General features: G+C 53.5%; 1 protein-coding gene and 1 long non-coding RNA gene across 3 annotated transcripts; one reads left to right on the top strand and one right to left on the bottom strand.

Moving 5' to 3' along the window:
- The first annotated feature begins 6,936 nt into the window (after positions 1-6,936).
- Positions 6,937-8,623, top strand: LOC122458219. The gene is made up of 2 exons (XR_006278135.1): positions 6,937-6,983; positions 8,433-8,623. It is a non-coding gene; the product is annotated as an uncharacterized LOC122458219 (long non-coding RNA).
- A 2,229-nt stretch (positions 8,624-10,852) lies between these two features.
- On the bottom strand, positions 10,853-63,563 carry COL6A2 (collagen type VI alpha 2 chain). 2 transcript variants are annotated; one of them, XM_043505794.1, is made up of 28 exons: positions 63,313-63,563; positions 58,647-58,790; positions 53,493-54,091; positions 48,751-48,771; positions 47,056-47,121; positions 46,250-46,303; positions 46,090-46,134; positions 44,863-44,889; positions 43,597-43,623; positions 43,459-43,503; positions 42,813-42,866; positions 42,379-42,441; positions 41,519-41,581; positions 40,236-40,325; positions 38,855-38,917; positions 38,132-38,194; positions 36,985-37,047; positions 36,409-36,471; positions 35,909-35,959; positions 34,791-34,826; positions 32,696-32,758; positions 32,064-32,126; positions 31,728-31,763; positions 31,303-31,348; positions 30,308-30,460; positions 28,535-28,987; positions 28,199-28,237; positions 10,853-17,446 (listed from the first exon to the last, which is right to left on the bottom strand). In XM_043505794.1, exons 2-28 carry the CDS (start codon positions 58,759-58,761, stop codon positions 17,247-17,249), a joined length of 2,661 nt encoding a protein of 886 aa, XP_043361729.1. In that variant the 5' UTR covers positions 58,762-58,790; positions 63,313-63,563; the 3' UTR covers positions 10,853-17,246. The 2 variants fall into 2 exon arrangements, with proteins under 2 accessions (XP_043361729.1, XP_038277759.1); XM_038421831.2 differs by having other exon boundaries at positions 10,853-12,694; positions 63,313-63,557.
- Between the last annotated feature and the right edge of the window lie 6,740 nt (positions 63,564-70,303).

Genomic DNA, 70,303 nt, shown 5'->3' with positions numbered 1-70,303 from the left:
GGTGAGCCAGACTTGCTCCAGCTATGCGCTTGTCAGTGGGTGGTGAGGCCCAGTGCCTTGGCATGAATTGGTACCTGGTCTGCCAGCATCACAATAAGAACTGGGACTTGTTACAGCTAAGCTCACTTAGGGTAAATGTGTAGGGCCAGTTAGCACACCATTGTCCACTCCTGTACATGTTCCCCATGGCTTGTCAGCAGGGCCTCGCATAGGAACAACATCAGAGGAAAAAATAACCCCTCCTCGCCCAGTGTCCGGCACCAGTCCACATGAGTCATACAGCTGGCATGTCTTCCCAGTCAGCATCACGGTGCAGTCATCTGACTCTGGACCTGTTCCACTTCTTTTATTCACCCGCCAGGTAATACCGCACCCCTGGCTGTCTTCACCTCGCTACAGGCACGGCACTGAGCTAGCCACGCCAAGCACCACAGCGGCACCCTGCCGCGGACTCAGCTCACTGAGGAGTGTTACTCACACTCCACCCCTATAGGTGCTGGCCCGAGGCGGGCCGGCAGGGCTACTGCATCCCCTGGCTTATAGTGGTTTCCACCATATCCAGGGTTTACAGTTTGGTTCAAGGGCTCTCAGGCCCCCCACTATACAAACTGTTCCAGCACCCCTGAGCAGCTGCCCTTCCCCCAAGCAATGATTGCCACCACTGCCCCTGCCCCACATACCCCTATCACCCCTCCCTTATGCCCTCCCCAGTCCCTCAGTATTGCCTACCCCAAAAGTTTAAAAATCAGGACTCTCACCTGTAAACTCAGGAGATTTAAGTACCCTCTATTTTGCTGTGACCTTGCCATCTGAGTCCCACCCCCCGGGCTAGGGGACGGTGGAGGTGTGTGGGTGACAGTCACTGTGCTGCCAGCTCGCTGGGTTTGCACGGGGGGGGGGGGGGGATGATCGTGGCCCCTGCAGGGGCTCTCGTGGCTGCTGGACAGGACAGAGCTTCCAGCTTCACCCTGTGCCACATCCTTAGTCATCAACTCTGTGCCCCCCACACACACCTGCCCCTCCCCCACCCAGCAGGGACTATGCCCCTTCCCAGTCCCACTCAGTTCTGCCCCTGAGCCCCACACCTGCCCCTCCAGGGGCTCTTCACCCCATCCCCCCGCCCCAGGGCTGGTGCTGCATGGCAGGGGAGAGTAGGGGCAGAACTGCGGGAGCAGCTTGACTCAGTGCTCATGGGGTGGGAGTGGGGTCAGACTGACCCACTGGGCACAGGAAGGAGCAGACTGTCAGGAAGGGGGGTGGGGTGGGGCTGCCCTGAGGAGCTCCCCTCCCCACAAATTCCTCTGGATCCTGGGGAGGGGTCGTTGCCTGCCTCCTGCAGCAGTGCTGATTGGCTGCCATCCCCACTGCCCCGCCTCCTGGGGAAGAGCAGCCAATCACAGGGGGTATCCCAGACAGGGCTGTAAGTTCTGTCATGTCAGAAGGGTGGGCCTCTGCTGTGGTGATGATGTCATGGCACCTGGGGGGAGCCCGCCTTGGCAATGATGTCATGGCAGAGGGGACGGCGTCCGCGGAGGTGATGATGTCACTGCGAGAGCTGGCTGCCCTGCCCCTCCCCCTCTGCAAGGACTCTCCAGGTGCCTCCCCACTGCCAGCCCCCTGCCCTGGGTGCCCCAGGCCTCTCCCCTCTGCAGGCATTTATCACGGCTGAGCCGGGAGAGGAAGTGACCACCCGCCCCTCCAGCCTGTGCACCTGCCTGGACCAGTGTAGAGCCCTGCAGAGAGACAATAGCGGGAGCGGGATTAAACAAAGTCCCACGCAGGGCACTGCGCCACCCTTCTCAGCCCAGTGTGACCTTCGCACTTCACCTGGGTGTGGGGTATTGACGTCATGTTTGTACACAGCGCCCGGGCCTGGCAACGAGGGAGGCAAGAGGTGAGAAGCCAGTTACGCAGCTTTATTGTACCCAACCCTGCCCACAGCATCTCGGGTGCTCTGTGCGCCCTGCCTGCTCACTGGCTCAGCCGACGATGGGCGGGGTGGGGGAGCGTATTTAAGGGACTTGTGGTCTGTTCTGTCAGCACATTTTAGCCGGACCGGAGAGAGCAGCCACAGGGAGCGGCGTGTGTGTAACCCTCTCGGGCTGGTATCGTAGGCAGTTTTGTTTAGTAGCTATAGTCTGCTTGCTAGGCTTGAAATAGTATTGCTCCTTGCAACACTTTCCCGAAGCATGGTATGAATGTGTGTGTCCGGCTGTGTGTTTTTGTGTGGGAGTCTGTGAGTGTGTGTGTGTGTGTGGGGGGGGTAATGTGTGTGTGGGTGCATGCACCTGGTACAATTATATAATTTAAAGATTCAAACAAAGAAGGCAGTAAAGTGCTAATTGTACCGGGAGTTTGGAATTTTGGAAGTTGCTGTTTTTAGCAAAGGGCTGGGGGGGGGGGGATTTTTTTTTATTGGGGCAAATAAAATGGTTTTGTTTGATTTCGGGGTGTTTTTTAATAAAAGAAAAGGAAATTGGGAAATGGGGGCACCTAGATGCCATTCATGCACCTGAGGAGTTGGCGCTGCCCCCTTTGTATCCCTAGCCCATTGGTTAGGGTACCCATCTGGGAGACCTGCATTTGTTGTGGGTTTGCACCGGGTCTCTCCTCTCCCAAGTAGTGGCCGTAACCCAGAGACTACTGGGCATAAGGGGACACCAGCCTGCCTCACCTTTGTGAAAAACACCTCGGTCCCCTTGTCTGCGGAGATCAGAAAATCAAACGCTTTCATTTTGCGCATGTCCAAATGAACCGAATTGACAGTTCCAAGATGGTTTTTCCATCTGGAACAATTAGTCAGAATCGACAAATTCACAAATGTTTCCATCAATCGGAATCTGCATTTTTCAATGGAAAAACAGTTTCGGCTGAAACACTTTGCCCAGCTCTAGGCCTGAGATCTGTACATGCCACAGCTACTGAAATCAAAGGCAGCTGCATGCACAGAGGGGCTTAAAAGAAACAAAATGTTGGAATTTACATGACATTTGCCACCTTCCCTTTATTCCCTCAGCGCATGAGTTTGATCCCTTTCTCCCAGCCTTTGTCTGTCTAGTCTGTTTAGACCCTAAACTCTTTGGGGCAAACATAGTCTCTTGGACTGGGTTAGTGCAGTGCTTGGCATGGCAGGGGGGGCACTCTTGGTTGTTCCCTGGGCACTGCCGCAATGCCAAATGCCAATCATGTCTCACCTACTCCATGTCTGCGGCAGCAGAGCCATGTCTGCCAGGGCCAGCCACGCAGTCAGACTTCGGAGATTAGATCGGAGGGGTGTTGGAGTGATAGTGGCCCTTGGACGGTGCCAGCCAGCCAGCACCCATTGGCTCTGTGCAATCCATGATCTAGCCCAGAGCTGCTGGCTATGGAGAAGCCGGTCTGGAGATGGCAGGATGCCAGTTGCTGCGCTGTAAGGTGCCCAGGCACACGCTGCAATGGGCGGTAGGAATGCCAGGCTAGCAGAGTGAGGTGGGCATTGTGTGCCAGCAGTGCCAGGCTGCACGGGATTGACAGTCAGGGCATTAACTGACTGATGCCAAGAGGGCTGGACACACAGCGTGGCTCTAGGCTGGTAGCTCAGAGCCAATCCCCCATCCCAAAAGGCAGAGAAGTAGATGGCCCTGCTCCGGGGCGTTCCCGCAGCCCTTGTGTGAGTGGGCACAGGACACGGCAGTATGGGGCCCTCCACCCCATTACAGACAGGCACGTGCTGGCCGAGCTGCACCTGCCCCTTTGAAGCCAATGGCAGTTTTGCTGCGGGGCCGTGAGCGCAGCGGCCCTGTGGGTTTGCGGCTCCTGTTCCTTGCGCTGTGTATTCCAGCAGCCCCATGATGCCCCAGCTGAGCTGAGGAGTCCCTGGTGCTGGGTGCTGCACACGCACTGGGAAAGGCCCTGCTGTGAAGAGCTGCCGCCAAGGCAGATCAAAGTGGCAGGGGAAGTGCCCAAGGTGACCCAGCAGCTTGTGGCAGAGACAGGACAGGAGCCCTGCCTGCTGGAGCAGGGCGTGGGTGTGCGGTGCCATCTCACACTGGCAGCACCTCCTCTCCTCGTGCAGGTGGGGGTAGGGTGACTACCTGTCCTGAATTGGGCAGGACAGTCCCGAAATGCAGAGTTCTAGTCCGGGGCCCGGGCTGAATGACTCCGGGACAGCATTTGTCCTGGATTCCCTGCAGCGCCATTCTGCACCTGCCTGAGGCTCGGGGGGGGGTGGGGGGGTGGGGGGATGCCAGCCTCTTCCTGCAGGGGGAGAAGGAGGATTGAGGTGGGGCTTTGCCCCCTTCACCGAGAGGACCTGCCCCTGCTCCTCCCCTTCCCCTGAAGGCCCTGCCCCCTGCCCTGAAGCCGTGGACCCACCACCTGGCCTGGCAGCATGCCCCCAGGGGCGGGCATATGGGCCAGGGGCTGCTCTTGGGCCCCTCACCCAGGGCAGGTGGAGGGTCCAGGGCTCCCCACAGTGGCTCAGGCTTCCAAGGTGGCTCTTAGCACTGCCCAACTCTGGTTTATGGTCTGGGGCCACGGCTAAAGTGGGGATTGGCTGTGAGCCAGACAGCATGGCTGGCTCTGGGAGATTTGCCTGTATAAGGACTGCAGCACCCAGCCCTCCAGTAGCGTGACATGTGTACAGATATGTGGGTAGGATTTATGGCCCGGTTTGAAAGTTACTTGAAACGGCCCCATTCTGCCTCCTCGCCTCCCCCAGCCCCGTTACTCCAGAGCTGGCAGGCCACTGAAATCAGGCAATGCCCTTCTCAGCATGAGTCGTCTGGCTGAAGCAATGGCACCATGGACTGGGGCATTGTTCCCTGCCTTCCTGGGGATATTTCCCTTTGAATACACAGTGCCGGGGGTCACCTTGGGGTTCCCTGCTGCTAATGTAACACCGAAAGACCCTGGTCAGCGGCAGGCAGGATCTGCGGAGAAAGAAGTGGTTCAGGACTATTTAGAAAAGCTGGACGAGCACAAATCCATGGGGCTAGATGCACTGCATCCGGAGTGCTAAAGGAGTTGGCGGATGTGATTGCAGAGCCATTGGCCATTATCTTTGAAAACTCATGGGGATCGGGGGAGGTCCCGGATGACTGGAAAAAGGCTAATGTAGTGCCCGTCTTTAAAAAAGGGAAGAAGGAGGAGTTGGGGAACTACAGGCCAGTCAGCCTCACCTCAGTCCCTGGAAAAATCATGGCACAGGTCCTCAAGAAATCAATTCTGAAGCACTTAGAGGAGAGGAAAGTGATCAGGAACAGTCAGCATGGATTCACCAAGGGCAAGTCATGCCTGACTAATCTAATTGTCTTCTCTGACGAGATAACTGGCTCTGTGGACAAGGGGAAAGCAGTGGACATGTTATTCCTTGACTTTTGCAAAGCTTTTGACATGGTCTCCTACAGTATTCTTTCCAGCAAGTTAAAGAAGTATGGGCTGGATGAATGGACTATAAGGTGGATAGAAAGCTGGCTAGATAATTGGGCTCAACAGGGGCCGGTTTTGTTCAATATCTTCATTAATGATCTGGAGGATGGTGTGGATTGCATCCTCAGCAAGTTTGCAGATGACACTAAACTGGGAGGAGAGGTAGATACGCTGGAGCGTAGAGATAGGATACAGAGGGATCTAGACAAATTAGAGGATTGGGCCAAAGAAATCTGATGAGGTTCAGCAAGGACAAGTGCAGAGTCCTGCACTTAGGACGGAAGAATCCCATGCACCATTACAGACTAGGGACCGAATGGCTAGGCAGCAGTTCTGCAGAAAAGGACCTGGGGGTTACAGTGGACCAGAAGCTGCATATGAGTCAACAGTGTGCCCTGGTTGCCAAGAAGGCTAATGGCATTTTGGGCTGTATAAGTAGGGGCATTGCCAGCATATCGAGGGAGGTGATTGTTCCCCTCTATTTGGCATTGGTGAGGCCTCATCTGGAGTACTGTGTCCAGTTTTGGGCCCCACACTACAAGAAGAATGTGGAAAAATTGGAAAGATTCCAACAGAGGGCAATAAAAATTATTAGGGGGCTGAAGCACATGACTTATGAGGGGAGGCTGAGGGAACTGGGATTGTTTAGTCTGCAGAAGAGAAGAATGAGGGGGGATTTGATAGCTGCTTTCAACTACCTGAAAGGGGGTTCCAAAGAGGACGGACCTAGACTGTTCTCAGTGGTAGCAGATGACAGAACAAGGAGTAATGGTCTCAAGTTGCAGTAGGGGAGGTTTAGGTCGGATATTAGGAAAAACTTTTTCACTAGGAGGGAGGTGAAGCGCTGGAATGGGTTACCTAGGGAGGTGGTGGAATCTCCTTCGTTAGAGGTTTTTAAGGTCAGGTTAGACAAAGCCCTGGCTGGGATGATTTAGTTGGGTTGGTCCTGCCATGAGCAGGGGGTTGGACTAGATGACCTCCTGAGGTCCCTTCCAATCCTGATATTCTATGAACCTGGGACATCTGGAACTAAATGCATGAACCTCTACTGCATGAGCTAAAATCTGACTGGCTCTTAGCTAAGGCTGTTCAGCAGACTCATTTAACTCTCTCTAAGTGGTCTCGGTGCCATTAGATGGGACAGAACACCACACGCAGAAGGTGTGTGGGTTACACATGTGTCAGCACTGCCCACACAGCAGGGAAACCCCTGGGAGGAGAATGGGAGAAGGGGGATTGCCATGAGCTCTAATGCGTCACCTCAGCTTTCCCTTTGTCTGGCAGGAGCACCTTGTGGGACACTGTCACTGAATGCAGTGCATTGCTACCCTCCCCCCCCCGGACCATGCGCATATGGGTCTCACCCTGGGCCTTGCGTGCCTCTTTGCCCACCTGTTGTCTGTCCTCCTTCCCCTCCCCATCTCATGAGACCCCACCCACATGCACACTACTGTCATGGACACCCACATGGACCCCACCCACATAGACACCCGCATAGACCTGGATGCCCTCCGCCTCCAAGGTGTTATCATTACAAGCGTTAGACGCATGGCCATGGTCGCCATGGACACAAGGTACAGAGCCCTGGTCACTGGGTTGTGGAGGCCATGTTGCAGAAGAAGCTGCACCATTAGCATCAGCTCTGTGCTGGGATGCCGTGCAGGGCCCACAGCCCAAAGCATAGCTGGGCTAGGGACTGCTCTTTTTCCAACCTGTACGTGGGGCTGTGGGGACATGAGGACCCAGCCTCTGTGCTCCCTGCAGCCAGGGGATATTACACCACTCCCTGGAAACATTTTCCTTTTCCTTAAGAGTCGGCTGTTTTCATCAAGTCCCTGGATTCCGGAATAGGGTTTGTATTCAAACCCCAAACCAAACCCTCCTGCTTATAGGGTTATAGGCTGCTGCATCGCACTTTGTGCAGCCAAACCAGTGCAGGACCGGCCCAGCTCTGCTGGGAACTCCGATGTTCCGACAGTCACCTGCAAAGACTTGTGCACATCCTCAGCCTTAGCTTGTAAGCAGCACCTGGAAATCAGGGCTGCTAAGTCCGAGGTACCGTCAGCCACGTGTACGTCGTTGCAGGGCAGGGCCTTAGCGTCCTGCTGGGGACGTAGCACTGCACACACGTGCTGCCGCAGCCTCTGGGGTTGCTGTGGGGGTGCAGTTAGTGGCCATTCTATTTGGCTGGGCTCAGGAGCGGGGACTGGCCCCTGGAATCACCTGCCGGGTGAAGAGACGCCCAGCAGAATGGGGGGTGCAGAGGTTCGGGGCTGAGAACTGGACTCAAAGCCCAGCCTCCCCTGCAGTGCCAGGGGTTGCAGCTTGGGCTGTCTCAGTGTCTCCCTGCGCAGCTCGTCACTGCCGGGGCGATTCCTTTCCAAGGTGAAGCAGCCTCCTGGTTGGCAACAAATATTGTGCAGTGGGCTCGTTGTTTAGCGTTGTGAGGTGCCCGGCTGCCCACTGGGCCTGGCCACTCCTGTGTGCCCAGGGCCTTCTCATCACACTGGGCACACTCAAGGGCCAGGGCTGAAGCCCTTCCGTATCCTTCCTGCTGGCTAGGCCTGGCCAGGAGTGTCCCCCAGCCTGCCAGGGCTGTTCCTGAAGGGTAGCTCATGGGCTTGCACTCCCCTCGAAGGTCGGACCTTCCATCTTCACACCCCTGCCCATTCCTCAATGCCTGAGCAGTCCTGGCTCTCCCCATGTCTGCTGCAGGCCTGGCTAGGAGAGCCTCCACCATCATCCCTAGCTCTGTTTACTACGGGGGAGTAGAGAATCCAGTTACTAGCCCTGGCCGTCCCTCCCAGGAGCCACCAGAAAATGATGCCAAAGTCTGGGTCAGGAAATGAAGGGCACCACGTACGGCTGACACAAGAGGAGCTGGAGTGTAGCTGACCCGGCACCAGGGCCAGCTCCCCTCTTGTGACACAGGCTCTGGGAGGGTAACTGCTGTGAATGCAGACAGCCGTGGGAAAGGGCTTGTCTCATGGCGTCTAATATACGTCAATCCTTGTCCCTTTCAGCATGAAAGTGGATCGAGCAGCAGTTCTGACTCGGATTAAGAAAGCGCCTCCCACTGGCCTGGCTCACATCGGTGGCACATCAGCAGCAGAAGCCAAATACAGTTTAATAACGTCTGTTAGTTCGCTCCAGTTCGCTTTTCCGCTGCCCTTTGCTCCTTCTTCTAAATGAACGTCGTGTAACCTTGTGACTAGTGATTCTCTTCTGTTTGGTTTGTTCAGTTTCTGTCTGGAAGCATTTTAAACTCATGACCTGGCTTGTTTCCCCTCTATCACTGAAGAGGTTTTCCCCTCCTATGTAACCCCTCTGGCAGGTGGTATCGGCAGCAACCAGGGCCGTGGTCGATACCTGCGGGTTCCTCTTCACAATGCACACCAGAACGGTGTGAGCCCCGAGCCAGACATCTGGGAAATCGACACAGTGCCCCAGGCGCCTCTACAAGGCAATTCTTCCCCACATGCAAGCCCTGAGTCTGGGCACAACAAACAGAAATCTTGTAGTGAGAGGAGCAGGAACAGCAAAGTAACTTGGGAAGGGGGAACAGTGACTCCAAAGTATCCACAAACAGTATGTGAAACCCCATCCCACAGTATTTTGGGCAGTGTCCTTTGCCTCAGTTTTCCACCCGGCCGTGGTAAAGTCCGATGCCCGAATGTCCCTTTAACATGCCACTCCCCCGTTCCCTCCACTGCACCCTACTCACGGTTTGTTGTGTGAGGTGAGCAAAGATCCAGCGTCCAGGAGGGTGTTTGTGGGTTCACCTCCTGTACCCTGTGGTGGGCAAGTGATGCCCTGTGACTGCTGGTCCACGGCTGCATTGCCTGCTGGGCCCTTGGTCCAGTTCAGCCCAGTCCTGCAGCGCCATGGCCACCCAGCCCAGCTAGTGGCAATCCCAGCTGTGGAATTTGCTGGGGTGGCGGCACCTTTGATCCAGCTGCTCTGTCTCTCGCTGCTGCCTTTGGTTGCACCGTGGGGATCAGAGGTCCCACCGCCAAGCCTCGTTCTTTGTGATTTCAGCTCCCAGTGATTTAAGGGGGGTGGGGGCCTTACTTCTCCTGCATCCGCTCCCCAGTGCTCCAGCCCCTCCCAGGGTCTAAGGCTCAGCCCCAGACCGGCTCATCAGTGATTTCAACTGTAGTAGTCACTGAGAAGGGAGAAGGACTCTCCGTGGGGTCTATGCAGCTTCATCTTTAATTGCTGGAGGGGGAGAGTCAAATGAAATCTAGGACCCTTAAACAAAATCCTTCGTCCCCTTGCCCTAGAAACACCTGACCCCACCCCATCTGCCCATGACTTGGGAATTACTTCACTACCCCTCGCTTAGTGGCCCCTGCAGCCCAGACACTCACAACCCCCCTACCCCCGAGCCCAGCCACGGCCCCCATGGCCAGCCAGCCCAGACACACACACCGGAGCCCAAGGATCCAGATGCTGGGTCCTTGGCTTGCACAGAGTTTCCTGTGCACTACCCTCTCCTTCCTTCTGAGCATGCTGGGAACTGCACCTCCTGGGAACCTCCAGTTCCTGCCACATCCCCGCCCCCACCCCCGGCTTTGTCCTGTATTTGCGAGCTGGGCGCTGCAGGATTCAGCGGCCCCTAGTGGCAGCCAACATCTCTGCAGCCCATTTCTGTGGGGAAAAATGGAAATTCTGCTCACCCAACATTAGTTTCTGCAAAATTCTGCATTGCGCAGTGGCGCAGAATTCCCCTAGGAGTAATCAGGATACGCTAAGTTCTGCTGCACGTGACTCATACAATAAGGAGAACAACATTTCATCACCCCACCTCCAAGAATTATGTGAAATTTAACCCAAAACAGCCAGAATTGATCACCTTGACAAAGCAGGTCTGTCTGCCGAGCACACTGGGAAAACAGGTGTGTCTTGGACATGTAGTCTGCTCCTCAGGTCTCCCACTTTATCCATAGGTGGCTGGGCATTCAGAGTCACAATGGAATGAGGTAGCCAATCCCCATGAGGTGCTGGGTGTGCACAGTCATGAAATGACATAGTCAGTCCCTTCAGTTCTCTCCAAGTACAATAATCCTAGGCTGGTGGAGAGTGTCCCCAGTGAAGTCCCTGCTCCACTTTGGCTCTGTCCAGCCAGGATTAACATGCTGTAGTGGTTGGGCAGGGGTCAGTGACATTATCTCTCTTATTTGTCTCCCCACAGCACAAAGATCCTATGGAACAGAGGCTTCTTAGAAACAACCCTAGCCTCCTAGTGCTGCTGGGACTCACGCAGGAGTTATAGGTCATGGAACTTCAGTTGCTTCATGGTGATTTGCATCAGCATGGGGGATCTGGCCCTTTGACTCCGCTTGAGATGCCCCAATTGACACCAGGTGGAACCTGAGCTCATTTCCCAGATGCACCGAACATAAACACACACACACACACACACACACAAACCACACAATAGTTTTAGGGTGGGGTAGTTTATTTATTGATTTATTTTGCAGAGCACAAGCTGAGTCCAGGGCTGGATGTCATTCAGGCGACCCCAGTCGCATGTGTGCTCTAAGCTGCAATTTCCTGGTTTCACATGCATACCCTTGGGTGTGCTCAAGCTCAGAGCGTCCTGTCAGGAGCCTGGCTGGGTGCTGCCAGCCAGCCTGCACACTGGTCCTCCCCATGAGGATGCTAATGGAGAAGGTAAATGCACAGACACTCAGGAGAGATGGATGATGGCAGCAGAAGGAAACAAGATAAGGAGAGTCACAGAACAGTCTGGATGCAGGAGAAGGCCAGTGAAATGCAAGGCAGATGTAGCGCTGAATAGGTCACCTGGGAGCATCTGGATAAGGAATGTTTCTGATCTGAACTTGGGCTAACAGACCAATGCATCATTGCTAGGGAGGGGGACAGGTAACCCCCTGGTAAGAACAGATAACAAGGCAATGGAAGTGCACTTTGCTGGCCACATCAAGACATACCATGATGTACCGGAGGCAATCTACCCCTGAAGCCCCTCAGCGAGGGCAGGAGGGGAGGTGAACGGGAAAAGAAGATGCTCACCAATGGAACATTGCAAAGCCTGGGGATGCTACTAGGATAATGAAGGCTCCAATTATGTTTCTTCGACTCTTTTTAACTATGAATAAACCTGAGGTCCAAGCTCAGTGCACAGGCCTACTTAGAAGCTGTTGAGCTTGATCTTGGGACAAAGAGCAACAGCAGTGGGGATGTACTGCCCTCAGCAAGATGCAAGCTCCACCTAAGAATGCTTGGGAAGGTGTGGAGACGGGGGCTGTGGGGCTGGCGGATGGACACATTCTTGGATGCCAGAGATGACTCTTCTTCCTGCTGAATTGGAAAGTTTTGCTGCCCCACTGTTTAGCACCCATAGGATCACAGCACACACACACACTAAGGGAGCATTTAGTTTGTGTAGGGCATGACAAATGACATGGTATGGCTCTGAATACTTCTTTGATCTTGGTTATAATTAGCACCATTAACGTGAGTGACATTGTTCATCATGAAAATAAAAAAATCAGCTTCAAACTTTGGTTAAAAAAGAGACAGTCCAGAGGGCAGTTTGTACCAACCGCTCTGGGCCTGCTTACAACCATAGAATGGCAAGAGAACAAAACAAACCAAGGAATATCATGGGTGTGTGTATTGGTGACGGGGAACGTGCGCATTCCCCTGAACTAACATATCCACCTAATGAACCTGTCGAAGAAGCCGGGTTGGGAGAGGCTGGCATAGTCCTTCTCCCGGAAGATGGCAGCTCGGTCCCCTAGGCCAATCTTCAGCAGGACATCCATGTCCACATCACTCCCGAGGGCCACCACTGTGGGCATGACGTCCTGCTTCTTCATGGAGTTGATGGCCTCATTGAGATTCTTGCTGCCCGTGATGCCATCGGTGATGAAGACGAAGGAGAGCTCGGCGTTGCGCCGGGCAGCCCTTTGCTGGTTCTGCGGGTTGATGACTATGTTGTTGATGGCATGGATGATGGCAGAGCCAATGTTGGAGGAGGAGTCCAGGTACTTGATCGTGGACAGGGCCTCCGAGATGTAGGTCAGGTTGTACGTCAGGGGGAAGAGCACCACCTGCTCTCTTTCGCTGCCATACTGTAGGAGGGCGATCCGCGCATTCATGTTGTCATTGTCACCCCTGGCCAGCGTGAGGCGGCGGGACACCTCCTCTACAAAGTTGTGGGCCCTGTGGAAGTTCACCTCTCCGGTTCGTTCTGAGCCATCCAGCAGGAAGACGATGTCCACAGGGCGCTGTGTGCACTGCGCCACCGCCAGCTCTGTGGGCAGAGGGAAAACAGTCACATCAAGCCTGGGGAAAAGGAACCAGGGGAGGGCTCCGCCATTTCCTCACACTGCCTGGGTTGGACAAGAGCGGTGTGTTTGTGGGGGCAACCCCCCACTGCTTCCCTGGAGCCCCAATCTTCTCCTCTGCTCTCCACCAGGCCAGAGTCGCCGTCTGAGCAGGGGTGTGAGGCAGCTGAGGAAGGGCTGTGCCATCCAGCTGCAGCGAGGAGGGCAATGGTGCAGCGGGAAGCCACCCGCTCTGCAGCCACCCCTGGCGTGGGATACAGGCCAGCACAAAGGCTGGCAGACAAAGGCCAGGAAGCCGTCTCCTTGCCACAGCCCAGTGGAAGGAGAAGCTCCATTCAGTGTCAGAACAGACGAAGAGGGGGCTGACTCTCTTTCCCTCCCCGGCAGCTGTCTTGTGTACCCCATGGTCTGGTCATTCACTGGGGCACTGTGCTCCCTGGGGGCACAGGCTGTTCTGCCGGGTGTGTCTTCACTGGGCTCCTCTCACAGAGCCCCAGCACCCACAGGCCGGGGCTGTTGGAAGCGGGAGAGTATAACAAAGCCTTGTAGGGTTTGAATGGCTCCCTGACACCTCCCCCCGCCCAAGCCCTCTGTCCCGGGGCTGAGACCTGCCCCCAATCAGTTCCAGCAGGGATCCTGCCCCAGAGGAGTGAGACCAGGAGAGCGAGACCAGGAGAGCTGCAGGCAGCTACCGATCGTAGGCGCAAGGGATGATGCCATGGGGCAAAAGGCTGTTTAGACTCTGCCCGGCCTGCCCACAACAAGTGGGCTCTTTCATTGTGCCGTGCCAGGCCCCTGAGCCCAGCTGCTGGCTGAGCGGGGTGCAGAGAGCTCTGTCCCAGGGGTGGTGCTGGGGCAGCGTCCGAAAGGGGCTCACCCATCACTCACCTCAGCCCTGTGCTGAGGCCCCCGGCAGAGAGGTGAGCCTGAGCCTTCTGCCACCCCGTTCAGTGGCCAGGCGCCCTCAGAGCCGGTTGGAACGTGGACCTGCTCCCTGCCCGGCGTGGAGGGGCACGTCCGCAGGCTCCCAGCCCATTCACGTTGCACCCACCCACCAGTGGGACGTTACTCCACTCTCAGGGTGGCTCCCTGCCCCGGGCTGTCGGTGCAGCTGCCCTTTGAGTCAGGGGGATTATGCACCTGCCTCTGTGGGGATGAGCTGCCCCCGAGATCCCTGCTTGGCATGGCCTGATTTCAGGTGAGGGAGGGAAGGGCCCCCCCAGGCAGGAGGCTCCCCCAAGGGGGGCAGGGGAAGCAGATCTAGACAAGCCCCCCATAGCGTTAGTGGTCCCTGGTGTCACGCTGCCGCCCATCATTTGTCTTCCCAGCTGCCAGCCAGGCTGTGGGTGCAGCCCAGAGGTGGGGCTGATGTTCCTCCTCTCCCGTGAAGGATGGGGGCTGCTACCATCAACTACCCCACTGGGATGTGACGGGAGGGCTGCCCCTAAGCTCAGCAAATCTGCCACCCCCACCCCCAAGGAGCATCCCTGAGGCCCGCAATCGCCAGCCCAGGGCTGGCAGCCTGTGCTCTTCACAGCCAGCTGCAACTGCAGTATGGGTCCATCCCCTGCAGCGTACAGAGCAAGGCGGCTACGGCTGCACCAGGAGCGAGGAGCTGGCAGCGCGTGGTGCAGGGCGAATGGAGACAGTGGGTAAAGCAGATCCCCTGAACAAGCACCACCAGTGCTTTGCTGCGGAGAACCCTGCCTGTCCCACACAGATAACCCAGCCCGTCCCGCCCACCCCTGCTTCCCACACCGACCACCTGAGTTTACATACGGGGAATTCCAGCTCTGACAGAACCACCCACGGCGCGGTTCACAATGCTCTCCAGGCCTTTTATTGTTTCCCTTCAGTGAAGAGCGCAGCAGCCAGGGGACCCCTTTACCATTGCATGGTGGGCAGTCCCATGGCAACCTCCTACCCTTCCCCTGCTCGCAACCCCCGCCCCCGAGATCATCTGTCCCCTCAATCCCCCCACCTGTCCGCTGCGCCATGAGGCAGAGGGAAAGACGTGGATTCTGCATCAGAGCCTGCCTGGGGGCCGCTAGGGACTTGCCCAGAGCAGGTTCTCCGCTCACGAGCGCAGAACTGTGCAGAGATCCTGAGACTGTCCTCGGAGACACTGTTCTTGTCTTCTGGGGACTTAGATTTCTGCTGATTTGTTGCGTTCCCTTTCTGGGCGAGCTGCGCCAGGGAACCCAAACAACTAGCCGCAGCCTGAGGCGGAGGGGGGATAAACTCACCTGGCTAAAACAAACTAAACTGTATTGACTTAGGAGCCGGTTCAGCAAAACACGCCAGGCCTCAGGCAGCCCTGCAGAAACCAGACGGGATCCCTCCTGTGCCAACAGTTACACGCCGCTGGCTCAGGCCAAAGCAGCAACAATGCTCTGAGTTTAGTGCTTCTCAGCTGCACCCCAGCAAGCTAAAGCCACGGCTCTTTTTGGTGTCACACACCAAAATGGTGGTGGTTGTGGTGTGTGTGGGGGTTTTTCACTTCACCCCACCTAACCTACGTTGGTTACATCTGGAGACGGACAAATGGAGTCACCACTGGTAGGACCTCACCCTGCTCCCAACCCTTTGCACAAAGCTCAAGCCAAGCCAAGCCATTAAAAAACCTGGCTGAGCATTGTCAGCCCTTTTCTCAATATTTGCCAGTGCTGGGATTCTCTGAGCTCCCTCCCACGGGGCAGGCTGGCAGCAAAAGGTCCTGGCTGCAGAGCAAGAGGGGCATCTGCCCCACCCAAAGCAGAAAATGGCAGATCCCAGCTGAGCATGCCTATTGCCATGCAATGCTCAGCCTGGTTTCGCAAGCCCCAGAGCTCTGGCTCATTCTGGTGAAGCTCTCGCATCTAGCCAGGATTTGGGGTGCAGAGTCACAAAACATTTCTGAGGTTTGCAGACTCCCAGTTCCAGCTCCTGCTTCCCACCCCTGGCCCCGTCTAGTGCTCAGGCAAATGTACCCGCTTCAGACACTTGAAAGCAGATGGCATTATAGCCCAAACATCATTGCACAATGGGAGGTTCAGTCCAATTCTGTGTATTTTCATCTGCATATTAACAAATGAAATGCACAAGATAGCTGAAGTCATTGCAATGAAGCTACCTCCATGTCAGGGGGCTAGCAGAATTCACCCACTGGAACCTAATATTTGTACCCCGTACTCTTTGGTCTGCTCTTCTGCAGCTATGGGGGAGAGTTTTGAAAGCACAGATAGCAGCATGGTGCCCAACTCTCTTTCAAAGTCAATGGGAGTTAGGTGCCTTTGAAACTCTCCCCATGTGGTCCCTTGGAGCAGGTTATAATAACCAGGGCTCACATGATGGGACTATAACCTCTTTGAATTGCGTACACAACTTTCCATGCCCAGAACTACAGCATGTTTACACCTAGTGCCTCACACATGTATGGTACATTATTATATTTCAGAATGGCGCAGTCACTGGGTAATAGCTTTTAGCTCCTTGTTCCGACATGTGCTGGATTTTCCTGCCATGGAGTAGGCATGTAGCTTGTAGGACAGTGAGAAGAGCAAGTCCAGTATGGATATGACATGCAGGCAGAATGACACTCAGACAAAGACACAGGGCACATGTTGAGACCGGGGCAGTTTCCAGCAAAGCGCAATGGAGACACAAAGGGGCCCACCCCAAACCGCTCGCACTGCTATCTTTTCTTTAATAGCACAGGTTACAGCGCAAGTTGAGTGATTAAACATTGTGATTATAGCAAAGGGGGTAGCATGGCGGGGCTTCTCACTTGGGAGCCTGGCCTCTCTCGGGGCTGGCATAACCCAAGAAAAGCCCGGTTAGTTAAACACAAAAAGAGAACAAAGGAGAAAATTCGAGGACAATCAGAACAAAAGCTACGTAGGAAAACAGACACATGTTAGCACACATCCCTACACCCATTGCTGAGAAAGGGCTTGCTCTGGCCCTCAGATACACATCAGCAAGCAACCTCCCTGATTTGGCCATGGAGCCCAGGTGGGACTGAGTGCTGGGAGGGCCCACGAGGGCTATTTGACAAGCTAGCCTATCATTGTGGGCTTGGCGTGTTTAGAAGGACAGAATAGGAGTGTCTCTTCGGGACAGGACAGCTCCTCTGCCAGCACCCAACGTTCCCTTAAAATGTGCTGCAGAGACAGTGGGTGAAGCAGGAGCATCTCTCCTGGTTTCTGGGAAGCTGCATCGTGCTGCTCTGCCAGCCACGCTGGAGAGAACCGCTCCTGCCATCAAATCACTAGCTAGGAGCTACCGAGACTCTCTGGGCTCCTCCTAAGCTCAATGCGTCCATCATGGTACCCAGCCCCTCCTGGGAATTCTCAAGAGGCGCTGTTTACAGGGAACATTGCTTTTCCCAAGAGCACCTGCTCCAGCTCAGCTGCCAGTCCTGTACACGGTCCCTAGTGCAAAGCTCAGCAGAGCCCCAGCACGGTTTCTGGATCCCCCACAATTTCACTGTGCACTATTTTAAATGTGTCAATGAACAGGTCCATCCACTCCTGCCGCTCATGTCCAGTGGCAAACTTGGCGTTCTCGGCGGTATAGGCCAAAGTGGCCACCAGCTGGCTGTACGTGCTGGGGTCCTGGATTTCCCGCGTAGAGTTTAGGAACTGGGCGATTGACTCTTTGGTGTAGGGGAAAGATATCTTGACCTCCTCTTCCATGGGCGGAAATAAGTGGGTTTGCATTCCCAGGGTTCCTGTCATCTGCAAGTGAGTGTCAAAAGAATATTTTCAGGGCTCGCTAGTACTGGTGTGTCCCCCACTGCTGCTCAGTTCTCTTATGTACCCTGCACTGTAGGAAAGGCAGCCAGCACAGGAGGGAGCAGCAAAGACCAAAGCCTGGAAGCTCCACTGCAGCCCTATCTCACTAAAGGACCAGATCCAAAGTGAAGGGAGAGCTGCTTGCTGCCTCCCATGGGGTTTGGATTGGGCCCTTAGACAGTACTTGGAAGAGGATTTGCAGTAAATGTATGAAGCTTCTATACAGCTACTGATGCATGTCCCCTCCTTCCTCCTGCACCTCCCGCTATGGAGAGAGCTGCTGAAGAAGGAAACTGTCCGACCTCCCTCTGAGCAAGGGGTCAGCTGGCAGCAGAGAGCAGGGTTTGCCAGGTTGTTTCTGGGCAGCTGTCAGAGCGTTTCCAAGGGCCCATCCATGCAGAACTCAACAGAGTGCACCGGAGCACAGCCACGGGCAGCCAACGAGGCTTCCATGAGAAGCCAGCCCACAAACACAGGCTACATTCCCGCACTGCACTGAGCTGGCTCTCTGAAACTCCAAGCAGCGCTCGTCTGCAGCGGACGGTTGCCTGGGTTAAAAGGGGCACCCCTGACGGACAGAGATTCACATGCCAGCCTTTACCTCAGCTCAGGTGGGCTCTGTGCTCAGCCCCACACGCTGAGCACGGGCCCCAAAGCTATAAATACCCTGTTCTCCAGCAAGAGCCGCCCTGTGCATGGGAGGTGCCTGGGGCTCCTGCTAGGCCCCAGCTGCCCTGAGGAGCTGGCAGCGCTGAGGGACAGAAACCTTTTTGGGCCTCCTATGCCAGTGGGGAGGACGTGCGGTGCAGCTGGCTCCATGGGCTGCCTCCTCTGGGCGATGGACCCCGGGGGCAGCATGTCGTGGAAGAAGTCGCTGGGCTCCCTCCGGGGCTGGCACTGCAATGCCGAGGGGCTGTGCACAGGCTGGCCTACCGCTTTGGAGACCTGAGTGTAGAGACGTGGTTGTGGAAGATTATAATGCAGGGACACTCCCTCACAGCGGGCAGTAGGGTAAACACAGGAATTTAGAGAGGTGCCCTGGAAATGGGGGCAGAGAGAGCAAGCATGGCACTTCACCACAGCCCTCTCTGGTTTGTTTTGCTGGAAGTTTTATTCCTCTCTTATTCCCTGGCTGGCTGTTAAATGAACCCCCGGAGCATTACACGGCCTGAGAAGTGCCAAATGAGGAGACTGCCCGCATTGTGAGGTTAACTCCTGTGTTTGAAACTGAAAGCAGAGGCAAGGGGAGCAGGTGGAGCAGCAAACAGAGAAGAGCCAAGGCTTGTGTATGCATTTTATGAGCACAATAGCTTGACTAGCTTCACAAGGGGATAAGAAGGCAAAAATGGATATGTTGCAACCTCCATCCAGTCTGTTATTGTCCAGCAAAGTTGCAGAGAACTGGAAAAAATTCAGACAGAGATTTGAATTGTATATAGGGGCTGTTGAGAAAAGTGATAAAGTGAAATCATCAGTCTTTTTGTACATGCATGCAAAAAAAAAAGAAAGAAAAAATGGCGACACCAAGAGCAATATGTGACAGAATTAAGGAAACTTTGGTGAGCTGACAGTCTCTGATCAGAGATAACACATTGTCTTTAATACCACCAATGATTCTAAGAGAGAGACTGCTCTGTGAAGAAGACTTCACTTTAGAAAAAGCTCTCCAGACCTACAGGGCAGCAGAAACTGTGAAAGCACAAGCCAGAGAGCTGAATTCACCAGAAGGGGTTCTCCATCTACCAAGTACAAAGGCAGATAGCCGGAATAGGTCAAATCAAAGAGTGGAACCACTTGCTATGAAAACCACTTCTAGCTGAAGGCTGGGGACAGAACGTCATGTTGAAGGTGTGGATCACAGCATGGCCCCGGACAGTGTGTTGCCTTTGGGAAACTCTGTCATAAATGTGGGAAAAAAAAAGCATTTTGAAAAATGCTGCAGATCCCAACTGCAGAAAAGTCAAGTGCATTCAAGTGCATTAAGGACAATCTGGTTGAGGAGTTTTCCCACAGACATGCTGGGATCTAGCAAGCCGGATGAGAGGGACTGGATACTGCCTATGACAGCGAATGGAGCAATTATTCCACTGAAACTGGACACAGGAGCTCAGGTTAATATTCTGTCCAAACAAGATTATGAGAGACTAAAAATAAGACCAGAACTGGGATCAACACAAATAAAAGTAACTGGTTATTCTGGAACAAATATACCAGTGAAGGGGATGTGAACTGATAGCATCAACCATAAAAGCAACATGTACAGGCTCCCTTTCATTGTAGTGCCAAAGGAGGAGACACCAACTTTAGGCCTGGCTGCTTATGAGCAACTCAATCTGTAAAACTACAAGATCAGTAGGTCTCTCTCTACAAGATCACACTGAATTTGATTATGTGGCATTCGTTCAGGAATATTGTGATCTGTTTCAAGGATTGGATTGCTTGCCGGGTAAACACAGAATCCAGACGAACAAGCAGGTCCCTCCAGTTGTCCATCCGTGCAGAAAAGGTGCTATTTGCACTCTGTGATAAACTCAAGGCTGAGCTTGCAAGGATGGAAGCAATGGAAGTAATACAAACAATTGAGGAGGCAGTAGAATGGGTGAGCTCCCTAGTCATTGTGGAGAAAAGGTAGCGGCCTGCTATGCATATGCTTGGATCCCAGAGACCTCACCACGGCTATAAAAAGAGAACATGTCAAACTACCAACCAGAGAAGAGATTATGGCTCAGCTGGCAAAAGCTCAGTATTTCAGTATATTGGATGCATCCTCAGGATTTTGGCAGCTAAAATTAACTAAGAAAGCTCAAAACTATGTGCATGAAATACCCCAGTTGGAAGATACAGATTCTTACATTTACCCTTTGGCTTAGCTTCAGCATCAGAAGTGTACCACAAAACCATACGGATGATCTATGGAAACATTAATGTCATTGACACTTCAATGGAGGACATCCTCATCTGGGACTCAACTAGGGAGGAACATGATTATAGGCTTCAGGATGTCCTAGATGCAACTAGAGCTGCAAACCTCAAACTAAATAGGGAGAAATGTGTTTTAGGGGTTACAGAACTGACTTTTGTTGAGGTCTTTATTTCCAACAAAGGTGTAAAAACTGATCAGAGGAAGATTTCAGCCATTGAAATGATGCCGTGTCCCCACACAATGAAAGATGTTCAGTGGTTCCTGGGAACAGTTAATTATCTTGGAAAATTCATACCTAATCTGTCTCCCAAAGCAGTGGCTTTGAGAAAACTCCCTAGAGAATAAAAATCAGGGTGCAGAACAGAAGGTATCATAGGAAGTTTTAAAAACAAACAAACAGCTAGTACAAGAACCAGTGGTGAAGTTCTATGCACCAGGATGGCCTATTAAAAATCTGAGCAAACGCTTCATAATCTGGGTTAGGTGCAGCGATTTTACAGAAGCGTGAAGATCTGTGTTCCCTCTAAGCTGTGCGGTTGTGCAGTGGCCCAGGAGTCAAACAAGTGCGACACACTTGATTAGTAGAGTTGTGCAGGGCAATGTGTGTTCAGGTGCCCCTCCTCCCACAGTTCTGCAGCCACGTTGCTCCTGCCCTCTGCCTTGGAGCCCCTGGCAGCTGCTTCCCGGACCCTCCTGCTGGCTGTGCAGAGCCTGGGCGGGGGGGAAGGGGGTGCTGATGTGAGGGTGTCCCTCTCCCTTGCTTCCCCTCTACCCACATACCCCGTCTCTGCAGAGCCGGGGAAGGGGGACAGGGCTCAGGAGCAGGAGAGCTCAGCTGCTGTAATCTGAATCTGAGCCTTCTAAGGCACTCACACCAAAGACACAGCGTATTGTCTCCCATAGACTTCCCCAGCACCCAGCACACACACACTGTCTCTGTGTGTCAATCTCTCTCTCTCTCTCTCTCTCTCTCTCTCTCACACACACACACACACACACACAGTCTCTGATATACTCATCTCCCAACACATACTTGTGTTGTTGTTATTACTTCTTGGTACTTCTTGCAATGCACAGATATTCTCTGTAATTTTATTCTTTCAAAGTGCTATTATTTTAGTTTGACTGGTCTGTGCATTTCATAATTTTATTTCTCTCTTATGCTTAAGTTTAATTCTTTGAATAGTGAGTTCTTAAATGCCTAACCTGTCCTGGCTGGAGTAAATTATCCCTATGGTAACTTTTTAAAAATAAATATTCTATCTAGGTTTTTTGTTTCTACTGGTGGTGCACATCTGCACATTACCTCGGTGCACATAACAAAATTCATTCCACATATGGATGGAAAAAATTAGAGGGAACATTGGTGAGGATTGTTGGCAACCAGTGTCATATCCAGCCAAATCACTGACTGAGGTAGATACCAGATACACACAGATCCAGAAGGAGCTTTTAGGAATATTGTTTGCCTGTGAGAGATTCAATCAGTATATTTATGGCCAGACAATGGAAGTTGAAATGGACCACCAGCCCTGGATAGTGTTATTTAGCAAACTGTTAAATGACAGCACCTTAATGATTCAAAGCATGATGATAAAGATGCAAAAGTATGATTTGGTCGGTTTCAGAGTAGCAGCCGTGTTAGTCTGTATTCGCAAAAAGAAAAGGGTAATTATGGCACCTTAGAGACTAACAAATTTATCTGAGCATAAGCTTTCGAGAACTACAGCTCATGAAGTGAGCTGTAGCTCACGAAAGCTTATGCTCAAATAAATGTGATAGTTTCTAAGGTGCCACAAGTACTCCTTTTCTTTTTATGATTTGGTCGTGACCTACACTCCCGGTAAATTCATGTTCACTGCAAATGCACTTTCCAGTGGCTCCCATGAAACCAGAGAAGTCTTTAGAGATAGAAATGCAAGCCTATGTAGATTTGATTGTAAAGTCAATTCCCATAGCTATCAGGAATCTGCAACAAACAAGAGGGGAAATGGAGAAACATGAATAATTGGGGATCCTTAAAGAAGTGATAATTAAAGCATGGCCTGAAGAAATAAGCAGTTGCTGTCCAAATATAATGGACTATTGGAATCGCAGACATGAACTTTCTGTGATAGATGGGGTGGTTTTCAAGGGAAGTAAGGCTGTATTTCTAATGAGCTTCTGAAAAGAAATGCCATAGAAAATCCACGAGGGTCCTTTAGGAACTGAGAAGTGCAAACAATGAGCACGAGGGGTCCTGTATTGGCTGTGGATCAATCATGACATTACTAATGTGGTAGGAAACTGCTTTTCCTGCTTGAACAAGCCAAGCCAACAGACAGCGCCACTGAGATCTCACCCAGTTCCATGAAGGCCTCATGAGAAGGTTCATGCTGACTAATTTACCTGGCAATCGAAGGATTATTTAATAGTCACAGATTATATATATATATAACGATATAACCGCATTTGCTCCAACCCCTCAGACAGAGACAAACACCTACAAGATCTCTATCATGCATTCCCACAACTACAATACCCACCTGCTGAAGTGAAGAAACAGATTGACAGAGCCAGAAGAGTACCCAGAAGTCACCTACTACAGGACAGGCCCAACAAAGAACATAACAGAACGCCACTAGCCATCCCCTTCAGCCCCCAACTAAAACCTCTCCAACGCAACATCAAGGATCTACAACCTATCCTGAAGGACAACCCATCACTCTCACAGATCTTGGGAGACAGACCAGTCCTTGCTTACAGACAGCCCCCCCAATCTGAAGCAAATAGTCACCAGCAACCACACACCACACAACAGAACCACTAACCCAGGAACCTATCCTTGCAACAAAGCCCGTTGCCAACTCTGTCCACATATCTATTCAGGGGAAACCATCATAGGGCCTAATCACATCAGCCACACTATCAGAGGCTCGTTCACCTGCGCATCTACCAATGTGATATATGCCATCATGTGCCAGCAATGCCCCTCTGCCATGTACATTGGTCAAACTGGACAGTCTCTACGTAAAAGAATGAATGGACACAAATCAGATGTCAAGAATTATAACATTCAAAAACCAGTTGGAGAACACTTCAATCTCTCCGGTCACTCGATTACAGACCTAAGAGTGGCTATCCTTCAACAAAAAAGCTTCAAAAACAGACTCCAACGAGAGACTGCTGAATTGGAATTAATTTGCAAACTGGATACAATTAACTTAGGCTTGAATAGAGACTGGGAATGGATGAGTCATTACACAAAGTAAAATTATTTCCCCATGTTATTTCTCCCCCCCACCCCACCCCCCACTGTTCCTCAGATATTCTTGTTAACTGCTGGAAATAGCCTACCTTGCTTGTCTCCATGAAAGGTTTTCCTCACCCCCCCTCCCCCCGCTGCTGGTGATGGCTTATCTTAAGTGATCACTCTCCTTACAGTGTGTATGATAAACCCATTGTTTCATGTTCTCTGTGTGTGTATATCAATCTCCCCTCTGTTTTTTCCACCAAATGCATCCGATGAAGTGAGCTGTAGCTCACGAAAGCTTATGCTCTAATAAATTTGTTAGTCTCTAAGGTGCCACAAGTACTCCTTTTCTTTTTGCGAATACAGACTAACACGGCTGCTACTCTGAAAACAGATTATTCTCTGTAGCCAGAAATGTGCACACTGCACAATACCAGTAGTAAGTCGGTGATAGCCGGCATGAAGGGAATCTCCTCCAGACACGGAATTCCAGATGACGTCTTTAGTGCAGATTTTAGGCAATTTGCACTAGATTGGGATTTTCATCACAAAACTTCAAGTCCAAATTATCCCCAATCAAATGGATTTGTGGAAAAGTCTCTACAGACCGTAAAGAACCTTATGAAAAAGATTTTTGCCAGTGGGGGTGACTGGAGGAAAGTGTAATTGGTTTACTGAAGTGCACCTCTGGAGAATGACTTTTCTCCAGCTGAGCTGTAAATAGGAAGAAGGCCCAGATCTAAGGTACCAATCACTGATAACTTGCTGAAAGCTCATATCAATGAAATCATACGGAAATGAAAGAAAAGCAGAAGTGGAAGCAGAAATATAATTTTGACATAAAGGCCAGAGATCTCCCATCTCTTAACCCATGGGACAGAGTGTGCCTGAGGAATCACACCTCTGATACTTGGAGCCAAAGGGGTTCCATTAAAGAACAACAGTGTCGAAGGTCTTATGTAGTCCCGATAGACCAGCGGGACACATTTTGGCATAACTGAAGGGATCTACAAGTAATCCCAGAAAGTTCCAACACATTGACAGCTGAAGTGGAGTCTGGCATTTCCCATCTGACTGATCCTTTATCATCAACAGAGAAAGGAGAAACTATCAAGGAACAAGAGAACAACTCAGACTCTAATGAAAGAAAAGACTGATATTGAGAAGACTGGAGAGGGAGCTTAAACATCCTGAAAGATTCAGAGACTTGCTAACCTGCCTGGAGAAGGGGTAGTTGAGAAAAGTGAGTGGTGAAGACTCACTCCAGAGTGATGTGCTGGTAATCTCTCCTCTCTAGGGAGAGCACACATTGGGTTTATGGAAATGTACTAGAGAATTTAATGCAGGTGTTATTAGATAGTTGTTAGCTGTTAATAGATACGTATGTAAAGAGTTAATTTGTTTTTTTAAGAGGGACGATGTAGAGACATGTTTGTGGAAGATTATAATTTAGAGATGCTCCCTCATAAGGGACAGTGTGATAAATATGGGACTTTAGAGAGGTGCCCGGGAGGCTGGGGTGCAGAACCCAGTGTAGCTGTGCTCAGCACCTCACCTCAGACGCTCTTTAGTTTGTTTTATTACAAATTTTATTCCTTTCTCATTCCCTGGCTGGATGTTTAATGAACCCCAAGATTGCTACACTGAGGCCAATTCCCACCCTGCCACAGACCTGCCTGTGTGACCCTGGGCAAGACATTCAGCCTCCCAGTGCCAGCCCCTACCTGCCCAGGGTATGCCAGCCCTGCTCTGCCCCGGGGCCAGGGGAAAGCCATTAGAGAGTGCGAGTTTCTTGAGGCCGCGGCTGACAGGCGCTCTGCAAGACCCAGGGCTTGGTATTAGTGGGGGTGGGGCTCCTTGACGCGCCTCCGGGCCAGACCTGTCTGTGTTTGGCTCCAGGCCCTGGCACTGACCCATCTGAGGGGCGGGTGGCACATGCACATCTCATGTACCCCAGATAACAGGCAGCTCCTCAGAGCTCAGCATGGACCCAGCTGTCAGCCACAGGGCAGAGAGCTCAAGGTCAGAGTGGCTCTGTCTAGCAAAGCCCACCACAGCATTGCAGCCACGTACTACCAAGCCCTCAGCTCGCCTATGCTGCCTGTCGCTGGGCTCCTCTAGTACAGCTCCTCCCAGCTTTGGCCAAGGCCCGGTTTCCCAGGGCCAAACCCGGCTGGACCTTGCCAGATCTCACACGCAGCCTGGCAGGGAGCCAGAGTCAACACAGTGCTGGGGGGCACCCAGGCACCCCCTAAATCCCACTCACTCCCCAGCCCAGTGGGAATTCCACGCACGCAGAGCAAAGCGACACCCACCCGTCACCGCCAGGCCTACGCCTTCTTGGCCACCATTCCCGAGGGGAGTCGTTCTACAACAGCCATGTTCTGTGGGTGCAGGCTGAGCCCCACCCAGTCTAAGGCCTGGATGGGGGAGTTCCGCTGGGGGACCCTTTTAGAGTCCCCTGTCTCCCCGCAGGGGGTTTCTGATCCAGCCCTATGCAGTGCAGGAAAAGGGAAGTGGTTCTATGCGGTGCCGTACCTGGCGTGGGCAATGAGAATGGCCGAGAGCTGCTGTGTGACGAAGGCCACATTCACCCAGGCCTGAGGTCTCCTGATGGACGCTTGGCCCAGACCGAGCAGAACCCAAACATGCTGCTGTTCTAGCTGCCAGCGACGCTGCCCTGGCATGGTTCCTCTTTACAAATCACTCCTGCGCCCATGGCACTGCTCCCACCCCACTGCCAGTCTGACCTCGCAACTAAGCACAAGCAGGGCTCTGAAGCACAGACGCCTGGCGCAGCCTAAGACAAAGCAGCGGCTGGAAGAGCAGGCGGCTGCATCCTTTGAGATCTCTCCAGACCCAGATTCAAAGCAGCTGGGTAGGACTCCATCAGACGTGGGGCTGGAGTGCATCGTCAGTGCCGCATTCGGGGCTAGCTGTTCAGCTCCGCAGTGCAGGGTTAAACCTGAGTCAGTGAAAGGAGTCAGCGGGATTTGCACAGTCCCGACTGGATATTCGTGCACAACACACAGACTGACCCGACTCTCAGGTGCCAGGCGCGGCTGCAGCAGCAGGCGCGGTCAGCGCGGACGCACAGCAGCAGATCGGCAGGAGGGGAAGGCGCCCAGATAGCCCCTCTCTGGCCTGGGACAGCAGGTTGGCATTTTCATCACAAGGTGGAAAATTCCACCGTCTTCCCTGCTCAAGGCTTTGCCATCTCTCCCTCCTCCCGGCAGTCCTTGGCCAGTCTTCCCCAGAGAGGGAGGCTGGGCAGACTGGAAGAGGTTTCTGTCTAAAGAAGCTTGCACAGTATTTTCCCCAGGGCAGTCGGGAAGGAGAGCTCCCTACACATGGCTTTCCAGGACAGCCCTCGCCATAGGGCACAGCATGGAGCTCCCTGCAATCCCTCCTCAGTCTTGCACTCCAAATTCACAAGTCAGGGCCCTCAACATCATCATGAGACTGGCTGAAAAATCATGAGATTTTAAAGAGATAATAAACTGGGATTCTTTTTCTTTCCTTCTGCTTCCCCAGCCTGCAGGGGGCCCGTTTTCCAGCCTTGCTCCACAGATTCATTTTTAAACAAGTCACTTTCCAGTCCATGCAAGTTGAGATCCCACAGTCACCTGACTTGTGGAGCAGGGGCTTTCGGAAAACAACATGGTGAGACTCATGACTAAATCACAAGTATTGGCAACATTGTGTTGTAACCCGCATGACTCGCATATCGCCAAACACTGGGTCTATGATTAGATTGATAGATATGGAGCGAGAGGTAATATCTGTTATTGGATCAACTTCTGTTGGGGAAAGAGACAAGCTTTCAAGCTGCATAGAGCTCGTTGGCAGGTTTGCAGACAGAGAAACATTGTACTTTCTGTGCTAGCAACAGTAGCTGAGACTGGAGTTTTACCACTTAACAAGCAGAACGTGGTCCAAGTACTGGGATCTGCACCAAGCAGTACCTGCCTCTTTTACCCCACAGGTTTGTCCCGCCCCATTACACAGCCCCTTTGCACCCTGCTCCCCAACTCGGTGTTACTGGTCATTTCAGTACAGCCAGTGTGAGCCAAGCCTCCACTGGAAGCCTTCCAGTTCCACTGTACTGCCCGCCCAGCCCCAGGTGCCACACTGAGACCTGCAGGGCAGGATTTCCAAAGGGTGGGGAGTTTGGCTCATCCGATAACAGACAGGGACCATGTAAGCAGTTTATTCCTGGATTTGGATTCCAAGCCCTGCCAGGTCCCGTGGGGATTTAGGATCCGAGGTTTAGGCATCTCCACTGGGATGAGGAGAAGGGAGAGAGGGCTGAGCATGGCTGTATTGCACACATGTACCTGCCTGTGGAGAGCCCTCAGCCAGACAGACAAAGCGGGGGAGATGGCAATTGGGGTCTCTCTTGAGATAAAGTGACAGCCCCTTTCTCTGCCCCCGCCGGGGTATTGTGTGGCTAAAAAGGCTGCCTTTCCCCACCCACCCCGCGGCCCATGACACTACTGTGCAGCGTGGAAGGTCTGGAGCCGTTTGGCATTATTTTTACCTGTTTGGCAGGGCAGTTCTGGGCAGACGATCTGTGGATCTGAAACGAGAATAAAGGAGCAGCTAGTGAGATGGTTTCAGCAGCAAGCCAGGCCTCTCGCCCCGTAGTGGGCGAGGACACACACCGGGGTGGGTGTTGCCCATGGGGATCTGCTCTCCAGTTGGTGAAGAGCTGGTTGTGCCGATCTGCATTAGGGAGATGCGCTCTCCAGTGTAACTGACCCAACCACATGCATTGGCACCCGGTGGTACCGCGCTGTGTGCTGCATACACCCGATCAACTCGCACCCCAGCCTCGGCCTCGCTTGGTGACTGAGCCAGGGTGGCAGGTGCAGACCTGGGCAGAGGACGTCCTCCATGTTGTCAATGAATTCCTCAGCCACCAGCTCCGAGAAGAGCCTCATTTTCTGGACGCGCTGCTGGTCGTTGCACGCAATGGAGCGCAGAGTCTCGTCCTGGTCTGGCTGGTTGAACATGTCTCCGATGCCGATGGCGTTGACGATCACATCTCCCTGGCAGAAGGCCTGGAGGTTGTTGTCGTCGTCCCGCGGATCGTGGCGCCCATCTGTCACCACCACGGCAAACACACGGGCTTTCTCTCGCCTACTCTCCTTGATGAGCTTGTTGTAGGCAAACTGCAGGGCGGAGGGCGTCCAGGTGCCCCCCGCGATCCACTCCAGACGCTTCACCGCCTCCTTGAAGTTGGACAGCGAGTTAATGCGCTCGTCGTTGAGCTGGATGGCCTCGAATGTCCCCTCATGGCTGTACTGCACCACCCCGACCCGGGCACCTGCAGGGAGACAGATAGTCACACCCCGCCATCCTCACTCCCCTGGCACCCTCCCGCAGCTAATTGGGGTGTGTTTCCTATGCAGGGCACACACTGGCACCACACTATAAATGCCAAATTGTCTGGGGAGGGCATCATCACTCCAGACCCCTGCATGGCAGCATCACATGTGACATCATGACACTGCCACGCTGTGTCATGCATACCGATGACATGCACTAGTGACAAGCACTGAAAAACAGAATGGTTTCACATGGTCAAAATGCTGACACGGTGTTACAAAACAACAGGGGTTAAAATAAAATCCAAACAATTCCAATTCTCTCAGGCTCTGAACAATAGAAAACAACCCGTATTTTTGTATAGAACAATCCTTAATACAATAATAATCTAACACACCAATCCCTTATCGCTGTTCTAAAACACAAATACAAAGCTAAAGAGCACCCCAAATCATATTGCCTTACAGTGTGAAATACTCCTAAGTAGCTGCGCTCTATGACAGCTGACCTCTCTTTAAATCTTACATGTAAACGTTCTCTTTACCATCAACAAACACACCTTCATCTTTATTAACATACACGCTCCCACTGTCCTACACCACATGCTAGTCTTGCCTGACAGATTTACTCCACTTGCTGACTGTTTCTCCTGAGCTCTCTCCCTCTGCTGCTAATGTCAGTGGACCACCCAGCAAGCTTCTTCTCTTTTTGTTCTCTCCTGTCAGTGCTCAGCCTCCTGACGCCTTTGGCTGCCCACTGCCACTCTGCCTTTTCTACTGTCCTGTCAGAACTGTCCAGGCACGTTTGCTAAGCTCCCTCCTGTGCACGCCCAATTCCAAGCATGCTGGAACGCACGCCAACAGTCCTTGCAGTCCACCGTTCTCGTTACCTCAGAGTTATGAGCTGCTGACTTTTCCCCTAATTTGGTTTTCCCACCCGTTTTACTGTGACCTTTAACCTACATTTAATGGTGGAGTGACTCTTGCTTATTTAAAATGGGAGCCAGGGACACAGAATGGAGTTTCTCTGGTATCAGTGGGAGCCTGCGGAGGGGAGAAACATGTGACTGCCCCCAGCAATCAGGAGGGCTGGGAGACAGTCAGCAATGGCCGCCAGCCGTGTCATGAACATAGCAGCAGCCTCCTCCCGGGCTCTCCTCTGGTTCGGAGCCCAGTCTGTGCAAGGACATATAGGCCACTTGCTGTATGGACGCCACCCTTAGGGCAGGTGGTTAAGAGGTGGGAAAGTTGTGGGGGTCCGAGGGCCCCATCTGTCTCTCCCTCATAGCCCCGCACCATTGCTCACATGCACTCCTCACCTGTCTCTGACTTGGGGTCCTTGGCAAGGGAGCCCAGGCGGCTGACCACGTTGATGACAAAGTTCTTCTCCAGGGAGAAGTTGGTGTAGCCGATGCTTTCGGAGCTGTCTATGACAAACACGATGTCCAGGGCACCGCAGCGCTTCTCGCAGTCTGGGGATGGGAGAGAGGAGTGGATCACAGGGGGACAAGGCCAGCAGGGACTGCCCAGAGAGCAGGTTGGCTCTCCACTGCATGGGAGGCCATCCACGGGAAGATCCCACATCAGGTCCCTGCCATCCTGCCTCCGGCCAATACCTGAAGGAAAGTGAAGCTATCCACAGGCAGCTGGGCACCTCTGGGAGGAAACTAAGCTGATGCTCTGAGGCACGCACGTGGCTGGATGCTCATTAGCCTTATCTGAGTTTGCAGAGCTGAGTGAATTATCCAGCCCTTTACACACCCAGCTCAGCAGGGACTCAGTCCCTGTCCCTGGCAGAGGAAGGCTGTGACCAGCTACTAGCCACCATTCCCTGAGGTCTTTCTGCGGTACCTCTGCTGGGAGACACTAGAGACCGGCCGGGCTGTTTCACGCCATCTGGGCAGCTTCACCGCTGCGATGGCTCAGCGTGCAGGGGCCGGCACGAACAGTCAGGCTCAGCGGGGTCGTTATTTCCCTGAATCTGAGCAGTGGGTTCTGTGTTCTGCTGGGAATTCCATCGCCGCAACGGGCAGGGCACGCTCAGCACGAACGGTGCCAACGGGCAGCAGCTGTGCCTGCGGGCGATACGGTCTGTGAGCAAACCCACGAGAGTCCCGCTGCGCCCCCACTCTGAGGCCATCAGTGGCACACGGGGGAGAGCTGGCCCTTTCCTCAGGGTGAGGTCTGCCACATATGACCTTCTGGCTAACACCACACGCGCGGAGGGGGATGACTGGGGAGGGACCCCCCCGGGATTCAGAGCCAAGCTGCTCAGCGCTGACTGAGCCCCCAAAGAGAAGAACATTGGACTGACCGCAGCAGCCGCAGGTTTCTCTCACATAGGTCATCACATCGCAGTCCTGCAAGCAAAACACAAGGAGCAGAGCGCTGGTGAATGCCAGCCTGCCCGTACGGTGGGGGTGCCCCAACCATTCCCGGCCCGCAGCCCAGCTTCCCTTCTGACCATGCCCTTCTGCATTCCCTCCCTCAGACTCCACTTTGGCTGTGGCCAGTCCCACACCGCTCTCCTGCGAGTTCTGCGGCCAACAGGGGCATTCACTGCTGCTCTGTGCTGCAGGGTGAGTCCAGCCAGAGCTGCATCCCTGGCACCAAGAGCAGGATCTGCCTCTGAGTCTGTCCCACTGAGCATGCTGCAGGGGAACCGTCCCTGGGTGGGCGCCATCCCCCTGCCCCCCAGCTGTATCCCTATGAGGTAATTAGGAACCTGGCTCTACTTACGGTTAGGCCAGGATCTCCAGGTGGGCCCGGGTCACCCTGTAAGAAGAACACAGCGGGGTCATGTCCTTTTCTGGGACTCACCTTTGGGATCTAGACACAGCTGCCTGCTGGGGCTGGATTCAGGCAGGTGCTGGCAGGAAGGGGAATGGTAACGGACCCCAGAGCACCCAGCTGGAATCGTTAATGGCTGGCCTGCAAGGGAGCAGCCCCCTGCCAGTCCGGCGGGGGGAGGCCCTACCAGGGCTTCCTCAGCCTAGCTACTGCAAGCACGTGGAAGATGCCGGGAGAAAGGGAGCAGCTGGGCGCGACCGATCTCACAGTGGCACGGTACGGTACCTCGATGCCCTGTGGGCCAGGGCTGCCTCTGGGGCCAGGCTCGCCGGATGGGCCGGGGTCACCCTGGCAGGAAGAGAAAAGGAATGAATTGGACAGGCATGACGTGGGTGATACTGCTGAAGGAAAAGCCCCTCCCACTCGCCCTGGTCAGCAACACCCCAGCTGAGTACCCCAAGGGCCATGTCTCTGCTGCTGGACACTAGCTCCTAGCCATGGGAGTGGCTGTGCTGCCCTCAGGCAGACACGGTGTCCCTGGGGCCAAGGGGCCAGTAGGCAACACGTCCAGCATCCAGCCACGTGCAGGGCGTGCTCTGGTCTTGCAAGTGGCATGGCCCGTAAGCTGCCAGTTTGGTTCAGGTTTCTGGCTTGGGGGGTGAGAGAGGGGGCAGACTGTGATTCCAGCTATGCTCCCAATGTAAAGAGACAGGCATTGCCCAGGCTGGGGTGCAGTAGCAATGCCAGGTGGGAGCTCTATAGGCCTTTAACCTGGGTCTATCACACTCAGGCGCCCCAGAGACGTGCAGAACGGCAGGGTCCGTATGTCATCCCCTCTACCTCTGCCAGCATGGGTGCCCCGCCCACGGTAGGAAAGCGGGGCTTGGATATGGGAGTGGCACTGACAGTGTACTTACAGGCTCCCCTGTGTCTCCTTTCACCCCGGGAGCGCCTTTCGGTCCAAAGTCGCCCCTTCCACCCTGTTCAGAGGAGGGAGAGATGTGATGGCAGTCCAGAGCGTGTGCTGGGAAAGCTGCACTGCGGTTAGACACCAGCGGTGCCCGGGCTGATCTCCTGGCCCAGGAACACAGTCTGTGCACAGGTCGCCTGTCATCAAGGAGCCCCAGGCATGGGGTTAGGAAGTGGAATTTCCCAGCCATTCATTTCAGAAGGGGGAAGCTTTATGAGACATCCGGTTGCTACTCTGAAAACACGTGCCTGGAAGAGCTCCGAGGTCAGGTGTGCCAACGGGAGAGCTTGGTGATCCTGTGCATGGAACTAACTGCTCCTGGGAGTTAGACAGCTAACGTGTAGCCCTAGTGCTGAATGCTGCACCCCACGGAAATATGCCTGGCACATGTCAATGTGCCCCATGCAGGGGTAATTACTGGGAAGTACGTAGGGCTTTTGGCAAGCCGAGGCTTGGTAACTGCTGCTAGCACGTAGCTATCTGCCTCTGAGTGTCACTGCTAGACTGCAGTGTTTACCAGGGTAGCATCCAGAGGCCCCACCCTGGATTGGTGCCTCGTTGTGCTAGGCGCTGTACAAACCTGTAATGACCAACATACGAAGTGCGAGGGAGAGGAAGATAACTGACTGTAAACTGGTGTGTCCTTAGCTACTCTGGATAGTTCACCTGGTACCACCCCGCCTGTGCCCCTCGGCCCACCACCAGCACACAGCACCTGGGTTCTGTGAGGAGGAGAAATGCCCCTGGTAATCCATTGCTGAGGGTGGAGCCCTCCCAGCCCACATCAACCCCAAGCCGAGGCCTGCGTGTGGCACTAGGGGCCAGGCCCAGTCTCCCTGGAGGCTGGGGACAGACCCCCAGTGATTCAATGGGCTGGACCAGTCCCTAGGGAGGCGGCTGTGGCCACTGTCCCACTGCAGGGCTCTCGGTGGGGGTTCCTGGCCACCTGTGTACAATTCCAACGGCCTGTTTGCTAGCACAGCCCCTGCACTCCCTGAGGGATGGTCCCTTTGGTTCCAACACAGAGCCCTCACCCCAGGGGCAGGGCACGCCATGGCTCCCTGCACGGCCACTGTGCCAGCTCCCCTTGCCCAGGCAGCAGTGGGCCTTGCCAGGGCCCTCCCCAGGCTGGATGCCCCCGAGGGCACAGGGTTGCGTGACACTCCTGTAGAAGCCTCTTGCACTCTGCAGTGTAAAGTGCCAGGAGAGGAGCCGCTCTGGGCCTGGACTGGGGTCTAGGGCCATGTGCACCAGGGCTGCTCGGGAGAGGTGTTCCCACGATGACTGCAGTCACTGCGCCAGTTCTGTATGCGGCAGCAGGTCACACGGCTGGGTGGCAGCGAGTTGGCCAGCGACGCCGGCATTTTCTACACTTGTGAATCCAAAATCTTTATAAGTGATACCCAGAGCGTTGAGTGCACCGGGAGGGGAAAGTCTGGCCGTGCTGATGCTGGGCTGGGTCCTTGGGCCAGCTTTGCACTGCCCAGCTGGCACAGAGCAGTGCCATGCCAGCTTAGCTGGCTCCTGGGGAGCTCCTTTGGGTCAGGGGAATCCTTAGGGTGGGTGGAACCCACACAGCGCTGCGGTGCCAGCCCCGTCCTCAGCCCCCACATCAGAGAAGGGGGGCACAGAATGTTAGTGCCAGGGCAAAGCATCCTCCCTGGACTGCATGTGCTGTGAGAGGGCAGCGCACACAGCGACACGAACTCCTGTGTCTGTGTGTACACAGATCGTTAAATCCAACCAAATGGACCAGGGTCCTGCACACCCTTCTGCAGGTGACTGACCCCTGGGACCAATGGGGCTGCTTGTAGGACACAGGTCACCAGGCCCCCAAGTTAGTGCCCCCAGGGGATCAACAGAGCTGCTTGCAGGTCACTGGTCAGCCACGCCCATGAGTGCAGGGTTCCTCTGTTACTCAGTGACAGGCCAGGAACTAACTAACTGCTTAGCTCAGTGGTTAATTCGATAACCTCATACATACACCTCCTACACACACACACACACACACACACACACACACACACACACACACCCCGTACCTCTGGACCAGGCGGCCCCTTCTCGCCTTTGTCACCCTGGGAACAGACAGGAGTTAGTTAGTTTTGTGCTGGATTGAAATTTGCTGCACATGTGCCCAGAGACAATGGTGATGGGCACATTTCAAAATAATACACCAATATACTTGTGGCCTGGTTTTAGGAGGAGGTTGAGCCTCTGCAACTCCCCTGGACTTCAGTGGGGACTACAGGTCCCCAGCACCTCTGACAGCCCAGCCAGAAGAGCCCACTGGAGTCAGCGGGAGGCTTTCCACAGTCGAATGGGCTCTGGCCCTGGCCCTGAAGCCCCCCAAGCGATTGGCTGACGGCTGCGAGCAGAGGGTAAAATTCCCCGGCAGAACTGTGGTGGGAACACGTATCACTGCACTTCTGCGCACCCTGGTACCACCTGGCTCAGGCTGGAATAATCCGCAGGCAGTTATTTAAACAGAGAGACCAGTAAGTCTGCTATTCAATGCAGAGTCTGATTCATAGGGGATGTTTAGAGCAGGCCTGCATTCCTCACACCACCTTTACCCATCAGAGAGAAGTGGATACGCAACATGCAAATCCTGGTTTATTACACTGAATTCAAAGGGGCGTGAGGGAACGGGACCCTCAAACATGACCATTCTGTTCCTACTCATTCATGGGAGCAATAATGTTTAACCCTGCCAATGGAAGCCTCCTGCCAGCCTCTCACGCTCCTTCCAGGCCTGCCCCTCTGCTGCGGGGGAAGGATTCCCCACTGCTTTCCTCTGCAGAGCGAGGCCAGGCCGCGGGGAGAGCTGGGATTTCCCCTGCACAGCTGGCTGCAGTCCTAGCAGCTAGTGTGCCGGGCCCGAATGTGCTGCCTGAGCCCAGGGGCAGATTAACCATGGGGCCAATGGGGCCGTGGCCAGGGGCCCATCTAATTGGGGGCCCCCAGAAAAATGGGCACCCCTGTGCCCCAACCCGCTCCGCTACAGGACCGCAGGGGACTACGACCCAACCCCGTTTCCCCAGCAGGAGTGCAGGGCGGGAGGCCGGGGGGACTGCAAGCGGAAGGGGTGGGGAGCCCCACTTGCTCTGGCCCAGGGCCCCACAAAAGCTTAATCCACCTCTGCCTGAGCCATACGTACCCCAAGTCCTCTGGGGCCAGGGTAGCTGAAGCCAGGTCTGCCTCGGTCTCCCTTTGGGGGGAAAAGAGAGAACAGGTCAGTGAAACCAGAACATTAAATCCCAGTGTGGGCTGCGCTCGCGACGTCACCGAGTCAGGAGTTTCCCTTCTCTAGAAGGAGCGTCCTGGTTCGCCAGGCAGAGGAATGGAGCTAAGAGAAGCCACGGACAGCAATGACTTCAGCACAGCCCTCTGCACCAACGGCACCGGCCTTCCAGAGACAGCTGGGCTGCCTGGTGGCAGCAGAGGCTGGACAGGGAGCCATCGTGGGCCTGGACACTTCACCCAGGTGTCAGCGGCGTGGCTTTGGCCGGGGGAAGGACTGGAGGGGGCAGGTGAGAGCCCAGAGTGGGTCTCAGAGGTGCAGACTGAGGTGGGGGTGTTCACTGCCCCCATGAAGTACACAGGTGAAGCCACTGGTTCCCCCCTTTCTACTGCACTGGACGTACACCTAGACTTTACCTTTGGTCCTGGGGGCCCTGGGTTGCCCCTTGTGCCCATGTCACCTGGGTCCCCACGAGATCCCTGAAAGACAGTGTGGGAGAGAGCAGAATAAGCCGAGGACACCGATTGCACACTGGGCCAGGGGATGGTGCTGTGGATGGCTTGGGAGTTACAGGGGGTTAATATAACACAGAACAATTCCACATTTCAATTGCTGCTCGCGCCCCCGCAGGGCCCATGCACCTAGCTCTCTCGGCACTACTGGGCTCCAGGCAGAAATCACCACTGCCACCAAACGACGCTGGAATTAACCACAAACGAAACCAGCTCTGGCCAAGCAACCAGGAAGGCAGGTCTGAGAGAGGCAGTGTGGCCTAGTGGACAGAGCACAGCAGCAGGAGCCACTGAACAGGCCCTGGATTCTGACCCTGGCTCTGACACTGATTTTGGGCTAGTCCCTGTGCCCATCTGTAAAACATGCTGGCCCCACTGCGGGGAGGTGAGCAGGGTGAGCAGATGTTTGTACCATTCTTTGTAAATACTAGGGGCTGTTATCAAAGTCACACACTATTCCACAATCACCGGGAAACTTACAGGCCTGCCCAGCTCTCCCACGGCACCCTGCGGGCCTCGGGGCCCCAGCATTCCTCGATCGCCCTGAGGAACAAAGCCAGGAGACAGGTCACCACACTGAGCAGACAGGCACACACCAGCTTTCTGCAGCTAACGGGCAGTGCAGAGCGTACGCAGCGCCGTCAGGGCAGGCGCCGCTGGCAGCAGGGCATTGGATGGGGTGGGGTCAACCAGGGCACCTGGGCAGTCCTAGGCTCCCAGCTGGGCACCTCTGAGTAGTGAACCCTTTGCTGGTAGCGTCCCCTCTCCCAGGGGAAGCCTCTCGCTGCTGCCCTGAGGGTGCAGATTGCCCGAGGGGCGCTCTCCTGGCACTGTACTATCTCATGGCAGAGCCGCCCACCTGAGCACACAGTGCGATTTCCCTTCCCCGGCCAAGTGCTCAGCATTCGAACTCTGCTCCCCGGGCAGGGCTATGCTACCAGGGAAGGCCTAGCTTAGTGCCCCTGCCAGGTGCGGTGCCAGTGGGCGTCTTCCCAGCTTCCTCTGCTTTGGGCCATCCCCCGGCTGGCTCTCTGGGGGCTCCTTCCCAGCTGACACCCACAGGGCAGCTGCAAGCAGCTGCCTCTCCATGCCGGGGCCAAGCACAAGCGGGACAGCAGGTGGCCAAGTTTGTGGTGCTGTGGAAAGGGAGAGAAGGGTTAAGGAAATCTCTCTCCAGTGCCCAGATTACAGGGACGTGGCTGGGTGGGTGGGGGGTACTAAGGAGAGGGAAATGTGGCTTTCAACACCAGGCTCTGATCTCTGCATGGCTGGGAGACCTGCCTGCGTGACCGTGCACAGCATCTGGACGGATTCCTGCCCTCTGGGCAGCCCTCTTGTGTGATGGAGGTCGGCACGAGGGGACACGCAGCAGGCAGGCTCTGCTCTCATCCCCCCCTCAGCTCTCGCACAGCCACGGGCAGCAGCTCCACACAGGGCTGGAGAGCGGGGCCTGCCGGGGGCTTGGAGGAAGGGCACACGCGCTGCAGTCGGACATGGGGGGCAGTCACTTTGTGGAGACAGCTCATCTGAGGGCCACCTTGTAGGGGGCAATCCTTCACGGGCTGGGGGGGGGCATCAATGAGCCATTCCCTCTGCTGGCTGCCCCAAGCCTGGAATTCGTGCTTACCCTTGCTCCTTTGCTGCCGACTTCTCCTGCTAGGCCCCGGGGGCCTTCGGGGCCCGGGTCTCCCTGTTGGCAGAAAAAGGTCGGAAGATACACTCACTGTCCGGCGCTGCCCTCGGGCCGTGTCTCAGCTGCCCAGGGCCCCCAGCCCAGCTCCAGCTGCTTACTCTGCCTGCCCAGGGAGAGGCGCCATCTCAGGAGAGCCCCACGCCTGGTTCCTTTCTTTGGGGTGGGTGATTAGGGCCAGGTGTCGTCAGCCGCCCGCACAGCCTGGAACATCCATCACTGCCCTTTCTCCACTCCCTCAGCCCCAGCTCAGGTCCCCCAGGCTCCAGGTGGAGCAGGATCCCCCATAGCTGCTCCCGTGTCTCCTAGAGGGGTCGCTAGAATGGTGCGGGGCACTCCTCTGCCAGAGCCCAGAGCCCACCAGAGCCAGGCCCGGTGTGGGGGTGAACGATCTTTCTGGGTATGGACCCGAAGGCAGCCCACGCCCACGTCTCCCTCCTGAGCTGGAGAGCCCGGCTCAGCGCCCTGCACTCAGCCTACTCTCCTCAGCAGGAGCAAGCGTGTCCCAGCCAAGCCCGGCCTGCCTTCGCTGCCCCCGGGGCCGCAGGAGGGGAGACTGGTAGCATTGTGGGGAAGTAGCAGCTCGCTCTCAGCCCGGCAGCTGGGCATGATGGAGCCGTGCACGTCGTCCCCTGCTGTGCTCTGCTGCCCAGCACTCACCTTCTCTCCCTTGGTCCCAGCGTTCCCCGAGCTGCCTTTTGTCCCTGGGTCCCCGCGACGACCCTGCGCACACCGACATCAACCACAGAGACAGGGCACAAAGGTGGAAACCAGATCAGTTAACCTGCTGCGGCTTTGCTGCCCTGTGATTTCCCCCCTTCCGCACACCCTGCCCGAGATTCACTTCTCCTTCCCCTCCTTCGGCAGCGCAGGGCCCCCACGGCCTCGCTGAGTTGCATTCCCCTATGGCGGGAAGTGGCTGGGTTTGTTGTTAAGCAAGGGCTGAATATTTTCTTAGGAGAGTCAACACCGCGCAGCTCCCACAGGGACACAGACGGTTAATTCCCCTCGGCTAAAAATGGGGCTTTAGTTCTAGCTTGAATTTGTCTAGTATCAGCTTCCTGCCATTGGAACTTGTCTACTGACTTAAACGGGTCGACTCCGATTTACCACCCCGCTGGGGAGCTGTGCCGATTTCCCCGTCCCCCGCTGGGGGGAGCTGTGCCTATTTACACCCCCACTGGGGGGAGCTGTGCCGATTTACACCCCATGCCGGGGGGAGCTGGTCCGGTGGCTCCAAAGGAGCTGTGCTGATTTACCCCCCGGCAGGGAGCTGGCCCTCAGTCTGTAGCAAGTTCCCTGGATTCTGCCACGCCCGAGAAGAGCACTGCGGATTCTGCAGCAGCTTCGTGTAAGTGAAGCGCGGAGGATTTGAATGGAGGAAATCTGACAATGGATGTTACACTCAGTCCAGCAGCTCCAGGGGCCAGGATTTTCTTTTGATCTGAAAATCAATTGATTCTCCACTGCCCTTGCATTGTCATTTTCTGCTCTTAGTATCGTATTGCCTGCAATCACAGCTCGGGGGGAGCTGGGGAGAGGGCAGCTGAGAAGAGAGGTGATTTGGGCCTGGGGGTAGCACACTGGCTGGGTGATTCTGTTAAAATGATCAGCAGTGAATTAGTTAACAATGTGGAGTTTAACTGGTCATCTCTGGGCTTGCGGAATCAATGCAGGCAAATGGGGCCAGTCCCATGTCCCTCTGACCTATTGTTTCAGGCTGCCTGCAGACTCAGGCAGATCTCTCACTTCAGGTTTTCAAGGTTTCCTTTGCAATCAAGAGGGCTAAAGACAGTGTCTTACATCCCAGTTCCGACTGCAACAGACGAGGAGCTCGAATCCCTGCAGTTCCCTGCTGGGGTTCCCCTGGGGGTGCTGCGAGCAGGGCGGGCAGGGGATGCCAGACGTTGCCAGCTCACTGCAGGAATGCAGTTTAGCTGCCTTTCCTGCAGGGACAGTCAGTGTGCCCACCAGGTGCCAGGATCACCCACTGCAAGGCGTTATGTAGCAGCAGGGAGAGGGGAACCACTTGGGATCTCACCGGCTCTCCCTTGGGTCCAGCAGGTCCTGGGCTGCCTTTGCCTCCCTTTGCACCAGGGCTCCCAGGGGCTCCGTTGTTGCCTTTAGGTCCCTTTGCAAAGAAAAGAAATAGTCAGAGCGTGTCTGACGAGAGCGGACAGCAGGGGTCACCCTGCCTCCCCGCTCTGACCACACGCTGCCCAGCATCCCCCAGGCGCACCCCTCTCCGCCCAGCCACACCCCTCCCCACGCTGCCCACACGTCCCCCAGCCACACCCCTCCCCATCCAGCCACTCATACCAAACGCGCGCTGCCCAGCCCCCCTGGCTCCAGCCCCAGCACAGAGCAGTGCCGTGCACTCCCCTCTCACCTACCTAGTGCAGGGGGATTGGGCTCTGAGAGGCTTGTCTCCCCCTCCCACCAGACCTCCCTGTCTCTGTCCCTGATCAGGGAGCCCAGGGACTGTGACTGTGTCCCCCAGCCCCTGGCCCTTTGTCCCCCAGCCCAGGCACCCCTGCAGCAGCTGTGCCCTGCGCAATCGGAGTTGTTTCCTGGAGGACACTGAGGCACTGGCCTGAGTGAGGGGGCAGGACCTCTGCTAAGGCTGTGAGCTGTTCCTCTCTACGCTTTGCTTTTGTGGTGCCAAAGCTCCTGCCACAGCTGCCAGTGCCAACAAATGGTGAGGAATAGGGTTACTGCTGGGACGGCTGCATTGGGGCCCAGCACACCCAGTGAAGGAATGGGAATGAGGAGGGCCTCAAAGCAAGGGATTTGCTGGAGAGGCAGAGCCTGCGTGGTCCCCTGGGCCAGGAAGAAGAGGTTCCAGCTCCCCTGCCAGGCCCCTGGCCGCAGGCACTCTTTGGCACCCCCACCACTCCCAGATGCAACTTCCACTTCGGCTGTTGAGAGGCTGTGCAGAAGAGTACAGATTTCCCTTTCCATTCCAGCAGTCCTGCTCCCGTATCTCCCAGTGAGTATTAGCACGGCTTCTGCTCCAAGCCACCTGGTGAGCTGCAGGAGGTGTCTCCTCCAGTGTCACCTGGGGCACTGGCAGGTGTGCGCACGTCCCCTGCCTGTTACAGGTGTGAGCCCTACCCATTGGGCAGACCTCAGCTCCCAGAGTGGCTGGTTCTTTACCTCGCTGGGCCATGACCCGCGTGTTGGAGCTGCAGACCTGGCAGCAGTGCTTGGTGCTGCAGTTGTCCCAGGACCACTGGGTCTGCGAGTACTTTTATCCGTGGCCCCAGAGCATCACAGGCAGGTTTCAGAGGGAGGGGCCTGATCCCGGTATGGCGGGGAACTTACCCTGTTTCCCTTTTCTCCTGGAGGTCCCACGGGTCCGTTGCGGCCAGGGCGGCCAGGATCTCCCTGAAACAGCAAGAGAAGAACGGTCACGAGGGACATCACCGTCCTGTTCCCCAGGGGCCCCAGCCGCTGCTTGTGGCTGATCTGTGCCCGTGGGGGAGTCAGTAACCTGAACTCCACCCTCCCCGAGAGTGAAGTGGGGAGCGCCGTCCACCTGCACTTACCCTTGACTGTGGGGCCATCACACTCCCGGCTCTGGGAGAAGTGCTCACATGAGAGCCTCAGTCAGGGCATCAGGCCAGCTCAGAACAGGGTGTGTGTGTGTGCGGGGTGTGTGTTGTTGTGTTGTGTTGTATTGTGTTGTGTTTCTTAAAGCCTCCCCTGGGGCACAGGCAAGACTCCAAACAAGTCACCTCCTCCTGTCAGCGGGCGTCTCCCCCATGCGCCACCTAGTGGCTGTATCGCACAACTGCTGCAGCACGCAGCACACTCCCACAGTTGTTCTGCGATCAACTCCGCGCTCCTGCACACGCAACCTCTTATTCTGACAGTTCCCCAGAGGGCGCAGACAGGGCTGGGGGAGCCCGGGTGCCTTTCACGGGTCACCCTAGTTCACGCTGGGTAAAGGAAGCAATGAACTGAGCAACACTTTGTCAGGGGAAATCTCCCGCTTTCTCTGCGTTGCTCCATTCCCCACTGGGCTGTGTTCACCGCGGGCGGTACTGGGCACTGCTCCGCTGTTGGGGATACAGCTGCCCCCTCGTCTACAAGTTCTGGCTCTGGCCCAGGGATTTGAGCTCTCCCGCTTGGTGCTGTGCCCAGACTCTGCCGCTCTGCTCTCTGGTTTGAAATTCACGTACCTTTATGCCTTCGTCTCCTGGTTCTCCTTGGTCTCCTGCATCTCCTGGGTAACCATCAGGACCCTAGGGAGGGAAAGGACAAGGAACTGTCTGCCTGCAGTAATAACAGTGCGCAGCTCTCCGCCAGATAAAACACCTCCCCTAGAACATCACTTTGCAGGGAGAGCAGCTTCAGATACAAGAATGGCCTCAACTTGCTGCTAGTGGGAACAAAACAGAGGCCAGCTCTCATCACCTTGGTGCTCCCCCGTGCGTTGGCAGGAGACACGAGCGCTCTGACGCCGTGGTGTGCGTTCCACTCTGCATCAGGACAACTGGGCAGGAAGACTCACTGCTCGCGATGCAGCTCCACGGCGACAGGTAAGGCCAGGCTAAGCCCGCCCTGCTATGGTGAACTGCACCTTGGCTGATTAAGCACAAGAAAACATTCCTACCTTGTCCCCAGGGTCTCCCTTACAGCCAGGGGATCCAATCCGTCCCAGCCTGCCCTGCAGGGATTACAACAGAAAGAGGTGAGAGAAAACCTGAGAGTTAGGGGGAAAGAATTAGGACTTTCTGTTCTATCACAGTAAATAATTGAACCCCACAGCTAATCACAAGGGTCTGGCCCAAGGAGGCCAGTTAGAGAGGGGACTGCAAACATCAACCTTCAACCAAAAACAGAGCCCAGGCCTGGCCGTGTTTGGTGAAAGGCCTGGCAGGCAGCAGTGACGCTCTGCAGGCGGTGCGGGGAGGCAGCTTCAATGCCCTGGAGGGGGCACGGGAGTGATGCCCTGCATATATATCCGGTCCCTTTTTCAGGCTGGGCTCTGTGGGGGCTGAGACCCCCGCAGTGCCCAGAGGTGGTGTAGAAGGGAGGGCTGAAGGCTGCTCTGTGGAAGCAATGAAGGTGTTTGGGCAGGTATGGGAGCGGGCTGGAACCTCCCCCACCCTGGGAAAGAATTCACGGATATTTTCCTGTGTTTCGTTTTCATCGACGGTAACAGCTTCTCTCCAGCCTCAGACCTCGGGAACCCCATCAGCTAACGACCAGAACACCGGAGCTGGACTGGGCACGGCTCATCCCTTGTGTGTCGTTACCTTCTGTCCATCGGTGCCGTTCCTTCCTGCCAAACCAACTGCCCCCTGGGACCAAAGGAAAAGAAGTAATTATTTTGCTAGAGACTCTCTGAGGCTCTAAACTGGGATAGGTGCTGCTGGGATGTGGTGGCTTCTTACCTTCCGGCCGTCGCCTCCAAACTCGCCCTGCGGAGAAAGGGGACAATGCGTAGTCAGTTCTGGGTACATTGCACCGCTTACCCCTCCTAATGATGACTACGTGTCCCAGGGGCCCCCCACCCCACCTTTCTGCTCATGAAAAGTGTTTGCAAGCAGATTTCTGTTTTCTCAGATTTGCTTGTTACTGGCAACCATTCAGTTATATCCTCGCAGCACCTCCTCCTCACTCCCCTTGGCACAGACATGGGGCAGTTTGTTGTCAATGTGTCGCATCCTGGGCCAGATCCTCAGCTGGAGTAAACTGGCATATCTGTACTGACTTCATGGGAACTACCCTGACCTACACCAGTCCTGGTCTGGCCACGTGTTGCTTAGTTGCATAAATCACATGCTGCTGTTTCTGCTCCCACAGAGGATGATTTATGTAATTTCCCAACATACTTCAATTTCAAATACACCTCTACCCTGATATAACGCAACCCGGCTAGAATGCAGTAAAGCAGCACTTTGGGGGGCGGGGCTGCAAGCTCTGGTGGATCAGTGCGTCTGGCTCTGACACGCTGCTCTGAGCGGCACATTAAGGGTGCCGGACCGGGGGGTTGGATGGTTCGGAGGTTCTGGGGGGCGTTGGAGTCCCGGGGAGCCTGTCAGGGAATGGGGGTTTGGATAGCGGTCGGGGCAGTCAGGGGACAGGGAGCGGGGGGTTTGGGTAGGGGGTGGGGTCCTGAGGGTGATTAAGGACGGGGGGGGTAGTGAGGGGACAAGGAGCGGTGGGGGTGTTGGATGGGTCGGGGGTTCTGAGGGGTCAGTCAGGGGGCGGGAAGTGACTATTAATAATGGAAATGCTTGAGGCCAAAGCAAGTTCGATACAACACGGTTTCACCTATAACACGGTAAAAGACTTTTTGGCTCCTGACGACCGCGTTATATCGGGGTAGAAGTGCACTACCTTTCAATCTACAATTCTGAGTTCACTGTCGATGAGTATTCAGTCGTGGGAGTCCGAAATGTGCTTTACATGTAGTAAAGGTAGCAAAAGTTAAAGCACAGGCGTACAGGGGGAGAGGCCACAAACATGTAGAGATGCCCACAATCTAGTTCCACTACGAGCAAAATACTTGTAGAATATTCCTCATTTTCCTAGCTACTGCTACTATTGTTCCCAGACCCATCTCTACACATTCACTAGAAACAATGCTCCCGTGGAAATGCCCCGCTGGCCCATTGCACAGTGCTCACATATCAGGATCAGAGGCTCTTTCTTACCTTCTCTCCTTTCAGACCAGGAATACCCTAGGGCAAGAAAAAACACAAAAACCTTTCTGTTAGTGTCTGTGGGCGGGCAGGTGGAGGTGGGGGAAGTGACGGGCTCTGGGCAGGCAGGCAGACAAGTGGACTCAGAGATGCAACTATTGCAGCAAGTAGGAGATGGCTAGCTAGAGTGAGAGAGAGACAGGCCGAGATCCCCAGCACTCCACACTGCTTGGTGCAGACACAGAACAGCAGTGTCTGGATCCTGATGGAGCCTTCAGCCAGTGAGTGCTGAGGGCCAGTGGCCATCAGACCCGGCCCCTTTGGACACATGTTCATTCCCACCCAACGAACATACAGTGCCCTCCAGGAACATGGAGATTCTGCCTGTTTTATAATGATCTGTGCTGACAGGCAGTATCAATCTCCAGGCTGGTCTCTGCTGTGCCCCTCCTCGGGGCTAACCTAAGACACCACTCGACCATCCCCTGGTGCAGTGGTGGTGGGGACGGATCTGACTGCTGAATGGAATGAGGGCCAGGAGCATGTAACACTCCTGATGTGCTCCAGGAGCTGCCCTGGCTTCCCATCTGCTTCCAGGTTCCATGCAGGGTAATTTGTCCAACCAACCAAGCCCTTTCAGGGTCTTAGGGACCTGCCTGAGGGACCACCCTTCGGCTCGAGCGCCCTCATGCGGCACAGAGCTGATAGGCCTGGCCTCTAGCCACAGCACATCTGGCAAAGGGCCCCGGCGGAGGAACGCTCTCTGGCTGGGAGCCTGCCTATTTGCCGACCTGCCGGGGGCAGTGCAAAGGGCACCTCTTTGGCCAAGCAGCTACTTGAGGCTGCAGCCTTCCTGCATGTCTGAGGTGGGCTGCGGTAGCACACGGGCGGGGGCCATCTGTCCTGTCCAGGGCAGACAGCAGACAGGAAGCCTTGTTATAACAGTGTCTTGCACCCAGCTGGCACAATGCTGCAGGCCAAAATTCGGCTGAATAGATTCCCTTCAGCAAAAATCTCCTCTCTCATGGACGGATCCAAAGTCCCTGGGACACAAGTCACTGACTCCGGCAGGCTGTGGGGCAGGCTGTGTGCCCTCATCCAGCCCCATGGCCTCGCAGCGGGGCTGTAAGACGCGCACTAGACTGGCAGCTGCACGTCACACGCACGCACGCGCGCCACTGCTGAATCCGAACCAGAACGCAGACAGGCAGCTCAGCCACCGGGCGCAGGGCTCTTTACCTTGGGACCAGGGTATCCGATGGGACCTTCAATACCTGGGTCACCCTTCAAGAGAGAAAGATATGGTGAGTTAGTCCAAAGTCAGTGAGTCTCCAGCTGACCCATCACGGTGCTGCTCACCAGCGGTGGAAGGGGGATTGGGGGATTTTACACCACTCACCTGTCGCCCTTTTAGCCCAGGACCTCCTGGTTCACCCATGTTCCCCTTCGCACCCTGCAAGTAAAGCACACAAAGAGCACCATGACTTTTCATTCGTGGTCAGCAGAGGGCACCGTGTGCGGGCCCCTCTCCCCCAGAGGCACGGCAGGCCCAGAGTGGAGTGGGCTGGGCTCAGCGCCGAGGAGTGCCGGAGATGGACAACCAGAGGGACAGACACAATCTGGACTCAGAGCTCTGCTTCGGGGGGGAGGGACTATGCAGCCCAGCTGAGCGTGTGACAGCTGCCCGTCACTGAGTGGCCTAGCCCCGGGTAAAGAGCGGCCTGGCTGGGGCTGCAGTGCCCTGCCCTGGGGAGAACAGTGTGCCAGGGGAGGGGTACTGCCTGAGCACCCTGGGAGTGGGGGAGGGGAAGAAGAAAGGGGCATCTGGGGAGAGAGGGGGAGTCAGGGTCAGCACAGGAGCCTGGTCTGGGGCAGCCTGCAGGTGTGGTTATGAGTGAGCCTAGAGCCCAGAGGGCAGGGGCGGTTACTGGGTGTGGCGAGGGGTCCCCAGCGAGAGTGGGGTGGTGCTGGGTTTGTGACGCTGCAGGGGGCTGGTTTTCCTGCACCTCTCTCTGCTCCAGGCAGTGCCTCAGCATGTGCCAAGGGGGGCCCGGCTGCAGCTGTGGGGTTTGCATCTTGCAGGTCAGCAAAGGTAGTGACAGCCAGGGCTTGGCTGGTTGGTGTCATCGCCCAGTTCCAAGCCCAGCCCAGTCGAAAGACTCACCCAGCATGGCCCCTCCTGTCCACCAGGCCAGTGTCACTCACCTTCTGCCCCCGGTAGCCCTTGGGCCCAGGCGGGCCTGTGATCTCCAGACAGCTCATCTTGTAGCACTGAAAGAAACCAGATTAAACATGAGGCATGCGGCACGATGAGTGGGGAAAGCCAGGTGGAGAACCAGGCCAGGATGTCAGAGTTAATGGAAACAGCGGGTAGCCTTTAGGGGCCTTCAGAAGCCTAATTCTCAGCCCCCAGATGCGGACCTCGCTGTGCCCACCGGCTAGCGAGAAGGCCGAGACTGCTGCTGCTCTGTGCATGGGCCCTGCCCTCTGCAGCCAGCCTGGAGCTCCAGGCCTGGGCCCGGCACACACCGAGTTTTGGCCCCGGGAGCGCCCGAGGGAACACTGTGGCTGGGATGCTGACACCGCACAGCGTCGGTCTAGCTCCGCTCCCACAGGCCTTGAGGGAACCGGCCAGGAGCCCCCAAATCCTGGCCTGGCTAGGGGTAGCCCTGAGGAGCAGGGACTGTTAACGCTTAGCCTTAACTGTGCTCTGGCCTGGCTGGGTTTAAAGAGCATCTCTGCGCAGTTCTTGTGCCCTTTGGGGCCTCGTGCATCTGAAGCTCTCCTGTGCGTCTGTGTGCGCAGATAAACGGACAACGGGAGCATAGGTGAGGCTAGACACCAGCTGAAACAGAAAGCCGCTGAGACCCCTTTGCACAGTTTTACTCCTTTCTCCTCTGCAGGCCTGGGGACCAATCAATCGGTGCTATAATGGGCATTGCTGGTATCGAAGGGCTGGGTCTGCTGCTGCCCTCTGCTCTGGGCAGCCAGGCAGGATATCTGAGGCTATGGTCTCAGCCAGCTCTTCTCATGAAAAACTGCCACAAAGTGCCTGGGGATTTTGCCTGAGGAAAGTGGGCAGGAAAATGGCATGTTCTCCCCTAGAGGTCCAAGGAGACATGAAGTGAATTAATGGAGGGGCCGTACAGCCTGTGTTATTGGAACAAAGATCTCCAAGTTGGGCCTCCATGTGCGCAGTTACAGCTGAGAGCTGGGCTGTCTCTACAGCAGGAATGCAGCCACTGATTTGCTCCAGTAGGCCTAAGGGGTCTTTATAAGAGGTATAAAAGCCAGCTAAGGTACTTAAATACTATCCACACCCACAGAGCTGAACCCCCCGAGAGTTGAACCAATAAAGAAGTGAGAAAGATCTGGGTCTGAGTTGACCTGAGCATTGAATCATTAAGTTCTTTCACTCCCCAAAGCAGTTCAATAAAACAAACCATTACAGTGGACTAAATAGCCTCATGGGAGCATTGTCTGCCTCTTCCATCTGATGGTGATTTTGCAGCCTCCAGGGCGATGATGCAGGCTGCTAGGTCCTGCTGCTGTTTTCTAACCCAGAATCTCATATATGTTTATATTTCCTTCCAGCCTGAAGGAGCCAGAAACATTTCACAAAACTTTATATAGGCAGAAATCACTATGCCCAGCATTGTAATGCAGCCACCTCTGGATACACAGCAGCTATTTATTTACGCTCAGCAAAACTAACCTAGGATTTAGGGCAGGAACTTTAACTAAAAGGCAACATGACCTTGTCCCTGACCCCACACTGAGTTCCACATGGGTGCAGGGGTCCAGCTGCATGGAGCTCAGTGCAGGATCAGGGTTACTCATCTGTGGTGCAATCCAATTTCATTGGAGTGAGCAAGCTGCGCGAAGGTGTTGTTCACTCACCTCTCCATAGGCTTCATGTTTCTGTGAAAGAGAGAGAAAACAGATCATTTAGATAAAAAAGCATGAAGAGACCTGGAGCGCCTCCCCCTCCTGGAGCTGGGCAGTCCTGGCACGCCCCATTAGGAGCAGGGAAAGCGGGAGACAGTAGTTGTATGGTTTAAAAGCACCATAGTAACAAGCAATGGTGACTTTCAGTCCCAGGTGTGAGATACAGAGGTGCCACTACTCCGATTTCTGACACAGAGGTTGGGATCCTGTTGTCCAAGGACAAAGGCCCCAATTCTGCATATTGTTCTGTATGAGCCCAGGCCTGTTGGATGGAATAGCCTGCAGCCTGGGGCCAGAGACAGCCCCTTTCAAGAAAGAGAAGGGCTAACTCGCTCCGTCTCCTTTTAGTTTACATGTAGGGTAGCATCTCTCACTGGTTCACATTTTAAACCATAGAGAATGCAAGAGCGCAGTACATTCGCCTTCCCCAGCTGGGGCCGTAGGGCCAGTCCTGCAGAGACGTGCACTTGGGTGTAATGTTATGCACTGTGCATAGCGCTGCTACAGTCAAAGGGATGGCACAAGCTGCCCAAAGCTGAGCACATGTGTGAGCTTTGAGGAGGCAGGGCCGGGAACTGGATTGTATTGAAAGCTCTGGTCAAGTTTTGCCCCTGTGTTTTCAGTGAGTGACAGTGAAAGGCAAGGTCTTGGCCCCTTTTCCCAGTTATTGGTGGTTAGGAACAGAGAGTGTTTGTCACTGCAGCTTTGTCCTTTGAGATGTTCTAGCCCTTGTCACCCCAGGAACTGGCCACCTCACAATTGGTACTGGATTTCCTCCCCGTGAGCAGGGCCGGCTGTTGTTCTTATTGTACAGATGGGATCTGAGGCACAGAGAAGTGAAGTTGCTTGCCCAAGGTCACACAGCAAATCTGGGCCAGAGCCAGGGCTTGACCCCCACAGCTCTCCCACGTCCTGGGCTAGTGCCATCACCACGAGGCCATCCTTCCCCTCTGTTGCAGTATGCGATTTCAATGGAGTGACTCCCATGCTGAGTGTTCAGCACATTCATGAGCGTTTGCAGGACAGGCCTTCGAGTGTTATTACGCCAATAAGGTTTTAAAGGATGGATTTTTATCAGACAATACTTGGACAGAACAAAACATCCATGAACTTAATTATGCCATGTTGTGGCAGCCATGTTGGTCCCAGGATATTAGAGAGACAAGGTGGGTGAGCGAATAGCTTTTATTGGACCAACTTCTGGTGGTGAGAGACAAGCTTTTGAGCTCGATATTACCTCATCCACCTTCTCTCTCATATAGACTTTGTTTACCAAGATTTTTTTTTAAAGTGGTCCTAAACTTAGGCTCCTAATTCATTATTTGGGCATTTGAATGAGTTTCCTGGGTACTTGGCACTGATGAAAATCAGGTGTTTCCACTGAAAATAAGGGCTGTTAGTTATGAGTTGAAGTGGATTGTAAGACTGTAGTTTTAAATACTAGACTGCATACACTGATCTATCACATCTAGTGCAATATGGTGCCAAGAGGGAAGAGAAGCTTAACATTTGGGGGCACACTGATTTTGTGCAAATTTGGGCCCTGACCCTTTCAAGACTTATGGACGTTTGTAGCCTTCCTAGTAAAGTACAAGCGTGTTTGCTGGGTTGGAGACTCAGACACTGCAAACAAAGAAAGAATTAACTAAGAATTGAACATGAAACCAGTAAGAATCCTAAGGAAGTTTACCAATAACTTTTTAGTCAGACCCTGAGCCTGCAGACACATATGCATGTTCTTAACTGCATGCATCTGAGTAGGTGGCCGGCCCACTGAACACTTCATAAGCTGCTGCAATAGCGAAGCTGCCATTGTAAAAATATGCCCTGGTTGTCAAAGATGCTCAGTATCTGCTGTTGTCACTGAAGTCAGATCTGGAGGGAGCTCAGCACCTGAACGTTTCTCGCCCTTTATGGCTTTGGAGAGAACCTAACTGTAAATGCTAATAGTGCTCTACCTATCTTGGTATAGAGAGCTTGCCTTGCACAAGGAGTCCAGGTCTTCCCAGGGCCGGTGCAAGGATATTTTGCAGCCTAGGAGAAACTTCCACCTTGTGCCCCACCTCCCGCATATTGGTTCATTGAAGGACAAACCTCAACGAGCCTTTATAGACGCCAGGGGCCTGCCTGCCCAGGGGCCAGCTGTGCCCAGGGGCTGCTCCCCCAGACCAGGTTCCCCCCCTCTGCCCCCTGAACTCCCCTGGAGGGTGTACAGCCCCCCCGTGAGCCCTCCCCTCCCCACCCCAGCCCGGTGGCCCCTGCCCCGAGTCCACTCACTGGCTTTGCCGGGCTTGGACCGATGCAGCAGCTCAGCAGGGAGGAGCCGCCTTCCGGAGGCGCTGGATAGCCAGAGTGTCTGCTTGCAGGGGCGGTGAGCCCCAGCCACGGAGGAGCCGGCGCGACGCAGGGGGGCAGCAGCCCTGCAAAGGCTGTGGCGCTGCTAGAGGGGATCAGCCGTGCCCCCCGCCCCTTCTGCCCAGGCTGTGGCCTGGCACTGCCCCCCCGCAGGGCTCCTGCAGGCTGCAGCGGATGCATGCGGGTGCCGGCCCCCATGCACCCCCCCCGGCTCCTCCCTCACCTAGGGTTACCATATTTCAACAATCACAAAAGAGGATGGGGGGGGGAAGAGTCCTTCCCTAGCCCCACCCCATTCACTCCCTCCCGCTTCCCACGCCCTGACTGCCCCCCTCAGAACTCCAAACCGCTCCCGCTCCTTGTCCCCTGACTGCCCTTTCCTGAGACCCCCCCCCCAACTGCCCCCCTAGGATCCTACCCACTACCTGTCCCCTGACTGCCCCATCCCTTATCCACACCCCCGCCCCCAGACAGACCCCCAGGACTCCCACGCCCCATCCAACCTCTCCCCGCCCCCTCACAGCTCCCCCAGAACTCCCGACCCATCTAACCCCTCCCCCCGCTCCCTGCCTGCCCCCCAGCCGGGACTCCCCTGACCATGCCCATGCTGGTCAGACACTGGCTCCACATGGAGGCAAACACGCTGCTGGGCACCCGTGCGCACAGCGCCTCCCTGCTGATTGCTGAGGCAGCGGGAGGGGCACCGGTGGAGGCGGCTCACACGCCCAGGAGCCGCCGAGCCCGAGCGCGGCGAGGGGGGAGCCGGGGGGCGCACGGGGACCGCCGCCCACATGCCTCTGCTGCAGCCTGCAGGAGCCCCCGGGGGGAGAGCCTGGCTGCAGGAGGGCAGGGGGTGCGGCTGTGCCCCACTAGCAGTGCTGCTGCCTTTGCAGGGCTGCTGCCCCCCTGCGCTGCGCCGGCGCCTCCATGGCTGGGGCTCGCTGCTGCCGCAAGCCGCCACTCTGGCTCTCCGGTGCCTCCGGAAGGCGGTTCCTCCCTGCCGAGCCAGGGCACCGCTTTTTGGCGCCCCCAATCACTTGGCACCGTAGGCGACCGCCTAGTTCGCCTAGTGGTTGCACCGGCCCTGGGTCTTCCTGAGCATGCAGAGAGACCGATAGCATCTATCCTCAGGTCACTGTGAACTGACCTTTTCATCCCACGGCGGCAAGAACTCCGTGAGGTGTCAGCCTGGCTAACTACTTCATTTCACTCCAGCAGAGACATCCTGCTCCGAGAGGTTGTGGGAGGGATTTAGGATTGGGGGTGGAGCTTCTTTTCACCCCGACTCCTATACCGAATAGAGGGAAACGGAGAGCAGTGGAGACTCTGCCATTCCCAGAGTGACAAAATGCCAGTTTCAGGAGCTAACCTTCCTCACCCAGGAGAGCTACTGGTGAACTGCAGATCGACTGTTTACATCCCCTCCTCCCACAAAGAGGTGTTGGCACCAATTCTAACATTATGAAGTAAAGTAATTCACCATAAAACTGGTGGCTCAAGTCTGGCTTACGAGGGTTCTAGGGTATACGGAGGGAACACAGACGTGGCAATGATAAAAGGCAACGACTTGGTCCATCATAATCTCTCTCCTTGGGATGGACTGTCTGGAGGGAGGCGGGATCTGACACAAGCTTCCCCCCAAAATATTTACTATCAGCTTATTAAACTGTGTGCGCCAGCTGCTTCAACGGTGCTCAATGTCCGGGCCAGGCCTGGTTTGCACGCGCCTTTTGTACTGATTTACTCATTCTGCTAACAGGTGGGAGGGTTAGAGTGGTACAACTGGCTAGCGTGGACACAGTTTTACTGGTATAAAGGTGCTTATACCAGTATAGCTTATTCTCCTCATTCCCCTGTGGAGTAAGGCTTGGTCTGCAATTAAAAGTCATGTCGGCATAGCTACGGGTGTGAAAAAACACACCCCGACAGCCGTAGCTATGCCGACAGTGCAGACACAATTATGTTGACAGAAGAGTGCTTCTGCCAACGTGCCAATGTTGTCTGGGGAGGTGGCATTCCTGTGCTGACAGAAAGGCTCCTTCTGTTGGCAAAGGTTGTATCTACACGAGACGGCTATGCTGGTATAGGCCCCATAGTGTACACAGACTAAGCAGTACTGGCATAAGCACTTGCATCCACTTGGGGTTTTGTTGGCCTATCTGTACCAGTACAGTCAGAGCAGTACAACTTTTGTGTATAGACAAGCCCCTGGATCGCCTGTCCTTAGTCCCCAGTGCCTCTGTCCCAGCAGCCCAGTCTGACAAAATCTCTATTGCATCCCTACATGTGACACATCGGCCTGACACCTGCGCCCTCTGGTGTGAGCCAACGTCCCTTACCATGACTTGGATAATCCGGTCAATCGTGTCCTCGTCCACCTCGATGGCACCTCTCTTGGTGGTGACATAGTTATTGCGGTACAACTCGTGCGGGAGGTTGGCGATCTCCCGGAGACCCTGCTCGAAGATGTTCTGGCTGGGGGCCACTGCAAAGAGCTTGATCCCTGCATCCCGGGCCTTCTCGGCCTGCATCTTCATCCCGCCACAGGGGCTGCCTGTCACATGGCCGTCGGTGATGACCACAGCGAATTTTACGGCAGGGACTGCATGGCTCATGACCTGCTCAGTCATTTTGGAGATTGCGCAGTCTGTGAACGTGCCCCGACCAATGTAGTTGATGGCATTCAGCCTGGTGAGGTACACGTCCTTGCTGTTGGTCAAGGTGCTGTAAATCTGCACCACGTCTGAGAAGTGAAGTCCCCAGAAATTCCACGTGATGGAGACCTGGTTCTGGTAGACCTCGGTCTCCAGTTTACTGATGAAGGCCTGGATGAACTGCTTCATGTGCTCCACCAGGCTCTGGATTGGCACAGTCTGCAGGGCAATGCTTTCCGAGGTGTCAATGATAAAGTACACGTTGATGGGGCAGTCCGTCTTCTCTGTGTGGAGACAACGGGGCAGATAGCATCAGGATGGGACTGAGTGTGCCACTCTGGCATCAGACTGGGCAGGAACAAACCCCACAGAGCAGTGAGCACACACTGTGTGGGAGCACACGACACAGACCTATCCCTTCTGCACATGGAACACCCCTGGAGGTGCTTATAGTGATGGATCATGGAAATGGCTATTGGTTAGAAACCACATCATAAGAACATAAGAACAGCCACACTGGGTCAGAAGAAGGGTCCATCTAGCCCAGTATCCTGTCTTCTGACAGTGGCCAATGCCAGGTGCTTCAGAGGGAATGAACAGAACAGGGAATCATCAAGTGATCCATCCCCTGTCACCTATTCCCAGCTTCTGGCAAACAGAGGCTAGGGACACCATCCCTGCTCATCCTGGCTTATAGTCATTGATGGATCTATCCTCCATCAATTTATCTAGTGCTTTTCTGAACCCCGTTATAGTCTTTGACAGAGGTTATTGTGAAGGTCAAGAGTTCCACAGCTTGACTGTGCGTTGTGTGAAGAAATATTTCCTTTTGTTTATTTTAAACCTGCTGCCTATTAATTTCATTTTGTGACCCCCCCCCAGTTCTTGTGTTATGAGAAGGGGTAAACAACACTTTCTTAGTTGCTTTCTCCCCACCCGTCATGATTTATGGACCTCTGCAATATCCCGCTTTAGTCATCTTTTTCTAAGCTGAAAAGTCCCAGTCTGATTCCTCTCTCCTCACACAGCAGTCGTTCCATACCCCTAATAATTTTCGTTGCCCTTTTGTTGAAACTTTTCCAGTTCCAATGTATCTTTTTTGAGATGGGGCGACCACATCTGCACGCACTGTTCAAGATGTGGGCGTACCATGGATTTATACAGAGGCAACATGAGATTGTGTCTGCTTATCTATCCCTTTCTTAACGATTCCAAAAATATTCTGTTCACTTTTTTGGCTGCCGCTGCACATTGGATGGATGTTTTCAGAGAACTACCCACAATGATTCCCAGATCTCTCTCTTGAGTGGCTCAATTCAGTGGAAAATACAGTGGGGAGATTTATATACACAGAGAACATGAAACAATGGGTGTTACCATACACACTGTAAGGAGAGTGATCACTTAAGGTGAGCTATTACCAGCAGGAGAGTGGACGGGGGGTGGGGGGGACGGGGACGGGGACCTTTTGTAGTGATAATCAAGGTGGGCCATTTCCAGCAGTTGACAAGAATGTCTGAGGAACAGTGGGGGGTGGGGATAAACATGGGGAAATAGTTTTACTTTGTGTAATCACCCATCCACTCCCAGGCTCTATTCAAGCCTAAGTTAATTGTATCCAGTTTGCAAATTAATTCCAATTCAGCAGTCTCTCGTTGGAGTCTGTTTTCGAAGTTTTTTTGTTGAAGGATAGCCACTTTTAGGTCTGTAATTGAGTGACCAAAGAGACTGAAGTGTTCTCCGACTGGTTTTTGAATGTTATAATTCTTGACGTCTGATTTGTGTCCATTTATTCTTTTACGTAGAGAATGTCCAGTTTGACCAACGTACATGGCAGAGGGGCATTGCTGGCACATGATGGCATATATCACATTGGTAGAAGTGCAGGTGAATGAGTCTCTGATAGTGTGGCTGATGTGATTAGGCCCTATGATGGTGTCCCCTGAATAGATATGTGGACACAGTTGGCCACGGGCTTTGTTGCAAGGATAGGTTCCTGGGTTAGTGATTCTGTTGTGTGGTGTGTGGTTGCTGGTGAGTATTTGCTTCAGGTTGAGGGGCTGTCTCTAAGCAAGGACTGGCCTGTCTCCCAAGATCTGTGAGAGTGATGGGTCGTCCTTCAGGATAGGTTGTAGATCCTTGATGATGCATTGGAGAGGTTTTAGTTGGGAGCCACTCTCCTGCTGGTAATAGCTCACCTTAAGTGATCACTCTGGTTACAGTGTGTATGGTAACACCCATTGTTTCATGTACTCTATGTATATAAATCTCCCGGTGTATTTTCCACTGAATGCATCCGATGAAGTGAGCTGTAGCTCATGAAAGCTTATGCTCAAATAAATTTGTTAGTCTCTAAGGTGCCACAAGTACTCCTTTTCTTTTTACAAAAATGAGGAAGTTAGTTAAACAGAAATTAAAAGATACAGCACAAAAAATGAAATCCATGCAAGCTGCATGGAAACTTTTTAAAGACACCATAACAGAGGCACAACTTAAATGTATAACCCAAATTCAGCATAGAAAGAGAGCCAAAAAAGTGCCATCATGGCTAAACAACAAAGTAAAAGAAGCAGTGAGAGGCAAAAAGGCATCCTTTAAAAAGTGGAAGTTAGAGCCTAGTGAGGAAAATCGAAAGGAGCATAAACTCTGGCAAATGAAGTGTACAAATATAATTAGGAAGGCCAAAAAAGAATTTGAAGAACAGCTAGCCAAAGACTCAAAAAGTAAGAGCAAAAATTTTTTTAAGTACATAAGAAGCAGGAAGCCTGCTAAACAACCAGTGGGGCCAGTGGATGATGGAGATGCTAAAGGAGCACTCAAGAACAATAAGACCATTGTGGAGAAACTAAATGAATTCTTTGCATCGGTCTTCACGGCTGAGGGTGTGAGGGAGATTCCCAAACCTGAGCCATTCTTTTTAGGTGACAAATCTGAGAAACTGTCCCAGATTGAGGTGTCATTAAAGGTGGTTTTGGAAAAAAAATGATAATCTAAACAATAATAAGTCACCAGGACCAGATGGGATTTATCCAAGAGTTCTGAAGGAACTCAAATGTGAAATTGCAGAACTACTAACTGTAGTCCGTAATCATTTAAATCAGCTTCCGTACCAGATGATTGGATAACAGCTAATGTGACTCCATTTTTAAAAAAAAACTCCAGAGGCAGTCCCAGCAATTACAGGCCGGTAAACCTGACTTCAGTACCAGCAAACTGGTTGAAACTATAGTAAAGAACAATATTGTCAGACACAGAGATGAACATAATTTGTTGGGGAAGAGTCAACGTGGTTTTTGTAAAGGAAAATCACGCTTCACCAATCTACTAGAATTCTTTGAGGGGGTCAAAAGGCATGTGGACAAGGGGGATCAAAGCAGACAGACAAAGTGGGATCAAAGCAGACTGCAAAGAGCTACAAAAGGATCTCACAAAGCTGGGTGACTGGGCAACAAAATGGCAGAGAAAATTCAATGCTGATAAATACAAAGTAATGCACATTGAAAACCATAATCCTAACTATACATATACAATGATGGGGTCTAAGTTAGCTGTTACCACTCAAGAAAGAGATCTTGGAGTCATTGTGGATAGTTCTCTGAAATCATCAATGTGCAGCGGCAGTCAAAAAAGCGAACAGACTGTTGGGAATCATTAAGAAAGGGATAGATAAGCAGATAGAAAATCTCATATTGCCTCTATATAAATCCATGGTACACCCACATCTTGAATACTGCGTGCAGATGTGGTCGCCCCATCTCAAAAAAGATACATTGGAATTGGAAAAGGTTCAGAAAAGGGCAACAAAACTTATTAGAGGTATGGAACAGCTGCTGTATGAGGAGAGATTAATAAAACTGGGACTTTTCAGCTTGGAAAAGAGATGACTAAGGGGGGAGATGAGAGAGGTCCATATAATCATGCCTGGTGTGGAGAAAGTAACTAAGGAAGTGTTATTTACTCCTTCTCATAACACAGGCTGGGCAGGGATGGGGTCCCTAGCCTCTCTTTGCCAGAAGCTGGGAATTAGGCAACAGGAAATGGATCACTGGATGATTCCCTGTTCTGTTCATTCCCTCTGGGGCACCTGGCATTGGCCACTGTTGGGAGACAGGATTCTGTGTTTGATAGACCTTTGGTCTGTCCCAGTATGGCTGTTCTTATGCTCTTAACAGCTAATTTTGACCCCCATCATTTTATATGTATAGTTAGCATTACGTTTTCCAATGTGCATTACTTTGCACTTATCAACATTGAATTTCATCTGCTATTTTGTGGCCCGATCACCCAGTTTTGTCTACACTGGGCTTTGTCTACAATGACTTCTTAGAATGGGTTTGGGAGGGAGGTGCGGGGAGGGTCTCAATGGTAACAAAGAACGTACACACAAACTGGGCCCAGCGAGCTATCTACGATGGCATCCCACCTCCCTCACACATACCCACCCGGTCCCTGCCCCCCGCATCTGTCAAGTCTGAGCCAGTATCTGCCCCTCTCATTCGTGTGTGACAGGACCAGTTTACTTCCTGACACGGATCTTGCTTCCTTTCTAAAAGCTTGGGAGATTCCCCCACCCCTCCAGACTGAGCTGCTTATGCCCAGACATACGTGCCCCAGCTCATCCCTCAGAAATGGGAGCTGCATGTGTGCCCTGCCCCACCCACAGGGCAAGGAAGCTCCTCGGGGCTTGGTACTTTTCAGCCAGTGTAAAGGAGCAGTGAGCTCTGAGATGCCACAGTGTGGCCCCTCTGAGCAGCCTTTAGAACTGAACCCAGGGGAGTTTTCAATGTTCATACTAAATACAGAGGACAGAAGCAGAGAGACAAGTTTTCCTGCTGGTACCTGGACAGGCAGTTGAGTGAGGACTGAAGGCTGTGAACTCGTCCTCATCATACTGAGCTTGGAGGGGAACCAGCGTCATGCAAAGAAGAACGGCAAAAAACGCTGGTTGCGGCATCTCAGCCACGCCACTTCACATTCAGCTTCCTGCAGGAGAACAAACCGAGCCCAGGATCAGTCAGGGCAATTAGCCACTGGAACAACTTACCAAGAGTTGGGCTTGGCTTTCGCGACTGGACATTTTAAAATCAGGAGCAGATGTTTCTCTGATAGTACCCTTGTCTACACAGGAATTAATTCCCAAAGTCCCCTGGCCTGTGCTCTGCACGAGGGCAGACTGGATGATCACAGTGCGATCTTCGGGGCCTGGAATCTACAATTCACAGCACAGGGCAAAGCTAGTAGTGACCCACCAAGCAAAGTGCTCTCTGTGCAGGCCAGAGCGCGGCTCCACCCACATTCATCACAGAGTGGCTGTACCTCGGGGACTCTCAGTTAGGTTTCAGGTCTAACTAATCCAGCTAAGTTATTTTAAACACCCCTCTTCTTGGAGTGTGGCTGGGAGTTGTTTTTAAGCAGCTTTTACCTTATGCCAGATGGGCGGTTGCTTCCCCAGCCCATGTTGCTCCAAGGGATGGGGTCTAGTGGCCAGCGCAGCAACGTGGGAGTCAGGCTGTCCTGACTGCACTGACTCGCTAGATTCACACTGGTTCCACCAGTGTCATGCCATTGGGTCCAACAAGGCTATTCCTGACTCACAGGGATGTGAGTCAACATCAGAGCCATTGTCTGGCCACGTGCCAGTCACTGAACCACTGTTCCTTTATTTCCTCACCTGGGAATCGGGATCCCATGCCATAGCTTCCTGCCTGCCAGCAGGGCGCTGAGAAAACACAGTCATGTCTGCAAAGTGCTTGAGGGGCTCGGCTGAGAGATGTGCCAAGCATTCTGAGACCCCCCAAATCCTCCAGTATTACCCCTCAGCCCTTTGGGCCCCATCCTGAGCCCCAGGACTGTAGCCAGCATTCAAAGAGCATCCACCTATTAAATAAAGACTTAAGCTGTGCTCGCAAAGCAAAATCAGCGCCCAGTTTGTTTAGTTTGCAGGAAAGGGCCAGGTTCCCTCTGACGTCCAGCTGCACTCAGAGAACCAAGGACTTGGAGTTGGCTCAAGAGGCAGAAAAAGTGCAGCTAGGGTCTGCTGGCTCCTAACAGCTCCCGGGCTTCCATGGGGTCTCAGCAGCCCCCGGTCCGAACAGTCATTTCTAGGCAAGAGAATCCGAGGTTCCCAACAACAAAGACAGGTGAGGATTGCAGCCGTGGAGGAGGATGTTGCTGTGCAGTCTGGGGCCAGTCATTGGAGAACAGGCTGGCTCAAGAATTAGCTGATTATCCCTGGGCCTCCCATGGCAATTTGCTGCCTCCTATTGGAGACTCCAAGGAGGGGTGGGCATGGTGAGAGATTGCTGGAAGGGCGAGAGGCAGAGGGCTGGGGTGCACTAGCAGCGTGGGGCGGGGAAGCTCCGCTAGCCACGGCCTCTTCTGCACCAGGAGGAATGATGCTACTGGAAGAGTAGTGCTGGCTTGGAGCTGCTGGTGTGTACCCAGAGCCCTCTCCTCTGTGCCCCCCAAGAGCCCAGGGCAAACCACCTGGCATTTGCAACCAGAGGTTTCCTCTGGGACTGGCCTGCTCCCATCAGAGTCGCTGTATGAGCAGCAGTTAAAGCAGCCGGGGTCCTTACCCCATCTCAGCTCCCACCCACCCCCGCCCCATCTCAGGTGGTACCGTTCCATCTGCTTCCCCCAGCCTCCCATGGGGGCAGTGTGGTCCCCAGGCCTACATGCCAACAGGACCGCCGGTCACTGGCTGGGCGCTGTCCCCTGCCTTCCCCCTGGATCCCGTGGAGGGTTCTCTGCTGAGTCCAGGATCCACATGGAGGTAGTGGGCAGCTGGGGAGGTGTGGGCGAGCGGGGGAGAGGGGGGACGACGGACGGACATACTGACCGTCCTCCAGGCAGCCCCACAGACAGGTGCCCAGGGAAGGTTGTATTGCCTGGACAGTATTGTCTACTCTGGCCTGCATAGGGTGTCCTGGATAGCCTGGCATGATGGGGAGTGGCCCCCCACTGATCTCATGGGCCTGCGGGGGCTGAGGGAGTGATTCAGCAGAGTCCATGAGGGGACCCTCTCACAGCTTCCCCTGACCTCCCCTCCTCCAGAGTCTGGGAGTCAGAAGTGTGATGTCCCTGCTGGTGATAGAGACAGGAGGGAGCAGCCCTGGGGACTCGCCAGCCCTGGCTTCATGTCCACGCAGCGGACGCAGAAGGCCCCAACCTGTGCTGTGACTCTCTCCCTGCATGTGGTTCAGGCCTCACCCCAAGTGATCTATGGAGACTTGAGGGGGTGCGTGCAGGAGCAATGCACAGGAGTGAGCCCAGGAGCTCACCCATCCGCACCTGTCCTAGGTTGCTCTGTTTGTTTGCAGCACGCCCTAATGGCCATGCAGCGGCCTGGCAAGGACAGTGGCCGTGCAGGAGCCCGCTAGTTCTGCGCTTGCAGGCAGAATGGAAAGACACCTCTCCCTTCCCTGAACTCCTCCCCCACAAGTCTTGTTGCACATGATGAGATCATTCAATCATTTGTCCCTGCTGCCCTTCCCTACAACAGAAGGGAGACTCTGCCTGGTGGAGTGTGGAGTCCAGTGAAATGTGGTAGTAATCTCACAACGAGGGGTACAGATTCCCTCTGCTCACAGACCAGCGGGACGCCAGCCAGCAGACATGACAGACCTTCTGTCCCATCCTTGAGAGTGGAGACAGCCTGCAGATCCCCTAGCATGCCAGAAGGGCCAGCTCAGTGCCCCAGAACCTCCCTGCATAGCCAGGGTCCCCCATACCACTCTGGTCCACTCTCTCACCTGCTGATGCTCCCAGCTCTCACAGTTGGGTATCCCCATCTTGTGTACCTCCTACACTGAAGATCTACTTGGCATCCCTGAGAGAGTCCCGTGTATCTCATTTGCCTGAGGTGCCCCTAGCAGACCTGAGCAAACCAGTCCCAGCCCCAGTGTCTGGGCTAACACTGTACGGAAGAAGCTGAGTTAATGCCATGAGTTGTGTTTTGCTTACAGGAAGAGAGCTATTCCCATGTGCATTATCTCACCAATGGCAAATGTACACTAAAGTTTCACACCCTGTATTCCTTCTCGGAGAACCACCCAGGCCCATGGTTTTCATGGCAGTGGCTATGGGTTGTGTTGAGTGTGTGGAGAAACAAGACATGTGCATTGGAGTACGTGATCTCGGGTACAACCCTGACACCTGTGCCTAGGTCTGCAGTCACAAAGGCAGCATCCGCTCTAGCTCTGTCCAAGGCACTAGGGTTTCTTCTGAAAATCAAGTCAGATAAGACTAGGAGAAATCTGTGCCTCCATCTGTAATGCCTGCCTTCTGCACTCAGGCACACACAGGCCGGGCTCACTCAGTGCAGGTGCCAGTCGTTTCAGTATGTGTCAAACAAACAATCTGCTTAGATCTTTTCCGTAGTCCGTAGTGCTCACTGTCGGTTCCCAGGCAGATCACCCACTATAAAGGCTTCCCCTCCATTGCCTGGTACCCAGCTGTACCATGTCTGTCCTACTGCAAACAATACAGGACTTCAACCAGCACAGATAGCACGGGAAGGAGGTGGCAAGAGGCCTGGGAATGTCATTTTGTGAGGGAGGAACAATCTCAGCCTGGTTGCCATTTTCACTTGTGCAGAAACGGCACCTCTTGCAGAGGATGGCTTATATTGCCATGTTAACCACTCCCATCAGCGAACTGCTGGCATTGCAGTACTAGCAAACCAGCCACATGCACATTTCATTGTGCACAGCTAAAATAGTGTGCATGAAATCAGAGTACACTCCTTAAAACCATCAGCCCGAACAAAGCAAGTTACGCGTACTCTAGCAATAACACTGAGCCCTGTTCAAATCCTGCTGGTTACCTCTTTGCAGAAAATAGACACGCTTGTGAAATTCAACAGAACAAAACGCCCGATTTCTGTGGGAAGCAAAGAGGATCTTGTACTCGTGCGTTGTTGAAAGTCCAAGAGCCGCCCTTGGGTCTAATAATTCAGGCTTTGTAGCAGCATCAACATTCTGGTACTGCTACAATGGGCCAAGTTTGTCCCTCAGATAATGCCACTGGCTTCAATGGAGTTACACTAGGGATTAATTTGGCCCAACAAGTTTTACAATGACTTACTAGCTCCTTGGCCCCGATGCCTGAAACTTGAGTGCCTATATAAGAGACTGCAGACTGTAGAATCTCTCCCAAAAAGCTTTCCTTCAGAAAGCGGCCTCATTAACAATTATTCTAATCCTAAAAGAGTTTGTTGCCCAAAACATCCACACATGTAAATTCCTGAACTATCGAGCAGCTCAGAGAGATAAGTGAAATATCCATCTGTTTACTGTGGCTAGTCTCTGAAAGCAACATGCCTAAAAAGTCTCCTGTATCAATTTGATCAAGAGTTCACAACCAGCAGCACTGGATGGATTATATGCACAAACACAAGCTGGAGATAAAATGGTTAGTTTCCCTGTTCACGTCTGCAGCAGCTTCAAAAGAAGCAGGAAGGTTTGTGGAAATATTAAATGGTGAAGCAAGAGTCTTTGCCTACCTGAAAACAAGATTGAAGTTTCCTCCAGAAAGTCAAGTCAGGAAAAGAAGGGAAAATTCTTGGAATCTTTGTGTCAATAGGGCTTCTGCATCTTCCGTTGGAAGGATTGGATTTCTTTTCTTAGAGTTTTTGGTGTCTATTTTGATGAAGAGAAGGGATCAGTTGGGAGTGGCAGTGGCTTCTCCAGCCGAGAGCCTCTGTTCTCTGGCAAAAAAGAAACTGCCTACTTTATAATTCTCCTCCTTCAACTTGGTCTGTGACAGGGGCCAAAGATGTCCTTACTCCGAGTATCCACAGGGTGTCACTGCGCATCCATCGAAGCCCCACTAGGCTAGGCTGGGGAGAGGGAATCGCCCTCCAACCCCCATCCTTTTCTTGGGGGGTGTCTGGAGTGGGGTGGGGGAAGTTGTAATGTTGCAGTTAGGAGATTCTTTTAAACAAAACGGAAGAGGAAATCATATTTTTCCAAGCACAGGAGCTCTCTCTGTGCCTGCCACATTGATTTTCACCACTCACTCATGTTACTCCTCTTCCCCGTTTGTAACCTATCTTGAGGAGAATGCATAAAATGGACGGGCACATTTCAAAACAGGATGGCCTCAGACTTCAGCTTTCCACAGACGTCACAAATATTCACCTCTTACTCAGGGACCCTGGCAACCTCCTGGCCAGGAAAACGGCCTGATCCAACCCCCATTAATGTCACTAATACAAAGACAAACACAATAGGGTGAACGGCAGCGCCAGTGTCCCCGCATCGTCCTGTTCCCTCCCCACTCATGTGCACTGCTCTGAACTGACCTCCCAATCTAGGGGTGGGGGACCAGGTCACTCTCCAAACCCATTGAGCCCTTGGCCTCTTGGAGGGATCTGCCAGTCATGGTGCTAGGTTTGTAGCCTGTGCGTAGCTCTCACAGGCTGCTCTCCATTGGGTTCCAAGTACAAGCCAGACCTGTCATTTCAATGAATACCCGTGTTACTATTTGTTTTCCTAATCTGAATTTTGCTGCTTTCCTGCTATTGTAACTGCTCCATGCCCGGTGTGCCCTATGTATTTCAGTTCAACAGGCTAGCAGTCCTGATTTACCGATGAGTCATTCACTCCGCAGTATTGTACATGGAAAAGCCACACATGGAAAAAGAGCCCTTGCATGCAATTTTCCAATTATTTTCCATATACTTATGTGGTTCTCAAACTGTGGTGTAGGGACTACCAAAGGTCACAGAGCCCTTCCTGGTGGTCCACGGAATGGAATATTTGAGAACCAAGCAGCGAGGTGGGCAGCTTGCTCATGATAAGGTCTTTCTTTGCCAGAATGCTCTGCAGAGTGGAAAACTTGGAGAACCCTGGAGGCAGGACTTAGGGTACAGTCATATATGGGCAGTTTCCTTTTGTGAAGCACATATAGTATGAAACTAAATATGTTTGAAATAATAATAAAAATAAGCAACAACAACAACAACAACAACAAGGAATGTGAATTTAGAATACAAATGTGCTACTCTAACTTTTCCAAAGGTGTAGAAATCTTGAGAAATTACAGAGTGGAAAAAGAAGAAAATAAAACAAGCAAACCCCAAGATATAATTCATTCTATGGCATTCAGTGGTGGAAAACAGAAAGGAGAAAACAAACAGCCAAAATTTTCAAGGTTTTCGGTTTTTGAAAATTGCATCAAAATAAAAACTGTTTCAAATTTTTCCAGCAAAAATTGAAAGTTTAAGCCAAAACATTTCAAATGAATGAATCTTTCAACCAACTCTCAGATAGATAGATTTTGATGACTCCCTACCCATCTGGTATCTGACTCATTACATCCATAAGAAATATACTCAATCCACGCATGTACAATGTGGGCCAAATTCTACTCTTGGGGTATGTCATCAGGATCCCAGCAAGGATAGTCGGGAGCAAGGGTTAGAGCAGTGCCAAATCTGAGGCTGGGAGTAGTGGAGGAGTTCTTAGTCAGGTTCCAGGCTGGGGTCAATACCAAAGGTCAGAGGCCAAGTCAGGCTTCAGGATTCAGCTTAGGAAGCAAAGTCCAAATCAAGCCAAGGTCAAAGTTGAAGACTAGAAATGGTCATGACAGCTACAGGAGATCTGCACTGTTGTCTGGACACTTCCTGGAACTCCTCTTGGGTTTATACAGAACAGGGAGCCAATCAGGAGCCATGAGGCTGCTGCCTGTCAGACCCCTTGAGGTGGGACTTCCCATGATCTGTGTCCACAGTGGGTCAGAGGTAGTGGAGTGCAAGCTGGTTACAGCTGCTGCTAGGTGGCAGCTCTGCAGGTTCGAGACCCCACCCCAGCCCTTACAATGCCTCTGCTGCAACCACAGCTTTAATTTAGCCAGCTCAGGTACTGGAGCAGAGAAGCCACAGCAGCATGGTCTTCAGTACAGGCGGGACAAGCCTGCCTGGACCCTTGGTAATTACTTCAGTAGCTAGCCATGCTGCCGCAGCTTCACAGCTAGCTTGGGGCTGCAGCTCACACAGACAGTCACGTCCCAGGACTGAAATGTAGACATACCCATTGGTGTAAAAGGGAAATCATTTCATGGAGGTAAGTGTCCCAGATTCACAGCAGCGTGTCGAAGTGTGCAGCTTAGCATGGTATGTCTGTTCCATCACATTGTATGAGGGATGGCTTTGCCTAGATACATTAGAAAATAAATGATAAATTACCAGGTACCCTCTCGAAAGCCCGATCCTCACAGCTAGCCCAGATCTGCTTCATCCTATCATGCCCTGGGCTGCTTGAAATTGTACTGGCTCCTAATGGCCCCCAGGGAGCTTTACCCAGCCAGCGCTACACCTCTCATGATTCCTGCCTGCAGAAAGAATCTGCAGCTGCCAACATAGGGAACCCTTTGGCCCTCAGAGTGTACAGTCATGTGGCTTTGCATGGTAGCAGTGAGATAACTTTGATGCGCACTGTATATTTAAGTGTAAGGTAGTATGCAAGTGTGCTGACACTGGCTCTAGAGGCACAGAATCATAGGACTGGAAGGACCTCAAGAGGTCATCTAGTCCAGTTCCCTGCACTCATGGCGGGACTAAGTATTATCAGTCTGTGCCTGACAGGTGTTTGTCCAACCTGCTTTTAAAAATCTCCAATGATGGAGATTCCACAACCTCTCTAGGCAATTTATTTCAGTGCTTAACCACACTGACAGTTAGGAAGTTTTTCCAAATGTCCAACCTAAACCTCCCTGGCTGCAATGTAACCCCTTTGCTTCTTGTCCTGTCCTCAGAGGTTAAGAACATTTTTTCTCCCTCCTCCTTGTAACAACCTTTTATGTAGTTGAAAACTGTTCTCATGTCCCCTCTCAGTCTTCTCTTTTCCAGACTAAACGAACCCAATTTTTTCAATCTTTCCTCATAGGTCATGTTTTCTAGACCTTTCATCATTTTTGTTGCTCTTCTCTGGACTTTCTCCAATTCGTCCACATCTTTCCTGAAATGTGGCACCCAGAACTGGACACAAGACTCCAGTTGAGTCCTAATCAGTACAGAGCAGAGCGTAAGAACTACTTCTCGTGTCTTGCTTACAACACTCCTGCTAATACATCCAGGAGTGAAAGTAAGTCTAGGGACATACCGGTACGGGGCTGGGCTGGGGCCGGCTCTGGCCCCCGGAAGGGGCGGGGCCTTGGGTGGAAGGGGTGGGGCGGGGGGAGGTCAGAGCCAGCCCCGGCCCACCCTGTACCGGCAAGTGCTTCCTTCCCCCTCCCCGGGGTAACAGCGGCAGCCGGAGGCTCTGGCAGTGATTTAAAGGGCCCTGGGCGGTAGCGGCGGCCAGAGCCCTGGGCCCTTTAAATCATCCCCGGAGCCCCGCCACCGCTTCCCCAGGGCTCCGGCAGCAGGGCTCTGGGGACAGGGCTCCAGCTGCCACTACCGCCCTGGGCCCTTTAAATCGTCCCCGGAGCCTGCCAGAGCCCTGGGGAAGTGGTGGCGGGGCTCTGGGGACGATTTAAAGGGCCCAGGGCTCCGGCTGCCGCTACCGCCCCAGGCCCTTTAAATCACCGCCCCAGCCCCGCTGCTGCTACCCCAGGGCTCCGGCAGCGGGGCTCTGGCAGCAATTTAAAGGGCCGGGGGCTCCAGCTGCTGCTGGGAGCTGCAGCCCCTTTAAATTACACCTGGGGAAGCCGATCCACCCCGGTACGGTGCACCGGCTCTTGCTGGTACGCCGTACCGGCTTACTTTCACCTCTGAATACATCCCAGAATGATGTTTGCTTTTTTGGTAACAGTGTTACACTGTTGACTCATATTTAGCTTGTGGTCCACTATGACCCCCAGATCCCTTTCTGCAGTACTCCTTCCTAGGCAGTCATTTCCCATTTTGTAAGTGTACAACTGAATGAAGTACTTTGCATTTTTCCTTATTGAATTTCATCCTATTTACTTAAGACCATTTCTCCAGTTTGTCCAGATCATTTTGAATTTTAATCCTATCCTCCAAAACACTTACAACCCCTCCCAGCTTGGTATCATCCACAAACTTTATAATTGTACTCTTTATGCCATTATTTAAGATATTGAAGATATTGAACAGAACCGGACCCAGAACTGATCCCTGCGGGACCCGACGTGCTATGCTCTTCCAGCATGACTGTGACCCACTGATAACTACTCTCTGGGAATGGTTTTCCAACCAGTTTTGCACCCATCTCATAGTAGCTCCATCTAAGTTCCATTTTCCTAATTTGTTTATGAGACGGTCATGTGAGACAATATCAAAAGCTTTACTAAAGTCAAGATATACTATGTCTACCACTTCCCCCCATCCGCAAGGCTTGTTACCCTGTCAAAGAAACAGGTTGAAACAGAAACAAATCAGGTTGGTTTGCCACGATTTGTTCTTGACAAATGCTGACTGTTACTTATCACCTTATTATCTTCTAGATGTTTGCAAATTGATTGCTTAAAAATTCATCAGCCAGACAACTAGGATTAGTCATGGTCCATTTTCTAAACACTGAAATTCCAGATAGAGACAAAAATGATGTTAACTGTCTCCTCATCATAAATCAAATGTGTCATTTGTTGCAATATTCTGCTCAGTGTCAATTTCCTGGGTCATAAAATATACCCGAGAGACTGACATTGCCATATAAACTCCAGCTGTGCAGCACCAAACACAACGTGCACAGTCTGCACTAGAGCAGAACAGTTTTCAGTTTACATAGGTTGTTTTCTCTAAATATTATCTTAAAAGCAAGTGTATTGGGACCAGGAAGATAGAGAGGGGGGGAAAAAACGGTTCAGGAGAAAACTTTGTCATCTCTGGCCGCATATGGAAGGGACATAAACTCCTGAGCCAAACAGACTCCTTTTGAGGTTCAGAAATCTCATTATTGTGGTGGTTGACCCCCATCCCTGACCCCCTCTCAGACCCCCATCCCTGACCAAGTCCCCATTGTGCCAGGCATGGTCAAAATAGATTCTCCCTGCCCCAAAGAGCTCACAGTCTGAGAAATATCTGCCAAAGGGCTGCACCGGCCTCCCCGAAGCCTCTACAAAAGCGGTGGAGCACAGCAACCATTGCACCTCCCTCACCCACGTTCAGGGCCGAGAGAGAAGGAGCGAGGGGTGATCCAGCTAGTAGAGTCCCAAAAGGTTCAGAAGGAGCATCCAGATGTGTGGGGCCTGGCTCCTTGTGTAACCCTTCTGCCAGGTGAAGCCGGCAGCAACCAGGGCCGGGTTCAGTATCCAGGGGTTCCTTTTCAACAATACAACACAGAACTGGCTTGAACCCCCACCCAGTAACCTGGGAAAATTACACACCACCCCTGGGAGCCTGAGAGGCAATCTTTCCCCACTCACAAGCACAGGGTCTGTGTGTAGCAAAGAAACTTTTAATGAAAGGAAGGAAATCACCCAACAATAATGAGGGAAAATACCACAAGCAGGATTCATAAACCTAAAACTGTGAGCAGGATGCCCACACCAGAGTGCATGAGGCAGTATCTTCCAACTCACATTCTTGAGTTCTACAGCCAAAAGTTCCTTTGCCGTGCGCCCCTCTGCTCCCTCACCATACCCCACTCACAGTGGTTGTCCTTGGTCAGTGAGGACCCACAGTTCAGAGGTGCATCTGTGTGAGTTCACCTCCCACCCCGGGAAGAAGGCACCTGGCTTGCTCTGCCATCTGAGCACTTGCTTTGGCTGGCTGCTCGCCACTCCCACCAGCTGCTTGTCAGTTACCTTCTGCTGCCTCTCTGCTGTGACCTCTGCTGGTCAGCCTCTTAGTAATTGTCAGCTCTTAGCAATGCAGGCTGGGTAGATATGCTGACCTACACAAGTGAGTTCAGCTCTTTTGCACATTTAAAATAACAAAAGGCTCCTAATGAAGCCTATCTTTGAATAGTGTGGAGAAACAAGCTAAATCCAACCAAGGACCATTAGGAAGAGTCCACATCTCCTAGCTGGGATACCTATCTCCACTCCTCTTACTTTCAGAGGGGTCTGGCATTCAAGCCCCTGACTTAATGAGGTCCTTTCAGCGGAGGGTGACCCCCTCATTGGGGAAAGGTTAAGCACAGTTCTGCTCCCCTTTATTCATACAGCAAAGACAATACTGATAACAGCATTTCACTACTCCCACATTCAGTGATTTGTAACCAAATACCCGCCAAAGTTGGCTACTTTGAGCAACAGCGCTCTATCTGCTAGATATCCAGGCAGAGTAGGTGTGTTCATATAAATACAGTTTGCTCCTTAAGTCACTACCCCTCCCAGCTGGCTGTCAGGGGAGAGCTCATTCATACCCTGCTTACACTTGCATCGGCATCTTGCTTTCTGACATAGGCAGGCAGCTGGCAGTGTCGTCTTTGGGAGGATGCTGTAGCCAATCTGCTTTCGGAGCCAGACCAGGGCTGTAAAGTCTAAAGCAGAACTCCACTAGGCATGTGACAAGAGGCCCTGAGCACGCAGACCTTGAATTTGCCCACCTCATGGGTGAGATCCTCAGGGTGCGAAACCCCCTG

The sequence above is a fragment of the Dermochelys coriacea genome, chromosome 11, assembly GCF_009764565.3.
Source record: "Dermochelys coriacea isolate rDerCor1 chromosome 11, rDerCor1.pri.v4, whole genome shotgun sequence".
In the NCBI taxonomy this organism is placed as follows: domain Eukaryota; kingdom Metazoa; phylum Chordata; order Testudines; family Dermochelyidae; genus Dermochelys; species Dermochelys coriacea.
This window is presented reverse-complemented; position numbering and strand designations above follow the sequence as displayed.

Coding starts and splice junctions, on each gene's coding strand:
- COL6A2 (XM_038421831.2), bottom strand. CDS start 58,761: ATGCCGCAACCAGCGTTTTTTGCCGTTCTTCTTTGCATGACGCTGGTT. Junction 42,867..43,458: donor ACGGCACCGATGGACAGAAG/GTAACGACACAC, acceptor TAATCCCTGCAG/GGCAGGCTGGGACGGATTGG. Junction 35,960..36,408: donor CAGGGCCCCCAGGACCAAAG/GTAAAGTCTAGG, acceptor TTCCCCCCAAAG/GGAGACCGAGGCAGACCTGG.